Here is a 71700-nt window from a genome sequence, read left to right as displayed (position 1 = left end):
AAAGTTATTATTCGAATTTGGAATAGTCAACCCAACATATTTTGTACCCACATCCGAACCAAGCAATTGATCTCGTATCTTGCTGAAAAGTTATAGTATAATTTGAAGAAATTTGAATTGGGCGATAATTATCTAATGTTAGGGAAAAATTTGAAGGCACCACTATATTGAGTCAAGGCACTGCATAACCATCAAAATAATATATTATTCACTATAAAGTTTCATATTTGTTTTAATGATCGTTTAGAATTAAACTCATTTTATCACATTTTTTTTATAAATAAAACCCATAAATTATGGTGTGCACATCTTGTACATATGGTGTGCACATTTTGTTATTATAAAAAAAAAAAAAAAAATTTAATATAAAACATATTCAAACATAAAACTTTATAATGCTTTGCTTGACCCATTTGAAATCTACAATGTCAAAAATTATGTCTTTCATATTATTCCTCATATGTTTTTCCGTAGGTTATATAAATTTCAAAGAATAAAATCTAAACAAATCTTTGCTATACAAATCCGTCTCCTAGACTCACGCTAACCACCCTTATTTACGGGATGTTACATATTTCAAATGCCTAAAATTTCTCTTGATTGTTTACAATAACAGCTCACGCCAACACTCCCCCTCAAGTTGATGTATAAAAATTAAATTACACCACTAAATTATGCATACACATACCGTAAAGGCGATGCAAAGTTATTATTCGAATTTGGAACAGTCAACCCAACATATTTTGTACCCACATCTGAACCAAGCAATCGATCTCATATTTTGCTAAAAAGTTAGAGTATAATTTGAAGAAATTTGAATTGGGCGATATTTATCTAATGTTAGGAAAAAATTTGAAGGCACCACTGTATTGAGTTAAGGCACTGCATAACCATCAAAATAATATATTATTCACTTCAAAGTTTGTCATATTTGTTTTAAGGATTGTTTAGAATTCAACTCATTTTATCACATCTTTTTTATTAATAAAACCACTAAATTATGGTGTGCATATCTTGTGCATATGTTGTGCACTGATAAGAGTGTAATTGATATATTTTTATTCCTTCCATATTATGTTTTTTGTTATGTTTTATGCCTATTTGATTTTATTAGAGTTTATTTTGTTAGTTTGGCATATTTGGATAGACTTTAGGAATTAATTGATAAAAGATTAGGAAATTCCAGATTTTCCAGATTTTTCGTTATTCTGACCAGTGCTGTGTTTTTCAGGTTTTTCATGGAGCTAGATTCCTCAATTGCAAAAGTGGTCTTCAGAGAAATTAAAGTAGACAAATNGCTCAGACTACATATGAGTATTATACATGCAAACCAATTTGAGATACGAGCTAGCCGGAGGCAACAGTGGGGAATTTTCATAATAGGTGAAAGCCTGACGGAGCAATGCCATATGAAGGTAGAAGGTCCACGGGTCGTAAACTTCTTTTCCCAAAGAAGAAGTGTGGGGAATAAGCATCCGCTAACAACTCGGTCATACAGAAGATGCATTCGTTATCCACGATGATTGGGCGTAAGACGTTTGTATTTTATCCTTAGATGTGAATTACCTATCCCATACAAGTGAAAGGTTATTATAGTCTTTATCATGGTCAAACCCGGTCAGACATCCATTTTTATGAAGAAAACTAGCTGCAAAAGGATGTAAAGTGTAGTTTCTACTGATGTAAATGTTGAACGTACTTTATCAGTGAAATTCTTAATACTATAAAAGAACAAGTTATCTCATCTTCATTACATTATATCAGCCAACTGCCTGCTATTCTTTTTTTCTCAAAATTTTGGCTAGTGCAATATCAAGATTAAACATTACTATAAAAATCTCGATAAAGTGTTATTTGCAGAAAGAAGAAAACTGATCCTCCATCACCCACTGTGTCTAAAGCTGCTACGTCTTCAAATTCATCAAGGAGACTAGCAGCGACAATGAAATTGTAATCAAAATAAATTCTTATGACTAACCAGCACCTTTTATTCCAATTGTTTATGTGTCCGACTGTTGTTGTTTGTCTAGACTACTATAACCATTTTTCTTTTTTTGTAAAATGTGTAAATGTTGTTCTTTTACTCTTTTTTCTTTTTGTTTTTAAAAAACAAAAGAGAAACGTGTAAAGCTCTTCGTTCATATCAATCAACATGTATATAATCATAACATATAAATTCATATACATGTTTATATAAAGATCTAGCGAAAATAAATTTACACTAACCTCTTGCCATAGCAATTTTGTTGTGGATCACTTGTTAGTCTTCACGTTACTGTCTTCTTAAAGTCTACAGATTCTTCCAATTCAATAGCAATTTTTAGTACGATATTTTTTGGAATGTGAGATAATCAATTGCTTGAATGTGGGCTGTGACGCTCCCTTTTAAAATACAGTAGTCTTTCCATCAAAGACAACTACTAGAGATAACTGTTTAGTAACCGCTCAACAGTTTATAAAATCACGGTTTAATTAAAAATGCAAGACCAAATTAGTAAATTTAGTAAATGATGAATTTTAATTAAATTAAAATTTATACATTCTCTCATTTTGTCCAAACTTTTATTACACAATCCACAACATCGTTGTTTTATATCCTTTGTGCTTAATCATAAAAATAGAATTGAATTAATCATAGTGTTAAGTCCCTTTTAAATAAGTATTATCTTTCATGTATTACTATGCAATTTTTCTCTTTCTAAATAAACTCAAAAATGTGGAAAATTACTTTATGAACAAACCTCAAATGTCTATTCCAAGTCCTTCAAAATGTTTGTTATTCTCTAACCAAAATGTATACAACCTAAAAAGAGAAGACAAACTAAATTACAAAATTTCAAAGAATGAAAGTATTACCTCTCAAAGTGATAAATCGAGACATAGTCCCATTTGAACTACATGATCCTTGAACGTCTTTGGTGGCATGCCTTTTGCCAGAGGATCGATCTACAATCATCTACTTGGTATGTATGTGTTCCATAAGCACTTCATTGGCTTTACTGTGCTTTCTTATTGCTAAGTATTTAATGTTGATGTGTTTACTTTGACTTCCACTCTTATGATCTTAACACAGAACACAACAGCCGTATTGTCACAATATAACCTTATTGGCCTAAAGATAGACTCATAACTCCAAGCCCAGAAATGAAACTTCTCAACCAAATACCCTGTGTAGTAGCCTCAAAATAATAAACAAACTCAGCTTCCAAGGTAGAAGTGGCAATCAAGGATTTTTTGGCACTTCTCCAAGATATAGCACCTCCGGCAAGCATAAAAACATATCCGGATGTTGATTTATGAGAATCAACATAACTAGCAAAGTCCGAATCTAAATATCCAACGACCTCTAAAATTTCGGATCATCTATATGTAAGCATGAAATCTTTAGTCCCTTGAAGGTACCTCATGACCTTCTTTGCAGCTCACCAATGATCTAAGCCTAGATTGCTTTGATATCTTCCTAACATTCCAACTGCAAAAGCAATGTCAGGTCTAGTACAGACCTGAGCATACATAAGGCTTCTAATAGTTGAAGCAGGAATGTTTTTCATTTGTTCATTTTCAATCTCAAGCGTAGGAAATTGGTTTAGATTGAACCTGCCACCTTTAACAATGGGTGCAACACTAGGTGAACAATCTTTCATCCTAAATCTCTTAAGAATTTTATTAATATAGGCTTCCTAAGATAGTCCCAAAACATGTTGAGACTTATTCTTATGAATCTTAATGCAAATGACATAAGATGCCTCACCCATATCTTTCATACTAAAATGTTGACAGAAAAATTGTTTCACCTCATGCAGTAAACCCAAATCATTGGGTGCAAGCAGAATATCATCTAAATATAACACAAGAAAGATGATTTTTCTCCCATTGACCTTGTGATATATACATTGATCTATAACATTCTTTACAAACCAAATGAAGAAATAACAGTATGAAATCTTAAATACCACTATCGGGAGGCTTGTTTAAGTCCATAAATGAATTTCTGAAGCTTGCAAACCAAATGCTCAACACACTTGAAATGAACCTATCAGATTGTTTCATATAAGCCTCTTCCTCCAAATCTTCATTGAGGAAAGTTGTTTTCACATCCATTTGATTTACATCTAAATCAAAATGGGAACTAGTGTCATGATAATGCGGAAGGAATCCTTTTTAGAAAATGGAGAAATTGTCTCTTTGTAATCAATTCTTTCCCTTTGCGTAAACCATTTGGCAACAAGTCTAGCCTTGTATCTCCCAATGTTGCCTAATGAATCTCTCTTAGTTTTAAATACCCAATTACAACTAATAGGTTTCTTTCCAATAGGCAACTCAACAAGGTCCCAAACTCTATTAACTGACATAGAATTCATCTCATCAACCATAGCATTATACCACATCTTAGACTTACGACTTTCCATAGCTTGTGAAAACGTGTCTGGGTCATCTTTAACATTTATGTCGCAATTAGACTCTTATAGATACAATACATAATAAGTAGGAATTGTTGATTTCTTTATTCTAGTAGATCTCCTTAATATTATATCAACAGTCTCTTGTTGAGATAGTTGCACTAGTTTTTCCTCCTGTGATGAAGGTTGTTCAAAATGACTTTCTAAAACAGTTTCAACAGAATGTGGATGTTAAATGATTGATTCATCATCATTCATCATGCTTGGATGAACAACCAATATTTTACTTGATGTAGGACCATTATTTGTAACACCATTTTTCTCTCAGACTTATTTCTTAGAGATTAAGTCTTTGGGTTGATCACTCCCACTGACAACATCATTCTTAAGAAATTTGACATTTCTTGAATTAACAATTCTACTAGAATGGTTTAGACAATAAAACCTATATCCCTTAGATTTCTCAACATATCTAATAAAATATACACTAATAGTCTTGGGGTCTAACTTCCTTTCTTGAGGATTATAAACTCTAACTTCAGCTGGACAACCCCAAATACATAAATGACTTAAACTTGGTTTCCAACCTTTCCACAACTCGAAAGGCGTTTTGGGAATTGCCTTAGCTGGAATTCGATCTAAAATATACGATGTTGTTTTAAGAGTTTCAATCCACAAGGAATGAGGAAGTTTAAAGTTACTCAGTATACTTCTTACCATATCCATTAATATTCTATTTCCATGTTCTGCTACATCGTTCCGAGACGATGTGCCAGACAAAGCGTATTAAGCCACAATACCTTAAAGAAATTTAGCAAATAGACCAAGTGCTTATCTTATACCAGTGTATCTACCATAGTATTCACCACCTCTATCAAATCTCACAATTTTAATTTGTTTTCCACATTTTTCTCTACTCCTGCTTTAAATACTTTGAAAGCATCCAACCTTTCATCCTTATGATGAAGCAAGTAGAGATACATATCATGAGTGATTATCAATAAAAGTGATGAAATATTTCTTACCATTAGAGCTCATGTTAGGGCAACAAATGTCAATGATTATGATTTCTAAAAGTTCAGTACTCTTCCTAGCACCTTTCTTAGATTTGTTAGCCTATTTTCTTTTAATGCAGTCTATACAAGTACCAAAGCCAGTAAAGTCAAGAGTTTCAAGAACTCCAGCATTTACCAACATTTTTATCCTGTCAATGGAGATGTGTCATAATCTTCGATGCCACAAAAAGGAAGAGTTTTCACTCACAATTGTATGTTCAATACCAACGCTAGCATGTGAAGTCATCAAAGTATAAACATTATCACTTAAATGAATTTTAAACACACCATCTTTTCCAACAATAGATTTGTTCTTAAATAAATTAAAACTACCATAAAAGTTGAAAGAGTATCCATAAGGTACAAGTTTAGAGACATAAATTAAATTACTAGAGAAACTAGGAATATGAAAATTTCATTCCAAATCCAAAATAAAATTAGTACTTAAAATAAGTCTATATGTTCCTATAGCTTCCTCATGTGAAGGCGTCATGTTTCCCGAAGAAATGCTACATTCACTTCTCGTTGGTTTCTTTTGGTTTAGAAAACCCTGCATGGTATTAGAAACATGGATTGTAGTACCAAAATCAATCCACCAATCAATATCAGAAGCACAAATAATATTAAATTCATAACACACAAGAGATGTGAGATTGCCCTTCTTATCAAGTATGACCTTTCTCTTAGGACAATCCTTCTTCTTATGTCCCTTCTTTTTACAGAAAAAACACTTGGTGTTGTCCTTATTTCTTTTGCTCATAACCTCATGCAACTTGTCTTTTCCTTTCCACTTCTTATTCTTGCTTGAAGTGCACTTGACATTTCTTATCACCAAATGTGCAGTTTCATTAACTTCCTAAATCAATCTCTCCTCCTTTTTAACCCACATGGTCAAAAGTTCATTGATTAACCATTTAGCTTTTTGTGTGTCATAAGATATCTTGAAATGAGTATAATGAGATGAGGTAGAGTTCAGGATATAATACACCAGGAAATCATCATTATTCTCCATCTTAAGGGACCTTAATTAAGTAGCAATGTCCCTCATCGTCATAATGTGCTCATGGACTCCTTTAATACCAGTGAGCTTCAATGATGTCAGCCTACTCATAAAGGTGATGCCTAATGCCTTATCAAACGTTTCAAACTGAGCATGAATAGTATCTATCATATCCTTGACATTTTCATACTCCGGTATCGACTATAGGTGGAAAATATGGGCCGGGTTAGGCAGGTCAACCCTAACCCAACCCTCCTCAACCCGGGACCAACCTGACCCTCCTTAAGGGCGAGCCGGGTTCACCCCGGCCCAAGTATCCCCCGCGTGCGGGCTAGGCCTTCATAGGCCAACCCGACGACCCAACATGTCTTTTTTTTTTTTTTAAAAAAAACACGTCAACCCGCCAGGGTGGTAGCCCAACGGCTAACCCACTGGGTTGGCAACTGCCAACCCGATGAGTTGGACCAAAAAAAAATTCAATATTTTTTTTTTGCAAAAACCCATTTTACCTTTCAAATATAGTTGTTTTACTTTTTGGTCATTTTCTTTTTCTATAAATAGGGCCTAAACTTCTCATATTTCCTCACGTCCCAAATTCTCTCATTCTCTCATTTTCTCTATAAAAATCTCTCAATCTCTTTGTTGTCAATTTGCTCTCATATTAATTTTTATTAGTTTTTTGCAATTTTCATTTCCTATTTCCAAATTCCAATTATCCTTTAATTCTTTTATATCCATTTTTTTTTTTTAACTAGAATGGATAGATATTTCCATCGCACCATCAATTTTGATGATGAAGAAAATTATCCTAGTCCCCCAGAATTTACTAATGTAAATGCAGTAGATTCAAACAGTACTGCTTTCCCATTCTCAAAATCTGATATACCTCATAATATTCCCCCATTCCTCCTCATGTTGTTACAGCTCTTGGTGGTTCTAAAGGTTGTTCTCGTAATCGTTTTCCTTGTCCAACTCCAACTCAAGTAGAAGCGAGTTCATCAACTGCAGTCGAAATCGACGACAGGCACACATCAGACGTTTGGGTGCATTTCGAAAAGTTTTACAAGACAAAAAATGGAGTTCAAGTGAAGAAAGCAAGATGTAAGTATTGTGGAAATATTTATAAAGCTGATGTAGGTAATTGTATTAGTACTTTAAAAAGGCATGCTAGTAAACATATAAATCATAATGGAAATAGAGAAACCAATCAAACTCAAATAACTAGTATGGGTACTACTTGGCGTTATAATTTTGATGTATATAGGGAACAATTAGCTTTATTTATTGCTGCAACTGATCAACCTATTAATATGGCTGAAGATAAATATTTTGAAAGATTTATTAAAAATTCATTTTTTCTAGAATTTACAACTTATTCTAAAACTGCAACTAGAAATGATTTAATAAAATTGTTTGGGAAAATGAAATTAGAATTAAGAAATAAAATACATAATTGTCATGTTAATGTGGCTCTAACCGCCGATATTTGGAGTGGTAGAGCTAAACAAGATTATATTTGTGTGACTAGTCATTATTTTTATAACAATTGTTGAGTGAAGCTTAAACGGTATCGCATTGCGTCTGGCTGATACGCTGTCATTTTGGTGTTAGTTTAAGTGACAATCCTCAACCATTGAATCCATCCAGATCTGACGATTATAACCATCCCAGCAAGTCAAAGTATAAAAGTAGCAAATCTGGAAAATCAACACAGTAACTTCATCTTCTCTTCTCTCGCGTTTGCAACACATTTTAAGGTTCTTATTTTTACTCTTTATCGAATATTGTAATCTGGTCTTAGGTCCTTGAGAATCTTGTTAGCATAAGTTACAGGGTGATTTTCTGGTATAGGCTTTCATTTTACTGGTTAGCTTATTGTGATTATAGGGAGGTTCGAGTGGTTGTTGTAACAGTGTAAGAGTTGAGCATTTTGGGTTGTGATTTGAGTTGTATTTGTAATACTTTGATCCTTATAGTGCAGTAAGTCCCAATTTGCTTAGAGCTCAACGTGGATGTAGTTTATTCCATTGGAATAAGCGAACCACGGTAAAAATCTTATGTTCTTGATTGTGTTCTTGGTAGATTAAGTCTTGTGATTGTGATTGTGTTTGTGAGTGTTGATTGATAGGTTTGAATTCTGTTTTAAGTACAACAGTGGTATCAGAGCGAGATTAGGGTTTATTCGGTCTGATTTGAGTGATTATTGAAACCTAGGGTTTATACAAATTGGGGGTTTCAGTATAATCAGTCAAATTAGTGGCTTAGGGCTTAGAAAACCGTAGAATATCCGATTAATTTTATGAAATTAATTCGAATTCAACCTTAATCACGATTAGGGTTTCTGTGTCAATCCTAAATCTAAACAATAATCTGTCACTATGACTACTACAAGAGTTGAAATCACCCAATTCAATGGGAAAATTGATTTCAATAGTTGGAAAAAGAAAATGAAGGTGTTATTATCTCATAACAAAGTAGCCATCGCACTGGAAAAGGATGTAACCAAATGGTCAGAGGAGAAACTGAAAAAGAAGGCAGAACTGGAGGAGGAGGCATACAATCTGATCATCATGAACCTCTTAGACGCGGTCCTACGAAAGGTAGATGGTTTTGAAACTCCGACAGCAGTATGGGGTAAACTCGAATCTCTTTATGCATTACAGTCTGCTCCTAATCTAGCTTACTTAAAAGGTGTCTTATTTGCTTATGAAATGGATAGCTCTAGGACTATTGATGAAAATATTGATGAGTTCTTGAAACTGACCCAAGTGTTGAAGGGTACAGATCAAGAACTCGAAGACTCTAGTTTAGCTATGATTCTTTTGAATTCTTTAACTGAAGATTACCAAGTTGTAAAAAATGCCCTTCAATATACTGGTATTGTCCCAATCGTAGACTTAATAGTTTTAGGATTAAAAGCTAGGGAGTTAGAGATTAAAGTGCAGAGAAGAACTGGTAGTAACCTATTTGTTAAAGGAAAGGGTGATTTTAACCAGATAAGTAATTCTGTCCAGTCTGATAGTGGGCCTAAGAATAAGAAAAGGGAAAATGATGCGTGTTTACTACAACATGCAAAAATAGCAAGTATACTAGTCGCAAAAAGTAATAAAGTGATGAGTGAGTATCATTCCCGCGAGGATAGTGTTACTAATTACCGATTTTTCTAGTTTAAGTCCTAATTAAAGCAACAATAAATTGGATTGATGGAAGATTAACAAACTAAATACAAATGCAAAACCCAACAACTTAACTAATTAAACAATTCTAAAACAAATGCTAGGGTGTTGAATTCACCTAAATACGCTAACCCAAATCATAGAATCTATTACCCAAGTTCTAATTCCTTGATTGAAAATCGAATTCCCTAAGTTGTAAAACATACATTCTCATGCTACATTTCCCTACTTATCCCTATTAAGCTTCCGCACCCAACAAAATGAAGATTAATAGTTCAAAGGATTTTAAGCTTTGTGGAATTCTATCTAGATTTCATAGATCGCTAAACCTATCTCTAGCGTTTGCTAATCTATGGTATTTATCCCAAGAGGCACAATCACAAATCACTTCTCAGTCTCATTGTGAACAACACACATTTGAATGGTGATCAAGCATCCAAAAGACATTAAGCAAAGAGATAAACACTCAATCATGAAATTAAAACTCAAAGTAATTCAATCCATATAAATTTGAATCATTGTATCAAGATTACATCAAACCCTAGCTAAACAACTCAGTTCATACTCAAAAACGAAATAAAACAACAAAAACAAACTGAATCAAGATTCATCATTGAAAAGCAAGCAAAAGATGGAGAAATCTTCTCTAATTTGAAGCCCAAATCTTCNGACTATTGATGAGAATATTGATGAGTTCTTGAAACTGACCCAAGTGTTGAAGGGTACAGATCAAGAACTCGAAGACTCTAGTTTAGCTATGATTCTTTTGAATTCTTTAACTGAAGATTACCAGGTTGTAAAAAATGCCCTCCAATATACTTGTACTGTCCCAAGCTTAGATTTAATAGTTTTAGGATTAAAAGCTAGGGAATTAGAGATTAAAGTGCAGAGAAGAACTGGTAGTAATCTTTTTGTTAAAGGAAAGGGTGATTTTAATCAGATTAGTAATTCAGTCCAGTCTGATAGTGGGCCTAGGAATAAGAAAAAGGGAAAACAAAATCGTAAGGCCAAAGGAGAAACCAGGAAGTGTTTCTTTTGTAACAAGGCTGGCCATTTGAAAAAGAACTGTTATGCCTGGCTTAAGAAACAAAAACAAGGGAATACTGAAAGCAACCTAGCAACCTCTAAGTCCAGTTTAGAAGAATCTGAAGTGTTAACTGTTTCTAAAACAGAAAAGATAAATGATCGGGTAATGGACTCTGGGTGCTCTTTTCATATGAGTCCCAATAAAGATTGGTTTCAGGACCATGAGGAGAATAGGTTAGAAACTGTTTACATGGGGAATAATAATGCCTATAGAGTTGAAGGGATAGGCAGCATAACATTAAAACTAAACAATGGTAAAACTGCCAAGTTGATTAAAGTGAGGTACATTCCAGAAATAAAAAAAAAACCTAATTTCACTAGGTGTCTTAGATGAATCTGGTTGTAGTTATAAAGCTGAAAATGGTTGTCTTTATGTTTATAAAAATAAATGTGTTTTGCTTGAAGGGATAAAAAGAAATGGCTTGTATATTCTGTCTGGATCCTATTATGCTAATTGTTTAAATTCTGCTTTGGTTTCTACTAACTTGAATGTTACTGAAAAATGGCACTTAAGACTAGGCCATATGAGCTAAAAGGGCCTGGACATCCTCTATAAGCAGGGCCTGTTTGGTAAGGACCCTATTAAACCTCTTGAATTCTGTGAGACCTGCATTATGGGCAAGCAACACAGGTTGAGTTTCCAAAAGGGGACTCACTTGGCTACCAACTGCCTAGAATATTTGCATGCTGACTTGTGGGGACCTGAAAGGGTCAAATCACATGGGGGTAGTAGTTATTTTCTGTCCATAGTAGATTATTACAGTAGGAAGGTGTGGGTTTTCTTACTTAGGACTAAGGATGAAGCTTTGGGTAGGTTTAAGAGTTGGAAGGTACTTGTAGAAAACCAAACTGACAAGAGAGTTAAAACACTTAGAACAGACAATGGCTTAGAGTTCTGTAATCTGGAATTTGATTCTTATTGCACTGAACATGGCATCTTAAGACATAGAACTGTTAGGAGAACCCCTCAGCAGAATGGGGTTGTTGAAAGAATGAACAGGACCCTTTCAGAGAAGGTGAGATGCCTTCTCTTCACATCCAGCCTTCCTAAGTCATTCTGGGGAGAAGCCCTAAACATAGCTACCTATCTTGTTAACAGAAGTCCCTCAAGTGCCATCAGCTTTAAGTGCCCTGAGGAAAAATGGAGTAATAGGAAACCTAGTTTAGAACACTTGAGGACCTTTGGATGTGCTGCATACGTCCATAATACTGAAGGAAAATTAGATCCTAGGTCACTTAGGTGTGTCTTTCTAGGTTATCAAGAGGGACCCAAAGGGTATAGGCTTTGGGATAGAAGTACCCCAGGAGTCAGAATAATAATCAGTAGGGATGTAATTTTCAATGAAAATATATTTCCTTGCAAGGTTGCTAACCCTGATGCAGGATCAACAAGCAACAATCCTATGAACCAGGACCAACCTGAGAGAGTCCAAATTGAGGTGGAGCCTGCTGAAATTCAACCTAGATTGGAACATCAGGAAGCCGAAGTAAATGAACCAGATCTGGACCCTGACTTGGAAGAGGAAAATGCAACAGAACCTGCTGAACCCCATCCTGATCCTTTAGCCCAGTAGCAGCTAGCCAGGGATAGAAATAGGAGAGAAATCAGGCCACCATCAAGATACTCCTATGCAGATTTGATTTACACAGCCTTGGTGGCAAGGGCTCAAGTACAGAGGTCAGAACTAGACTGCTATGAAGAAGCAGTCAGATCCAAAGACAGAGCACAATGGCAAGCTGTAATGGAGGAAGAGATGATGTCCCTTAAGGTAAATGGAACCTGGTCTTTGGTTCCAAATCCCAAAGACCAGAAACTGGTTGAGTGCAGATGGCTATTCAAACTTAAGGAAGGTATAACCTCTTCTAACCCTCCTAGGTATAAGGTTAGGTTGGTAGCTAAAGGCTACACACAGCGGGAGGGAATAGACTTTAACGAGATATTCTCCCCCATTGTGAAATATAAAACCATTAGGATCATGTTAGCCATTGTTGCCCATAAGGACCTAGAATTAGAACAGTTGGATGTCAAGACTGCCTTTTTGCATGGGAATTTGGATGAAAAAAATTTACATGAGACAGCCCATAGGTTTTGCAGATAGAAACCTGCCCAACCAGGTATGCTTACTTCACAAATCCTTATATGGACTGAAACAGTCCCCTAGGCAGTGGTATAAACATTTTGATGCTTTTATTCTTAGCATTGGCTTCAATAGAAGCAAATGTGACAGTTGTTTCTATTATGCTTTATATGATGATATGCCTTTGTATTTGCTACTGTATGTTGATGACATGCTTTTAATTTGCAAGTCTAAATCTAGGATAGAAGAGTTAAAGAAAAAATTAAACTCTGAATTTGATATGAAAGATTTAGGACATATAAGAAGGATTTTAGGCATGATCATAGATAGAAACAAAAAGCATAATGAACTAAAGGTACATCAGACTTCATATTTACAAAAACTGGTGACTAAATTTGACATGACAGGTTCTAAAGTAGTAACAGTACCTTTGGTTGGACATTTTATGTTAAGTAAGAGTCAATGTCCCAAAACAGATGCAAATTTAATTAAAATGGAAAATGTTCCCTATGCAATGTAATTGGGTCTGTTATGTATGCCATGATCAGCACTAGACCACACCTCTCCTTTGTAATTTCACTTTTAAGCCGATTTATGTCAAATCTTGGTTTTGAACATTGGCTTACTCTCAAATGGCTGCTTAGGTATATTAACAGTAAATTGAATGTTGGCCTGGAATATGGAAAAAGATTTGACTCATTGATCTTGTAGGTTTTGTAGACTTTGATTTTGCAGGTGACAAGGATTAAAGAAAATCAACTACTGCATACTTGTTTAACTTGGGGGGAAATTGTGTGAGCTGGAAGTCCCAGCTTCAGCCAATCGTTGCACTGTCCACCACCAAGGTAGAATATGTGGCTATCACGGACGTATTCAAAGAAGCCCTTTGGCTCCAAGGATTGCTATCAGAGGTAGAGTTGGTGGATAGTACAGTTACTATCTATTCGGATAGCCAAAGTGCCATTCACTTGTGCAAAATCCGGTGTACCACGAACGGACCAAACATGTTGATGTTAAGTACCACTTTGTGAGGGAGCTAGTTGAGAAATGAGTGATCAGCCTGAAAAATGTACCAACTAAAGACAATCCTGCTGACATGGGAACAAAGGTGGTCACTCCGGTTAAGTTCAAGCACTGCTTGAACTTACTGCATGTCAAATGACCTGCAGCAATCGAGTTGTGATAAGCAATATGTGATGAAACTGCACTAATAAGGTTATTTGGTTATTTTGATTTGATGGTGTGTTAAAGCTTCAAGGTGGAGATTGTTGAGTGAAGCTTAAACGGTGTCGCATTGCGCCTGGCTGATACGCTGTCGTTTTGGTGTTAGTTTAAGTGACAATCCTCAGCCATTGAATCCATCCAGATCTGACAACTATAACCATCCCAGCAAGTCAAAGTATAAAAGCAGCAAATCTGGAAAATCAACACAGTAACTTCATCTTCTCTTCTCTCACGTTTGCAACACATTTTCGGGTTCTTATTTTTACTCTTTGTCGAATATTGTAATCTGGTCTTAGGTTCTTGAGAATCTTGTTAGCATAAGTTACAGGGTGATTTTCTGGTATAGGCTTTCATTTTTCTGGTTAGCTTATTGTGATTACAGGGAGGTTCGAGTGGTTGTTGTAACAGTGTAAGAGTTGAGCGTTTTGGGTTGTGATTTGAGTTGTATTTGTAATACTTTGATCCTTATAGTGCAGTGAGTCCCAATTTGCTTGGAGCTCAACGTGGATGTAGTTTATTCTATTGGAATAAGCGAACCGGTTCGGTAAAAATCTTGTGTTCTTGATTGTGTTCTTGGTAGATTAAGTCTTGTGATTGTGATTGTGTTTGTGAGTGTTGATTAATAGGTTTGAATTTTGTTTTAAGTACAACAGAATGTAAATTAAATAAATCTTTATTGGGATTTAGATTAATGGATGTGGATCATAGTGGTCAACAAATTTATAATAAAATTGTTGAAGTTTTAAAAGATTATGATATTGTTCACAAAGTGATAAGTTTAACTTCAGATAATGCAAGTGTTAACAATAAAGCTATAGACTTTTTCAAAACAAATTTTCCTTTTTATGACAATTTGAAGTTTTTTCACCAACATTGTGCATGTCACATAATTAATTTAATTATGAAAAGTTGTATGAAAAAATTAGAAATAATATTGATAGAATTAGAGATTCTTTAGCTTGGATTACTAGTAGTAATAAAAAAAAAAATGTTGAATTTCAAGATGCTTGTATAAAATCAAATTTGTCTCTTAGAACTTTTGTATTAGACATGCCTATTAGGTGGAATAGTACTTATTTAATGCTTGATTCATGTTTACCTTATGTAAATTTAATTAGTTATTTTATAGCAAATCATAGAGGTCCTCATTATTTGGTAGACAGTGATTGACATATAGCTCAAAAATTTCATTATTTTCTTAAAATCTTTTATCTTTCTACTTTAAAACTTTTTTGTGTGTATTATCCTACTAGTCCATTAATAATACATACAATTATAAAAATTTCAGATTTATTTAAAAAAAAATAGAAACAATGAAATTATAGTGGGACCAATAAAGGCAATGGAATTAAAATTTAAAAAATATTGGAAATTCATTCCTTTTCTTTTTTGTTTAGCTGTCATATTTCATCCTAGGATTAAATTAATGGGTTTAGAAAATGGTTTAGATACGTTAAGTGAAAATTTACGAGACGAATTGTATGCCAATCAACTAGGAGAGATAAGACAGTGTCTTAAAGAGGTATATTTGCAATGTGAAAGCAGGTATGGGAACCAGCAAAGAGGCAAAATACCCGAGAAAGTAGCATCGGAAGACACAAATGAAGACTTTCTAGAGTGCACTTAATAGGCCGAAGAAGACCCAAACCTGAAGCACAACCTCCTCTTCAAAAGCATCAACAACAAATACAATGTACTCCATGCAGTTGTAAAGTAATGAGCTTCACCAATATTTGGGAATCCCTGACTTGCTACTAGTAAATCCACAATAAAGAGCCAACTTTGATGTCTTAGAATATTGGAAAATCAGAAAATATATTTTTCCATCCAGTATTATCAAGACTTGCTCTGGATGTTTTCTCTGTTCCTGTCTCAACCGTCTCATCCGAACAAACATTTAGTGCAAGTGGAAGAATTTTAAATGAAATGAGGATTAAACTTTCATCAACATTGATTGAAGTCCTCACATGTATTCGAGATTGAGAATGGTCGTGCCATTAGGATCAATACGAAGGAGTTGGTTTTTAAGGGGGCAGCCCTTGTATGTTTCTTTGGCATATAAATATAACTTTTAGGCTACTAGGGTACGGAGATTTGGAGATAGAACGTAATTTTATTTTCTTTTTCTTCGTGCTCTTCATCCCATCATGCCTAGCAAAATTCTTTAGTTCGATTCAAGGAAACTCTAATCTGGTTAGCATAATTGTGAGACTTTGTTCTTAATCTTAGTTATTCTTCTATTCGTATATATGTGTTTCTTTGTTTTATTTGTTAACGGTTGCATTATTTAATTAATTAAAGAGGCCCGTTAATTGATTGATTGTGTGATTGATTGCTAAACTGAATTTGTAATTCATAATTGTTATAATATTCAGTTAAAGTAGTAATTAAGCAAAACGATTGTGATTCAAGCTTTTGTTGATAATTACTTAAAAGAAACATGGAATGAATTAAATAATTTGACTCTTGTTCGATTGTTATTCATCTTTAACTCCTTCCTAATTTGTCATTCTATCAGTAAATTCATAAGGATTGCTTAATACCAATTGGTTTATTGATAAGAATTAATTTGTGTGCCGGGCTTAGATTAGGGGAGGTAAAGGTTGTTTGGTTTCTTGATAATCTTAAGTTAAGTATTCAATTAAAGAATAATATGTCAATAGAAGGCCATAAATTATGCCATAAATTCTGCATTGTTAATAGCTATTAATCTAGGCTGTATATACTCTCATTAATAGGAGAGGAGATTTAGCTTACCATGTTTAGCTTCCTAAAATCACTCTATGTAATTAGCATGTACAGATTTAAGTTTCCTTGTATAACTGGCAGTCTTGCCTATATAATGAAAGATCTTCTGAAAAGAAAGATAATTCAAACCATTTTGTTATGGTATCAGAGCCATTCTCTAAGAAATCTCAGTCCTAGTTTTCTCAGCCATAGCCTTAGTATTTATGGAGAAGTCAGATAATGTTTGTGTCAGATTCACTGGCAAAAATTATGCTGCTTGGGAGTTTCAATTGGAGACCTTTCTCAAGGGTAAAACGCTGTGGGGACATATAGATGGCAGCAGCAACGGGGGATCTACTGCAGAAATGTCTATCGCTGACAAGGCAGCTTGGGATGCCAAAGATAATCAAATCATGTCCTGGATTCTTGGGTCTATGGAGCCACATCTGATTCTTTCTTTGCGTCCTCATAGGTCTGCAAATGCTATGTGGAATTATCTCAAGCAAGTCTATAAACAAGACAACAATGCTAGGCGCTTCCAGCTTGAGTTGGCCATTGCTAACTATACTCAAGGGGATCTATCAGTTCAAGACTACTACTCTGGTTTTCTGACTTTGTGGAATGATTATTCCGACCTTGTTACAGCCAAGGTCTCTGCAGAAGGATTGGAGGCAGTACAACTTGTACACAAAACCAGCCAAATAGACCAATTTCTAATGAAATTAAGGCCTGATTTTGAATCTATTCGTGCCTCTCTAGTTAATAGAGATCATGTTCCAACTTTGGAGGCCTGTTTTGGAGAACTCTTGCGTGAGGAACAACGCCTCAATACTCAGAATATTATGGAGCAGTCTCGTGTTGCTTCTAATACTGTCTCTGTTGCCTATGCTGCTCATGGCAAGGGGAAGGGTCGTGACATGAGCACCACACAGTGCTATAGTTGCAAGTAATATGGCCATATTGCTCCTAACTGTCCTCAGAAATTTTGTAATTACTGCAAGCAGCCAGGGCACATTATTAAGGACTGTACTATTCGTCCTTCACGCTCCAACAAGGTCTATCATGCTGTTGTTACTGGTGACTTACAGCCAGCTCTGCCTACTGCTACTGCTGCCACGTCTGCTGTTGCTTTACAGCCTCCAGCACCTTTTCTAACTAGAGAAACAGTGCAAGAAATGATTGTGAGTGCATTTTCAGCATTGGGTCTTCAAGGTACTGGTTCTTCTTCTCCCTCTTGGATCTTAGACTCAGGTGCTTCTAATCATATGACTAATTCTCTTCATGGTTTAAGTAATTTCAGAGAATATTGTGGCTCTTCACATATTCAAACAGCCAATGGTACTGCTCTACCCATTGTGGCAGTTGGTGATGTATCTTCTTCCTTTAAGGATGTTCTTGTATCACCTAATCTCTCTGTGAATTTAGTTTCTGTTGGCCAGCTTGTGGACCAAAATTATGATGTACATTTTACTCATGGTGGTTGTGTTGTGCANGTACCTTCAGCCATTGTTACTCATATGTGCAAAAGGAGGACAACATGAAGAAACAGAAAAGCACTAAAACAATAGCAGTAGAAGATTAAATTACCTTCTAGGGCATCTGCATTTCTCGATTGACAAACTGCAAGTACTAAAGCCTGTTTCAATAACATAAAACTCAGAGCTTCAATACTCACACATAATCAGAAACCAAAGACCAAAAGATGTACATGATAATTCTGGGTAAACTTAAGAACTGAAGGTCAACTAATATTAAATTGATACATCGATGTTATATATACATAGAAACATATATAAATGAATAGCTACTGAGTCGGAATTTCAACAAAATAAAATTCTCCAACAGTGAACAAAAAAAACCACCCTTAGATACATACATAATATTTAGCTCAAATTGAGGGGGAAAAAATGACACTCTGACGAGTATGGTCAGTCTGGGTTAAGTTAAAAAAGAGCTACACCGAACAAAGTTGAACCTCTGATGAATTTAATCATCATAAAAGTTATTCTTGGAAACAGAATTTTAACTTCTGAGGGAGATATAAAAACAAAAATGAGTCTCAATACACTTAACTCTAAATTCACACTGGTCATTGTATATTCGCTATGTATGTATATATTGACATTATTAATTAGTCTGAGCAGCAGAGTGAAAGCATAATCCAATAAAGCTCAGTTTATAAACATGTAGCATAGTCTATATTACAAAGTTGAGAAATGAAAAGCCTAACCACTGTCATGCTCTATAGTAAGTGTAAAGAAACAAGATAAGCCCAAAAACTGAAAAATAAAAAAGAAATATGCCTTTCAAGAAGTTTAAAAGGGAAAATAACAATGAATAGTATCAGAACCCACCCTTACAGAGTTGAATTGGTCCACTATTGCCTGAGAACGAGCAGCTACATCTTAAGTAAATTCCTAACTCAGATATATAAGGATGTATTAGAAAGTGGGAAAATTTCTTTTAAACAAAAAATGATCCACAAAGAGAGAAAGAGGAAAACTTTTAAAACCTTAACTGTGTGGTGCTATAGGAAGCTTACCTGGAACCCATATATGCAGCCTCTTTCCACCTCTATGGTAAGGGATAATAACTGGCCGTACGGTGAGGAACTCTTTACAGACAAGTGGTTCTACTCTGTGTAAGAAATCACAACACAACATCCATAATACTTTCAGATTTATAAAATATTAAAGACAAAAATAGAAAGGAAAAAACATATAAAAACATACATGTCATTCACAAGAAAATAAAGCATTCAAAATAATCATAGTCACATTGGTATTGTTCTGAGTCAAGAAATGTGCAAACGCATGTGTAACATGAGTTACTAGATTCTTTTCACCTTGTGCAAGACTTTGTGGCATTTAATAAAATACTCGAGTGTGCAAACTTTGAACCAAACAAATATTTTTTAATTTGATTTAACAAGAGGATGTCAGCAGAGGTGGGACAATAGGAAGACAAAACCATAAACTTGTAAGAGAGCAAAGAGAGAGAGAGAAAAGAAACAGGGAGAAATAGCAAAAGACTAAATTCTTTTTTCCAATATTCTTGATTTTTGTTTATTCTACCTTAACTATTACCGTATAGACATTTAAAATGTTCACATAAAGTTTCTCATTAAACTTTGTTCACATATACAAAAAAAGTTTGAATAAAAAGATGGTGATTTTTCTTATAAGATACTGATAATATGTATTGGAACAACATGAGTTACAACGGTGGACAAGCTGCCAACAAAAGAACAAAAAAATCAGGGTTGGGGTAACAAATCTATACAAGATGTATAAACAAAAAAGAACAATCTTATTCCCAAAGAAAAGTTAAATAGTCAAAATCTATCACATAATTCCCATTGTTACTTCTCTTTGCTTAGCAAAAACCAATGGTGATTTCGAAACGTTAAATAAAATGGCTCCTCATTGCATTCACAGGCTTTCACAGTGGCACTGAGGTGTTTCAAATAATAATGACATGCCATTATTGCAGCATTTTATGGCGAAATACAGTCCACCACTTAAAAGGTCAGAAAAAAATAAATAGAGCATACTTTAGCATTGATATGGATGTGCAAAGACAAACCTATATGCTACAGGATCATCTGGGTGAAAAATGTTGAACATTTGACGACNATGCTTTTCATCCATGCAGGCTGCTCTAAGTGAGTAATAAACTTTTCCTTGTGGCGAAGTGTAACGTATGACAAACTCCATCTCATAGCCAAGTGATAGTTCTTGGCTTCATCACTACTCTTGTTGGTCTTGTTTTTCCTCCCGCCAAGGAGATACAACTCGACAACCGCTTTTGCCCTTGAAGAAGAAACATGGAATCCTTGATTACCAATTAATTCTCTAGAAAATTAGACACGTAACGCCATGAAAACAGAAAGCAGAAGAAAGTATAGGGCCTAAAAATGATTGTTGCGGGTTTGAATTTATATAAACCCTAACCTGTTATAATTTAGTGGTGCTATTTAGTAATAATTCAAGAAAGATAAAGTGAAGAAAGTAAAATAAAAGGGATGAAAGTGAGAGAATTGAGAGATGTGAGTGTTGATCTTAAATATTTTGAAGTAAAGGCGAATGGATGTCCACCATTATTTTTATAACACTCTCCCTTGGACATCCACTGCTCACAAATAAGTGTAAAGAAATATAACTGTAACATGAAGTTGGATGTGCTTTATACTGCCTCATTAAAAACCTTGTCAGGAAAACCTAGTGGGACAAAACCTGATCAAAGAAAAAAGAGTACAATGCACATATGTCTAATACAACAAACAATACAATAAACTTTTCTTAGAAACTCCCCCTAATCGATGCTCCTCTTGATCAATTCTCCCCCTCATAATGGTAGAATTAATTTAGTACCTTATTGAGCCGCCGCATACCAATGTTACACACTAACTTTTCAAGTGTTGATGTCGGTAAGGCCTTAGTGAACAAATCTGGTAGATTATCACTAGAGCGTATTTGTTTTACATCAATCTCTCGATTTTGTTGGAGTTCATGAGTGTAAAAGAACTTTGGTAAAATATGTTTGGTTCTATCTCCTTTAATGTATCCTTCCCTGACTTGGGCAATATATGTCGCATTGCCTTCATTTATAATTGCGGGAGCATCTGGGGTATGTGACAATTTGCATGTACTTTCAATATGATGGATGACAGATCTTAACCATACGCATTCTCGGTTGGCTTCATGAAGTGCAAGAATCTTAGAGTGGTTGGAGGAAGTAGCAACCAATGTTTGTTTTGTAGAGCGCTTTGTGAGGATCAGAAAGGTACCCAGCATCTGTATAGCCAACTTATTTAAGATCATTAATAGATTTCCACTAAGGTAACGAAAGACATGTTTGATCCCATTCCAATGTCGGCAAGTTGGTGCAGAGCTAAATCTTGCCAATAGATTCACTGCAAATGCTATGTCTGGTATTGTACATTGTGCCAAATATAATAATACATCTATTTCGTTTAGATACGGTACTCAATATCAAGTATCTTTTCGTCATCTTCTTTAGGACAAAATGGATCCTTTTAGGATCAAGAGACCGAACAACCATTGGGGTACTCATGTCAATAGAAGGCCATAAATTATGCCTTGTTAATAGCTATTAATCTAGGCTATATATACTCTCATTAATAGGAGAGGAGATTTAGCTCACCATGTATAGCTTCCTAAAATCACTCTGTGTAATTAGCATGTAAAGATTTAAGTTTCCTTGTATAACTGGCAGTATTGCCTATATAATGAAAGACCTTCTCAAAAGAGAGGAAAATTTGAACCATTCTATTATGGTATCAGAGCCATTCTCTAAGAAATCTCAGTCCTAGTTTTCCCAATCATAGCCTCAGTACTTATGGAGAAGTCAAATAATGTTTATGTCAGATTCACTGGCAAAAATTATGTTGCTTGGGAGTTTTAATTGGAGACCTTTCTCAAGGGTAAAACATTGTGGGGACATATAGATGGAAGCAACAACGGGGATCTACTACAGAAAGGTTTGTGGTTGACAAGGCAGCTTGGGATGCCAAAGATAATCAAATCATGTCCTGGATTTTTGGTTCTATGGAGCCACATCTAATTCATTCTCTGCGTCCTCATAGGTCTGTAAAGGCTATGTGGAATTATCTCAAGCAAGTCTATAACCAAGACAACAATGATAAGCGCTTCCAACTTGAGTTGGCCATTGCTAACTATACTCAAGGGGATCTATCAGTTCAAGACTACTACTCTAGTTTTCTGACTTTGTGGAATGATTATTCCGACCTTGTTACAGGTAAGGTCTCTGCAAACGGATTGTAGGCAGTACAACATGTACACAAAACCAGCCAAAAAGACCATTTCTAATGAAATTGAGGCTTGATTTTGAATATATTTGTGCCTCTCTAGTAAATAGAGATCATGTTCCAACTTTGGAGGCTTGTTTTGGAGAACTCTTGCGTGAGGAACAACGCCTCAATACTCAGAATATTATGGAGCAGTCTTGTGTTGCTTCTAATACTATCTTTGTTGCCTATGCTACTCATGGCAAGTGGAAGGGTTGTGACATGAGCACCACACAGTGCTATAGTTGCAAGAAATATGGCCATATTGCCCTTAACTGTCCTCAGAAATTTTGTAATTACTGCAAGCAGCCATGGCACATTATTAAGGATTGTACTATTCATCCTTCACGCTCCAACAAGGTCTATCATGTTGTTGTTACCGGTGACTTATAGCCAGCTAGAGAAACGGTGCAAGAAATGATTGTGAGTGCATTTTTAGCATTGGGTCTTCAAGGTACTAGTTCTTCAACTCCCTCTTAGATCTTAGACTCGGGTGCTTCTAATCATATGACTAATTCTCTTCATGGTTTAAGTAATGTCAGAATGTATCTTCTTCCTTTAAGGATGTTCTTGTATCACCTAATCTCTCTGTGAATTTAGTTTTTGTGGCCAGCTTATGGACCAAAATTATAATGTACATTTTACTCATGGTGGTTTTGTTGTGCAGGATCAGATGTCAGGGCAGTTGATAGCGAAGGGGCCTAAGCATAGATGTCTCTTTTCTCTACAACTACCTGTTCCACGAAGCTTACCTTCTTTCTCTATACTATCTTTACTTTGTAATAAGTCTAGAGTCTCAAATGAAGTCTGGCATAAGCGTCTTGTCATCCTAATTCTAGGATTCTATCTTATTTGTTGAAATTTGGTTTATTGAATAATAAAGAGCATTCATCTTCCATTGTGTTTCTTGATTGTGCAACTTGTAAACTTGGCAAAAGTAAGACTTTACCCTTTCCTTCTGAAGGAAGTAGAGCCACCCACAATTTTGAGATCATTCATAGTGATGTCTGGGGTATTAGACCTATTATTTGTCATGCCCAACACAAATATTTTGTGACATTTATCGATGACTACATCAGATATACATGGGTGTATTTCTTGCAGCACAAATCAGAAGTTTTTCATATGTTCAAATTGTTCTTAGCTCTTGTTGACACTCATTTTTCAGCTGCTATTAAAATTCTTCAGTCCGACTTAGGTGGGTAATATATGTCACATGAGTTCCAATCTTTCTTGCAATCTAAAGGTATTATCTCTCAACGTTCTTGTCCATATACTCCACAACAAAATGGAGTAGCTGAACGAAAGAATTGTCATCTTTTAGATCTTGTCCGAACCATGCTCATTGAGTTTTTGATTCCTCCTACCTTTTAGGTAGAAACACTTACCACAACAAAATTTCTTATAAATAGAATTCCTTCCCAAGTTTTGGATTTCGAGCCTCCATATTTTAGGCTTTATCATCACAATCCTACCTATACAAATCTTCACATTTTTGGGTGTGTATGCTTTATGCATCTTCCCTTATCGGACAGAAACAAGCTTTTTGCCCAATCCATCTGTTGTGCCTTCTTGGGATATAGTGTCACACAAAAGAGTTATTTATGCTATGATCCAAACTCTAATCAGGTTCGTGTTTCAAGGAATGTGCTCTTCTTTGAAAATCAATGTTTTTTTCCTGTGTCTTCCTCACTAGAGTCTTCCATTTCTTTCTTGCCTTCTTTTGATGACACTTTTAGTGCTCCTAGTACTCAAATTGAAAGGTTCAAGCCAGGCATGGTATACCAGCGGAGACCTCCAGTGCTGCCCCCTTCTGTTCCTGTCTTGCCATCTGCTCCTTTGCGTTGCTCCTCTAGAGTATCTGGTCCTCTTGACTATTATGGATTCCCGTCACTTATGGCAAGTACTACTACTTCTGCACTGTCTGCCACTCTATCTTCTGTTGCTATTCCTACTAGTTACTCATAAGCAGTTAAAGAGAAATGCTGGCAGCAGGCCATGCAGGAGGAACTATGTGCTCTTGAGGCTAATAAGACTTGGGAAGTGGTGGATTGTCCTGCAGGTGTGACTCCACTTAGATGTAAGTGGGTCTATTCTATTAAGGTTAAGACTAATGGTAGTTTGGACAGGTATAAAGCCCGCTTAGTAGCTCTTGGAAATAATCAAGAGTACTGAGTAAATTATGAGAAAACTTTTGCTTCGGTGGCCAAAATGACCACCATCCGCACAATTTTGGCTATTGCTGCTTCTCAAAATTTGGGTTTGCACCAAATGGATGTGAAGAACGCCTTTCTTCATAGGGATCTGAAGAAGATGTTTATATGCGTCCTCTTACAGGTTTACTTTCCACCCCTACTTCAGCAGTGTGCAAGTTGTGTCACTCCTTGTATGGTCTCAAATAGGCCCCTCATGCATGGTATGAGAAATTTACTTCTACCCTACTCAAGTTTGCTTTTCTCAAAAGCAAGTATGATGCATCTTTGTTTCTTCGCAAAACTGAGATTGGTGTTGTCATTCTCTTGGTGTATGTTGACGACATAATCATCACGGGTACTTATTTGATTTTGATATCCCAATTAAATTAGTATTTACGGGACTGTTTCCACATGAGGGATCTGGGATCTCTTACGTTTTTTCTTGGTCTAGAAATTACTGTTGGTTCACATGGTATTTTTCTGTCACAGCATAAGGATGCCCAGGATTTGGTGGCTGTTACTGGTCTCCAAGACTCTACCCCTCTTGATACTCCCATGGAACTTAATCTCAAGTTGCACAAGGAAGAGGGTAACTTGTTGTCAGACCTTGTAGCCTATCGTACGCTGGTTGGCAGCTTGGTCTATCTTTGAATTACTAGACCTGATATTTCCTATGCAGTCCAACAAGTTAGTCAGTTCATGGCTTCTCCTCGGCACCTTCATATGGCTGTAGTTCGACAAATCATTGCTATGTCCATGGCACAGCTTTGTGGGGACTTTCCTATCTTGATAGTACTTCACTTGATCTTGTAACATATAGTGATGCTGATTATGCTAGGTGCAGTGACACTCGACATTCTACTACGAGTTGGTGTATATTTCTTAGTCTGGCTCTTATTTCTTGGAAAAGCAAGAAACAAGACCGTGTTTCTAAGTCCTCTACTGAGTCCGAATATAGGGCCATGTCCCAAGCTTGGGCTAAGATACTTTGGCTCCAAGGGCTATTGGCTGAACTTGGCTTCTCTCCAGGTGGTCCTACTTCTCTTCATGTAGATAATACTAGTGCCATTCACATTTAAGCCAATCCCATCTTCCATGAATGCACTAAACTTATCGAGGTCAATTGCCACTTCATCCAAGAGGCGTTTGAAGCTTAGACAATCTCTTTTCCTCGTGTCTAGCAATCTTCAAGTGGCAAATATTTTCACCAAGGCTCTCACACGGCAACAACATAATTTTCTTAACAAACAAATTCATGCTTATGGATATAATGCCCACATGGAGGTACGTAATTTAATTTATGCTCTTATACCTTTAGTTGATTTTTTTTTTTTTTTTTTTTGCTAAAGTTATTTTGAGAAAATTAATAATCCGAGGATTATGCTATTTGATTTAAGCTTTTAGGCCGGATTTTAGATACTTCTTAGTCTATTTTTGCCTGAATTGATACTTAATTCCTTATATTTCGTGTTTCAGGTTAAAATGAAAATTTTGAGCGAATAAAGGTAAATTTGGAGTTTTGTAACACCTACTGAAAACTAGTACAATGCATGCAATTAACAATGAAAAATTGGGCCCAAAATGTTTCTTTTCATTACAATTCACATGTCTTTTATACACANATATTATTTAAACATGATATTGCACTCACAAATTTGAGTTATAAATTTTTTTTTAATTGTTTTGCTCTTTTTAATCTTCATGAGTTGTGAAAGAATTTCATATAAATATTATTAAATACATACTTTTAAGTATAAATTTATTTTGAATTTTAAATTGGAATGAAATCCGGTATATTTAAAGATTTCAAGCTTTTTATGGGATTTATTTATAAGTGGGGTTTAAAAAAAACGTGAAGGTTAAATAGCATTAATTTCATAAGAAATATATGTATTTTTATAAAAAGGGAGATGAAATGAAATTTACTTGTCAGAATGTTTATTATAGGCAAAATTAGAATCAGGACAACAAAAAAAATTAAATAAAACTAATATAAATATGAAAAACAAGAAGCCAGACAATTTCAAAATTTTAATTCATTGTGTGATTTGTTTTCTTCTTTTTAAAAGTAATTATATTATCGTATTCTTCAAAAGCATAGTTGAGGGATATTCTCATTGCCGTTAAATGTAAATGGCAATTCATCATTAAATGTCCTTAAAATTGAATAATTTGAAATATTTTACCTTAATTAATAAATTCCAAAAATAATATTGAAATTGTACCATCTAATAAGCAAGTTTTTCTTATGTATTATTCTTAAATTACACTATTCAATAAATCATAAATTTATTCTTCGAAGTACGTCAAGCTTAATTTTAATGGTTGATTTTTTGGTTTAGAGTTTTGACAACAACTATTGACCATTGACCCATGAAATCCGACAAACTAAATCATAGGGGTGTAAGTGCTACTTTTAAAACTAAATGGGATAATTAAAACTTAAGAACCTCAGGAGGGGTAAAAGATTTTCTATGTTAAAAGAATAAAAGGGGACAATTTTCTTGGCTTTTACAGGATGAAGATGTAATGTAATAGTTTTGAAAAAGACTTTTATCAGCTTTTTAATTAATTAATTAATTATTTAGCATCATCCAATACTTCAAGTTATGTATTTTTATAATGAAATTTCATTTTCTAATTATTACTTTTAAGATATGGTTTCCTCTTTATAAAGTAAAGAATAAAACTGACTAAAAACAAGACCAAAAAAAGAAACAAAATTCTAAAATTTTAAAAGTAAATACTATTTATTTATTTATTTTATTATTATTTTTTGGAATCTATTTTCATGAAGAGCTGCTGGAAAGTGGTTTTGCCGAAAGGGCTAGTAGTGATTATATGCCCAACTTAGATATTTTATTTGTTATCATACAAATAGAGAAAAAATTATTTATTAATATAAAAAAATAAGTTAAATTATTAAAATAAGACTTCTGATGTCAAAATAGGATCAAATACGAGGACAAACGTACTTCATAAAATATTGATAAAACTATTAAACTATTGAATAATTTAATAATAATAATAATAATAAAATTTATATATTTATAAAATGGGTATGGACATATTACAATACAAGAAATTTTGAAGATGAAGATGCTACAACATTAGATTCTATCAAACTTGACTACTAAAATTATTGTTAATTATAATTTTTTCTAATTTTATATTACAACTTCACTATCATTGTTGATGGGAAGATATAAATAATTAAATATCAAACATTAATTGATTGGGCCAAAAAGCCCAATGGATTGGGGCAGGGTTAAAAAAATAAAACCCATTATCAGTGATGGATTTAGAATTATCAAGTCATTTGATGTTTTAACCCTATCATATTCCTTATATCTTGGATTTAAAAAAGACTTATTTGTCTTAAAAGATTTTGTGAAATAAAGGCTTTCCCAATCACTTGAAATTAGGAGTGGAAAAAAAAAACCAAAAATCGGACCGAACCGAAAAACCAGACCGAAAATTCGGTTTTTTTCCGGTTTCGATTTGCCATATTTTGTAAACCGAATATTCAGTTTGGTTTCGGTTTTTTGAAATAACAAAAATGGTTAACCGAATCGGATTTTTAAACCGGTTTAATGAATAAAAAAATAATTTTACATTTTTCAATTTTTAAAAAATTTATCCCTAGGTCTTCACTAATGCGCATTTTCCAAAATTCAATTTAAAAAAAAAATAATTTTATATTTTGGGCATTTTTAAAAAATTTATCCCTAGGTCTTCACTAATGTAATTTTAAATTATTAATACTTTATATACATTAAAATTATATGAATTCAAATTATTCAATTACAATAAATACAACTTTAATTCAAGTTAAAAGAAAACCTAGAAAAAAAAAAAAGGGCAAAAATGGAGGGTTTGACCGAATTGAGCCGAACAAATGCAGCTCATCATAATTAACCGGTTAACCGAACTCCATACACCATCTCCTTGAAAGAATCGATAGCTTCCCTAACAGGGGGTTAATTGGGTTTTTAAAAACTAATTCCAAATTTTACATAAGATTAATTAATTTTTGAGGAGAACGACAATTTCTCATCGGTCAAGTTTCAAAACAAAACGACACTTTCCCATCTACTGTCATATTCCGTTAGGAAAATCCGTTACTATTTAATTATAAAGACGAAAATACTCTTTATTATTTGACTATTGAGATACCAGGTGGGATTTTCCAAAAATGATGCAAAAATCATTAGGCAACCACATGACGATGCAACAGTGGTTATTTTATTGGTGGGAAATAGTAATGTGGTTAGAATTTTGGTTGATACATAGAGTTTTGTGGATGCTTTGTATAAAAAGGAGTTTGATAAAATAGGCTTGGAAGTCTCCCAATTGGAGGGTTCCACAATTCACTCGAAGGATTTTCACGATACATCCATGCGATCGATCAAGTTACCAATAACAATCCCAAGGGATTGGTTTAACGGTCAAGAAAGTTTGTTCCCTTTATTGACTTTTTAGATTTAATGTCACTTATCATATTTATAACTTACCTTAGAACATTAAGCTTGTAGGATGTTCAATAGACTATAGAGATAGACACACCAAGTCCATTTACAAACAACACAAAAAAAAAGTTCCGACATATGGGATGGAATCAGATAAAATCGTTTTAAAGCACTTGGTCAAATTGTGGTAAATTGGCCATGAATGAAACATGTCATTTTGTCAACCAATAAGAATTTTCTAAGATTAACCATAATATAAGACACCAAAAGCTATTTTTAAAAAACCAAGGGGAAATCACAAATTATAACAAAAACGAGGAATAAAAATATAAAAAATCACTTAACGACATGTCGTTTGGCTTATCTCAAAACGTTGAGCATCGACTAAAAAAAAAAAAAACCCCCTTTTATCAGCTTCTGAAACTGTTTCACTGCACTCTCAAAGAAGACTTCATCAAATTAATGCACGCAACTCTGAAGCTCCCCACAATCTCTCGCGTGCAACACTTCAAGCTTGTTGGTTCTTCTCCAACTCAACTCCATTCTCATACTCTTCTGGTACCCGCCTCTCTCTTCTTCTCTTTTTTTTATACATATATAAAAGTATTCGTTATCTAAAAGCTGTTCTTCTTGTTGATGCTTTTATCATTCAGGGAGATGGCTGAAAGGCCAAAGACAAAAACCATCAGAAGGTTTGCTGTTGCTTAGTCACAAAGATTCAAATACCGCCAAAAGTATGCTTTGTTACCTAAATTGTGATTTCACATACGGGGTGCAATTTTTTTTTTTTTTTAAATTTACTTACACTTTTCATTGATATTTTTAGGAAAAGGCGGCTTGATGAGGTTTTCGTGAAAGGTTTCAGCAATATAGTCGAACTTAACATTTTTTTTAACAGTCTTGGATTTACAGTAAAGCATTCTGAATTGCATCCAATGTATTTTAATTTTACTTAGCTTTAAATTGATGTCAGCTATGGAGACAGAAGAGTGTACGAAGAATGTTAAAACTTGATTTGTTCTTAAGTATTTTTTCTTGGATAGATTTGGGCATGCTTTAAATCTAATGCAAGTATAATGATGGAGAATTGCTATGGTACGGCCACTGGTAACGTTAAAAGCTCTGTTTTTCAATGGTTACGGCAAAAATTTTTTCAGTCATCAGGATATTTCTTGCTTACTGAGGTTCCTAAAGCATTGTTACTTGGAATCAAAACATTGTATTTGTAACACAAATAGCCCAGTACACTAATGGCCTACAGTAATATGACCATTATTGACTCTTGTCGATACTGAGGTGTTTAGTTACACTATTTTAAACCGCTCAGGTATGAAAAAGGACTTGTTTGCAAACTCTTTTCATTTCCTTTGTTGTGAAAGGAAGTTAAGAATTACGGTTTGACTTTTGTGTTTGATTACTTGATTAAGCAATTGTCTGTTCCTTACATGTTGCTGGTGTAGGTAAAGTTTTTGTAGATGGAAAATGGTGAACAAAGCTGGAACACCACTCTCGATAAGGCAATTGTAAAATAAAGCTGAAGTGCCAAATACGTATGTAGGTGATTATTCCCGAGGCAACCTTTCTTTTGATTTTATAGATTAAAATTTATTCTTGAGTGCAAGGGTTTGTCATGTAACGTTGATTTTATCTTTTGTTCTTGGTCCAGAGCAGGACATAAGTGGAAGCTGCCATTGAGCAGCTATGTTGATGTCAATGGAAAAGTAGACTTGATTCAGGGACTGTCCCTAGGAGGATTCACGACTGTCTACTTCAGGATGGTGCATCATTGTTTATGGAGTTGATGTAGGTTATGGACAGGTTAAATGACTTTATTGTTACATTACTTTGCTGTATTTTTGTAACATCAAGGCTCCCAATGACCTGATATTAAGTTAAGGGAAGCTCATGGAAAAGTTTTGGCATGTCTATTGTTGACCTATAGGTTTGCTATGACTCAATTCTAATTTCGGGGGATGAGAAAAAGAAAGAAATACCAAAGTTTATGGTTAGGATAGTAAAAAAATCCTTTTGTTTTTAAACAATTTACTAAGATTTGATCTGGGAGGGTGGAATGGATGAAAGAGTATTCCTAACTGTAAACTAGTTGTGCTTGCTTTGTTGAGTTCTTTTTATTTTTGAATTGTTGCTTGGATATGTTGGTTAAGGATTTTTGGCCCCCTTTATTTATTTTATTTATTTTTTAATATAATGTAAACAAAGACAGGGAAAACAAAAATTGTATGTAAAAAGATAGTTCTAATTCAAAATGTAAGCGGTTTCGCCGTAGCACATCTGGTCATCCTGACACCCCTTAAACATTCTGAACCAGAACTATGGTAGATATTAAATAAGTTACATATGTGCAAAACGAGGTTGTAGGCAGAATATCTTCTGGTTAAAAAGTTAACTTCTGTTTAGAGTAAAAAGAAACATGATACATGGAATTTGAAGTTATTCTTCCAAGTCTCATACATGAATATGAAGTTTATTACTTTTCAAGTTGAGAACTGTGAACCTCGGTTCCCCAACTGAGTCATTTGCTTATAACATCTTCTTAGTCATTAAAGATTAAAAGAAAGCACACCCTAAAAAATTTTTGTGTAATTTGAAAAGACTTGCTTCCAGAAAAAGATCTTTTTTCTTGGCTTAATCAGATTTTTTTTCTGCCTATGTTTCTTGCCATCTACTTCTGTGCACTTGTATATCACTTATAGTCTTGACTGATTATGGTTGTTGATTTTTAATAGGTAGCTGACAAAATTCGCCGAGATGAACGTGTTTGTGTAATAGAACGAACAAACTTAAGATACCTCTCTACACTCCCACAAAGAGTTAATTTGGTGACTTTGGACCTTTCATTCATTTCTATTCTCACGGTAAGCTTTCAGTGCTGGAAAACCACTGTATTGCTAAGTTTATCAACGCTGTTATTGGTTTTTGCATTTTCCAACTATTTTTGGATTTTCCTTATTCATATTACCCATTGCTTACTTGGGATGCACACTTCCTGATAATCATCAGCCACTGATAGAAGGGTAGAGAACTGATTGAGATAATGTTGTGTTTATAATTCATTGTGAAGAAATTGTTATAAATCTAATGCTTAATGACCAGTATACCTATAGATGGAATGATCTTTATTGTTTAAGCAGGTCATGCCAGCGGTGGTAAATTTGATGACAGAAGAGGCAACTTTGGTTACCTTGGTCAAACCTCAATTTGAAGCTCGCAGATCACAAGTAATAGCCCTCATTCCTTGTCTTTTCATTTTTTTTCACAATATCTTAATATGTTTTAGCTCTTGCTTTGGTTGGATTCGTAATCACTGCTTTGTAAAGGTGACCGTGACTGTGTCTGTACCAATATTTCCAGAACTTTTTCCGTAATACTCCTGAAACTTTATTTTTTAAAGGGTGATCAAGTAAAAATGTTCCTTCCTCACTTCTCAGAATTCCTAGAGCATTGGAATTCCCTGCAGTAGGGCACCATTAGTCTACTGAAAACTATATGAGGTCTGAAAGAGCATGCTTTCTCCTTACACCAGACCCCCTTGAAAATGTAAAGTATTATGGGGCTTTGAGTAAAGATTTATTTATTCTCAACATGCTTAATCAAACTAACTTTATGTAGGCCTGTAGATTGTCCATTTTACACCTTTTTTTTTTTCTTCTTATTTGTTTGTGGTTAAGCAATTTTAATTGTCATTTTTGTGATTGAGTTCAACATTTGTTTTGAGTTTGCAGGTAGGAGGTGGTGGGATTGTGAGAGATCCTTTAGTCCATCAGGAGGTATGGAATTTTCTGTATTATTGCTGACTGATTTTCTGTATTATTGCTGACTGATTTTATGTCTATTTTAGTCACATGTTTAAGGGACCTCTCTGTTTAACTTCTCTTTCCCTAGTTTCTTCAATTTCATTTTCCAGTCTTTGTGAACCAGAGCTTGGTCGCAAAATGACCTAAAATCATGAAATGGTGATTCATTTATTTGGTTCATCTGTAGGTTCTTGAAAAGATCATAAAGGGGGTAGAGAATTTTGGATTTCTAAGTAAAGGGTGGATTGAGTCTCCTCTAAAAGGTGCAGAGGGTAATACAGAATTTCTAGTTTGCTTTAGACGGATCACTAAGAAACAGGCAGAGGAATAAACCATTTAAGAAATGAGCTTGGGTGCCGGGCTATGAACCCCTTGATTAGGGATATATCAAAATTCAAGATTCTATATGCAGTGCAATTGCATTCAATCAGGAGAAAGTTTTTGTTGCATATGAATATGATTTGTATATTGCTCCTATGTATAAGTGAGCCATTGTGATTTTTTTCTCCCAAAGTTCAGAAGAAAACAAATAGTTAATACCACAGAATTACTTGGGAGAAGTAGCCGCTAATATTCTGTTTGTTTCATTTGTCTCCATGTTTTTGACATTTCCAGCATACTTAATCTGAATTATTCTCTTGAGCATTTTCACTGTAAAGCCTTCAGTTTTATTAGATTTCCATTTTCCAGATGAAAAACAACACAGAGATATATTTTCTTCAACTTTCTCTACTGAAGACTGATTTCATTAACAAGAGTTAAACTCTGTCTGTACAACACGCATCTCAATGCTACGGCTGATTACTATCGTTCAACATTTCAAATGGGATCCTAAGACCAACTACCTGCCCAACAACTGAGAACCAAGAGACCAGATATTTATCAACCGCTACTCCCTGTTTATCTGGAGCAGCATTGCCGAGGAAAAGCAACAGCATCCATTCGCTAGTTCCACATGGATGCAATTTGTACCATGGCCTGTTCAAGTATGGATGCTCCTACAATCAACAGAATATTTACATTAATATTCCCCGGAGCTAAACATCATATTCAACATTTCATGAAATCTTTACAAGTAATAAACAGAACTCCATCCAAATCTACCATATGCTTGTAAAAGATGAACAAAGAAGAGAACGAACATGCAAAGTTCAACATGGAACAAAAATGGGGTAATAAGAAATGTGGAAGATGGGACCAACAATCAGTTTTGAGAAAAAAAATGAAAATGCAACATAAATTTGGAGAGGAAAAAGGTGATAACATAATTTTAGGTCTCACTTCTGACTTTTAAAAAGAAAAGGCAGCATTACCTGCACCAAATAAGCTTTCATGATGCATGTAATAACAACAGTAAATGTATGAAGTTTCTGCAAACCAGAAATCTGATCTCAAAAGTGATAGGTTCTACTTGGAAAAAAAAATCTATCAACCAAATATAGTCATGGACAGAAACAGTGAAATCCCGCCAATATAAGATATCTTGATAGGCTGAGCGGCTGATGCTCAACAATAATTCGATTGTGCTGCTTCATTAACTTGACATGCAGTTAACACAACAAGGGCATTCCTCTTTTATCTGTTCTTGTGATCCCCGAAATGCAAAATACCAACCAATTTTTATTTTGGTATTTGGATACAGGCACATCCATACTTTGGTGACCAATATCATAATCTTTTTCAATTATTCCCTCAGAGTTGGTGCCAGACGTATAGTCATGGTTAAACATTAGCATGCAAACAACTCATGCTACTAGTCAACATGTTTATAGCATATTTCTTGTGATGGAACCAAAAATCATTGAACTAAACAGAAATTTTCGCTTCAATTATAACCAAAAACAGAATCACAATTATTTTATGGAATTAAAATTTAAAAAGTTAGAAAGTTAAGCTAAGATGGTTTAATGTGTTCTATTGTTTAGCACAAGGAGGACCCAACCTGTCAATGTGGTTATGCATGCCAAGATATAAATGGAAAAAGAATATATATCATTTTTATATGCATAGTAAACAAGCATATCCATTCCAGTCACTTATGCATAGATAAGAGAGAATAACCTCCTGAGTTATGAACGTCCATTTTGATTCCAACAAAACCTTTGCTGAACAGGCAGGAAGATCTTTTTCAATTTCATCCAAAACCAAAGGCTGTCCATCTGCATGAAGCAAAAGCCACCACATTAGTAGTCTCCAAACAATTTTTGGTGTATGCATAGAAAAGGCAAAATTTTCCAATTCCTAGAATTGTTGAACATTGAGCCATTCATGTGAAGGATTCTAAGAAGGCAAGAAATCAAAAATCACAATTTCTCCAAGCACCCTGATTCTAGAGATTATCAGAGTTCCACAACTCAAGGAAATGACAAAATTCAAGTAAAGGATTAAGTGCTAGAACAATCTCAGGGTCCCTATTCACTTCAGTGAATATAAGACCAATATTAACCTATACACCAATATAATCCCGGCCTAATGCACGAGGCCAGTATAGGTAACCTAAACACCAATAACGCTTGAAAATCATTTAGGCAAATAACTGATAAAATTTGGCAATAAGAAAAATGAATTCTACTCCCATGTGTGAAGGTGAGGACTGCCCTATCCAGAAATACATTCATTTCCAGAAACTCCAAAATTGACTTATACTTTCATAGTAGAGTTCTACAGTATATCATCAATGCTCCATCATTGAAGCACATTGCAACTCATCAATATCACCATCTTTTAGGGATCCACAGTAAGTGTTCAGTAATTCACAGAAAACATTAACATTTAATCTAACACATCATGAGAAACAACCAAAAATATTCCCCACCCTCACCTCTAACTCATCCCTTCCAAATAAAAAAATTCATTGTATACATATTTGTTTGTTTGTAGAATGACTAAGCAGAACAGTTGTCACTAAAGTAATATTAGACATGGATATACATAAGGCATTACCAAAACTTCACGTTTCATCATATTAATATTATAAATACATTCACAATTATTTTGGTTGAAATATATATATAAGTTTACCATAATGCAAAATTACCACATTCTACTCTGTTAATAATTGATCACATAGAGAATAGCATACCACTAAAAAATGCACGGAAATAGAGCACTGGAACCCTATATGAAGCACTGTACACTATATGAAAGTCGTAGTAATGTACTTCACGATCAAAACTCTCAACCTTCAAATTAGAACAAGATGATGATCAACAAAACAAAAAGAAACAAGAACCAAAAGTACTAAATCAGAAAGAGTCCTACCCAAGCAATTAAATTAGTTCATATATACATACTAAAGTAGCAGAATCAATGGGCTCCTCTTCCTTAGAACAGCTAATTTCTTCTTCCCCTATTTGACTTTCATCACCATGATCTTCCTATTAAAACAATAACAGTCTTTGTAACATCAATTCTGCCATTAAAGAACTAATTTCAATATAGCATCAAGAACTAACAAAAAGGCCAAACCTCACGTAAACTGAGAAGGGAAATGTTCTCCAGTGACAAATATTTCTCAACCTATAAAAGAGTAAAAATTATGTAAAAGATTTAGACCCAGAAATAAACACAGCAAAAGGTGACAGAATAGTTAATTAAAATGAACCTCATGAGAAGCAACGCAAGATTTTTTTTTGCAAGTAACCCATGACCATGGAGGATAAGTGGGGTTGAATTTTTTCCATTTCTCAATGAAATCGTGAGCAGCAATAGAAAATTCACTTGACGAAAGGGCTCCATCCCAAGACAATATATCCATGAGTTTCAACTTCGACTACAATAACCCAGTTATTTAAAATGGTGAAAACAGTTAGAAATTCGTGAAGGACGCAATAGTTATTCAAAAACAACTAAACCCAGGACAAGAAATTCGCATCTAAAAACTGAAAATTTTAATGATCTTGAGACGAAAGATTATTATAATAGAACTATCTCACCTCGTTTAATGTCTTGGGTCGTTGATCTCGCTCCTTGAAGCAATTGGCTTTCCCTCGCCAAAAGCTTGGTTTTATAAATTTTGGAGACGTAGTTTGATTACATTAGGGTGGGTATGGTTTAAGGAATTTTGTATCAATTGGAATGTAACGGGGAGATAAATTGCCTTAACAAATTTATGATATATTAAATGTATTTGATTGGATTGAAATAAATTAGTGAGTATATTTTATTTATATATTTAGTTGGAATAAATAAATTAGTGATATGTTATATAAATTATTGAATTATTCTTTTATTTTAATATTATTATTTAGATTATTTTTGAACTCTTTATATTTGAGAGTTTAGCTAAAACACTCTTGTAATAAAAGTTTAACAATTAACAAAAAGACTTCAATCACCCAAGCCACTATCGACAGTCAACCACCATTATTGATGGCTCACGACCGTGGTTGGAACGGCATATGACTAGTCGGATCTAGTCGACTACACATCGACCTGGCCGTTAACGATTTGATTAACGAATTTGACTGGAAACGACCAAAATAGATCTGGTCATTTTCAGCCAAATTGGTGCACAGTCGATTAGATCCGATGGGTCGTGAGCTATTTTGGTGCTAATGGTCAGTGACCAGCGGTGGTGGCTAGATTTAACCACCCGTCTTGGGTAATTGTTTTTAAGTTCAAGAGTATTTATATCCTAAAAAATTTGTATATAAGAATAAAATAGTACATGAATATTTTTGTTAATTGTTTTCAAAACAAGGACATCATTGTCCAAAAAATTTAATATTTAGAGGTAAAATTGTAACCAAATTAAGATTATCAAGTAATTTTAAAAATTAAAATACTTAGGAAAATAGTAGGATTCAAATTATCACCTATATAACCAACAATAATTACTATTAGTTTTGAAAGATTACAAGAATATTATATTACTTGACAACCAAACATGGTAAGAGCATCTCCAATAATGCTCTTTATTTTGAAGAGCATCTTTCATATAAATAAAGAGTATCTTCATTAATTTTTAAATATAAAGAAAACAATTTTTATTTAAATCCAATAGACTCTTTAAATTTAATGAAGATGCTCTTTATTTTTAAGAAAGAGACTTAATGGGAAAAAGAATTAATAAATAAAATGCATAAGAACTTATAGTTTATTAATTAAAATTAGGATTGAGAGTCAAATTTGACTCTCTAAATGTAGAGTCAAACTCACTCTGTAATTTATATTTTAAAGATAAAGAACATTTAGACTCTTGTTTTTATAGATAAACTCTTCATAACAAAGAGTTTTGGGTCATATAAATAGTCATTTGGAGATGCTCTAATGTAAGTAATAAAATATGACATTACCCAATAACCTAATATTAACTCCAATCAAATGGGCCCCATATAGATGACATTTCTTTTATATATTTAAATAACAATAACACTATACTTATAAATAAATTTTGTATGGAGATCTTTGTAAGTGTAACATTACTCTTTAAATAATAATTTATAAAATTTTTTAAAATATGGCAGGAGGATTTTTGGGATAGCTTTGAACACCTTATAAGCCTAATGGGCCAGTTTTTTTTTTTTAATAATTGGGTGTGTTGGTCAGTTTGCATGCATCTCAACTAATCTTCAAGGCCTATTAAATACTTTGTAACCTACCCAGATGACTTAAGTCTTGCCGTCTGGTAAATTAAGTTATTTTTATAAAATATATCAAATTGAATGACTAAATTACCCTTGAATGTTAACTTAAATTAGTAAATTTATATAAATGTCAAATTTTAATTTAACAAAATTAAATAACGTTGAGGTTTAAGGGTACTTTTTTTTTTTATGATTTCTTGTAAAAATACCATAAATTTGAGTATTAACTAAACCTTAGGGATAGTTTTATGAAAATCTGTAAATATTTATTATTATTATTATTATTATATGCATATGATTATGAGTTTATAAATTGAGATTTCTTTCGGCCGAAAATATGAATCGAGATATTATGCCAATCCAAAAGAAAATAATGAAATTCAGTCTTATATATTATTATTATTATTTTTCTTTATAACTTTAGTTTTATAACAATTACAAGATTTTTTTTATTCATGTTAGTCAATTTCACTGTTAATTGTTTCTAATAAATTCATAGGTGATACTTTATAGAGTTAACGTCTTTTTTCCACCTAACTAATGACTTAATAACACTTTCTCATCTGCAACCTTTTAAAATATTATTTTATAATCCAAATTTATATTTCAACGGACAGAGAGCAAATTCGGTCCAAACTATTGAAGTTTTTTAAGAGGAGAGGTCGATGAGTCTTTTAATGTTAGAAAGTTGGATTTTAGTAGTTGAGATTGATAGAAATTTGACTTGAGAGGAGCGATTATACAAACCCTAATTACTCGATCGATGGGGTCGACAAGAGTAAAGTTTGAGAGATTTTGGTGATGGTTGAGGAAGAGAATGATAGTTGTGTAGGGTCGTAACGATACTAGAATAAAAAACGGAATAAAATTTGAATATAATTCAATCTAAGTTGATTATATTAAATTTAGGTGAAAAAGTACCATTAAGCTATTATTTGAGTGGAATTAAAAAAGTCGCTTACTCATACTTTATAATATGATCAAATATGCATGTACCCCATGTAATATTAAGTACACAAATTTACATGAAATTTAATTTAAATTAATTAATAAATTTGCTATAACTAGTTATCAAACTCGATAATATATATATATATTGTCAATGGGTGCATAAATCCTTCATAAAAATTAACTAAACAAGGAATCAATATCATAAAACTGGTTGACAGAATTTGCAAATGAATCAAATTCCAAAAGCAGGGATGCACCTTCACATTTTATACAAAGTTGAGAATAATTACTATCAATATTCTCAGTATAGCACAAGTGCACAACACTTATACACCACAAGTACTTGGAAGTGCACAACACTTATACACCACGAGTACTTGGACAAAATTGGAAACCAGCTCGTATAATTAACTGAAGATGCATCTCAAAGATGATTGAGTTTCGGCAAGATCCTTGAAGCATCAGTTTCATCGCTTTGATCCTTGAGTTTCATGGCTTACCAGAAGATGAATCTCAAAGATGATTGAGTTTGAGCAAGATCCTTGTAGCATTGGTTTCATGGCTTTGATGGCGTCGGCGAGGATGGTGGTTTCAGATCTGGGTACTTTACAAATGCACAGAAATAAAGTTAGTACTAAGCTTATTTGTTGGTACAGTTTTTGTGCTTTGATTGTAGCACTATGCATGTTTTATAAGGGTAATTCCTGTGGTTCCATATCGACTCCATGATGCTTATAATGCAATTCATATTCATTGACCAATTTGATTTAATTTCCAAATGCACATATCACTACAGATATGTCATATGCACAACCAATCTAACAGGACTATAGGCCATACATAAAATCCACATGCCTCACTGAACATGAAATTTAGAATATTATAATATCTCACATTTGCTGATGCAAAAGAGAGACAACGAGAAAGAATGATCATACATTTGGTAGAAAGAGGATGATCTTGAGCCAATTTTTATGTTTGTAGAGTTGTTTAAATGCACATTGTTCTCCATTTGGCTTTGTACAATAGCGACACTTACAGATGAGGAGTCCTCCTTTTTATCTCCAGATTGTTGGTTAACTCCATTTATCCCAAGCTTTTGCGAAACTTTAACCTTCTTTTTCTTCCTTGGTATGATGTGTACAGAAGGTGGCAATAAGGTATCCTGTATTTCCTGCAAGAAAACAAACGTAAAACATAATAAGTCGAGGGCCAACTACTAGAATGAGATCCACGGGAGAGACCAAATGAAATCAAATCGAAGATATGAGTCTTGGTGCTAAAATCATATTTCTTTTGCTAGAATAAAAATGGAATCCTAACACGGCTGTAAGATGTCCCACTCAGATTTCATCATCTAATAGATAAAACTTCGACATCTACTTATTAACAAATACAGACTGTAGTTGAACATATACATTGGCCTTAATAATGAATAAAAGTTTATGCACATATAAAAGCAGAAGATAGAGAAATTGGGAAGTGGGCAAGAAGGGTTGACTCGTTTACCTCCATCAACAAAGTAAAGCCTATTTTATATGGTATCTAATCAGCTGAAGATAAAATTCTCAGTTGGCCATAAAATAATAGTATTAATCTGTCAATCTAAACTACATACTTTGGATCTAGTATATAGTAATTATTTCTGAGAATCTGAGCCAACAGAGTTCGAATATAAGGCTTTCTTCAGTCGAACTGATGTCCAACACCATGCTTAGTTTATTTATTTTACCAATGTCTTCCATGGTTTAAATTGTGTTTCTCAACTCTAAGGCGAAAGATTGTCTAAGGTTTCTTGTGAATTATAGAGAACAAAAAAAATGAACAAATCACAAATGTACACCAAATGCAAAAGTTGATTACCGCCAAGCAACCACTAAATGCTAACGAATTAAACAACCATCTGGCCGAAGTGACATCTTTCAGGAGGCTTAAAAATAATGGATCAAGAACATCAACAAAATAGTATCAAATGCATATCACAACGCATCTCAGTGCGCATAATGGAAGGCCGAAGCATTTAACAGGAAAGTGATGGAAGATTAGAAAGTAGTAACATACCAACCACCCTTGTTTGCCTCTAACCCCACCCTTGATTGCATAAGCCTCTTTGAACCCATTCTTGAACAACAACTCCGCCGCAGTCAAGGAATTACCTTCAAAACTACCTTACACACAAAAACATTATTACTAATGAAACAAAATTCCAATCATCAACCATTAATTCAATCTCCAATTTGCATATTTCTCTTTATAGTAAGACCAAAAACTTAAGTTTCTGCTATTAAAAAAAATAAATAAATAAATAAACTTACTTGTCCATAATACAGAGAACAGTATTTGCAGGGTCAGCAAAATTATCCAACACATTCTTAACAAACCCATCTTCATCTCCTTCAGTAAATTGAACCTGAACCACACTCTTGCTTAAAGATTTCAAATTGGGAGACCCCAGAGACACCAAAGTCTTGGTGTTCCTGATATCGAGAAGCTGAGCATTAGGGTCATCACGGAGTTTCCTAAAAGCATCAATGGCAGAGACCAACTTATATTTGCTTAAGTACTGTTGGGTTAAGGGTATAACAAAAAGCCAAATGAATGTACAGGTAGCAACAAAGAAAGGGTATCTGTTGAAGAAGTCATCAATGGAGATTAAGATTGACTCCAAGTTTATTTTGTCTGAAGCCGGTTCGGTTGAAGAGACAACAGTTTCAGCTGCAAGGCAAGGGAGAGAAGTAAAGAGGTCAACTATGGTGAAAGAGAGATGGGTTTTGGTTAAAGTTTTGAGAAGAGAAAGATCGTTTATTTGGGTGGTGGAAGAATGGGTTGAAGAAGAAGAAAGAGAGAGAGAGTTGGGGAGAATAGAAGTGGATTTGGAGGAGGTAGATTTAAGGGTTCTAGGGTGGTTTTGAAGAGGTGGAGAGGATGAGAGGAGCAAAGAAAGAGACTCCATAATTAGCATGGAGGAGTGAGAGGAAGAGGAAGAGGGAGACGATAAGAGTAGAAATGGTTGGGCTAATAATGAGGGATAAGGCCTTTGAGGTCCGCCCGGACAAGCCCGAGAATCAGAGAAATTACTACTTGTAGGGGCCCAAAAAAAAAACCACATATTGTACAGAACGATTTTTTGTTCTTGGTTTATTTGAACCAAACCATATGGTATCCGACCATTAATTTTTTAATTTTTCTAAATTACCTGAAATGACCAAAAAAACCCCTAAAATCTATAAAATGCCCTTGAAAATAATTAAAAAAAAAAAAACCCCTCAACTAAAATCGATAAAATAAAACCACAACTAACCAAGTTTTACAGTTCAATTTTTAAATTTACATGGCATAGTAAGATATTGTTTTTTTTAGAAAGTTTTCTTATACTGAATAATTCAACCAAATAACCGATCCATGCTACATTTGTCCACCTCTAACTAGTGTTTTAAAACCCTGTCCAACTCGGTCGGTTTAACTAGGACCCGAGGCATTCACCAGGCCGGGTTACCAATTTTACTGTTCATGGCAAACCCTAGAAATTAGGACAACGATCGGCGAACAATTGGTGGCTTGGATGTTGGGGGGTTTGAAGAGGAAGGGTGGCGATGAAGGTGATTTTCTAGTGAGTCAAACGACCAAAAATTGCAAAAATAAATTGACAACAACAAGCTACTACCAACGATTGGTGAGGCGAATGAGGTGGGTTGAGATAGGTTTTGGTCAAGAGTTTGAGAGGAGAGTTTTCGTGATGATAGGGTATGTTGTCAACACTGGAAACAATCCCTATTTAGCTGAGTTGTTGAAGCCGGCGATATAATTTAGGGTGTTTCTGTAAGATTTCAAACCTATAAAGACTTATGTAATTTTTAAGGGTGTTTTTGTTAGATTTTAAACTTTTTTACATGTTGACATCACCTGTTTGACCCGTCAATCAAACTGATTCAACCAATCAATCCGAAATCCGGCCGCTTTGTTAGGTTTCACCCTAGACTGGGTTTTAAAACCTTGCCTTTAACTAATTACTGGAAGCCAAAATTTGACCTAAATTTTATAAATAATAGGAAAAAAACACAAAATTAACCCAAAAATATGCAACGTCTAACACTTGAGCTTTTCATGGATATATAATTCTTAACCTTACAGTCTCTTTTGAGTATGTATTTAATAGTGCATATAAGTTTCTTTACAATTTACAAAATAGATGTACCACTGGTGATTTCTGTAAGACGTACACATAATGGATCATAACACCATCAGAGGCCTGCTTTCACTAGTATGGTTTTTGTGCTCATGACATTTATTTTCGAAACTAGAAATGAAATCCTCCATGCATGCCCTGTAAGTCTCCATTCCAACAACTTTCCCAGCAATTTCCACTCCAGCATTCATCCACTTTCTTGCAAGCTCAATCTGCCCCAGCCTCACCGGCACTGCTGCGCGGTTCCATGCAGTCATTGCAAGCCATTTTCCTTCTTCTGAGGGATACTCACCTTCCTTAAGCCCCACCATTATTCGATACGCTTGTTTGTACATACTGTGCACTGCATCATCATCTGTTTCGCCTCTGTGAATGCTGGCTACTGCGATTAGCTTGCGGACGGTTAGGGCCACGTTTTGGTAGTCAGGTGAGGGGCAAGAAAGCAGAGCTGAGAGGCTCTCATTAAGAGCGAAGGTGGCTACTTGAGGATTGGACCTTGGACCCTGTGAGGCAGCGAGGCCAATCTGGAGGAGGTTTTTGGGAGTGCAAGCCTTTGAGCTGGCAAATTTCTTTACAAGGAGTTGTTGAGATTCTGGATTGTTGAGCCTCCCTTGTATATCATAGGCGGTGAATGTATACATGAAGTAGAGTTCGGACTCCATAGACCCCGGTGACAATGAAGTCAGTATCTGCAACGAAAAACCAAAAGCATATATGGGAGTGAAGAGAGTTTCAACAGAAGAAATTGTAAAGCATGAGGCATAGGCTTCCACAATTTCGAACAGAAGTAGCAAGGCTTGGTTTATTTACAACCATACAGTACCTTCTCCGATCTTTCTAGCAGTTCAACAGCTTGTTTCACTTCAGTGTCCTCCAATGCAGTCTGCTTTTGATTCTCTAAGGCTATCATGGCAGATACAGTAAGAATTAATGATTTGCAAACCATGACACTATTTTCTTCCACTTTCCCATCAACCAAACCACCAAAAAATTCTGAAGCGAATCTCAAAAAGTCAACACACAATTCATAATTCTTCTCCTTCCCACATTTTGTCCCAAAATTCCAAGACATCACTGCAAACCAATTCTGTTCTCGTCTTCCAGCCTCCTCTTTGCCAAAAAAATAGTCAGGCCCAAGTTCAGATGCCCGCGTATGAGCTCGTTTCACGTATTTGAGGATTTCTGACTCATTGCCTGGTTCTTGAGTCAGGATTGTAACTAAGGTACGTAAAACTACAACTTCTGTTGTTGGCATGGATGGCATGGATGGTCCTGACGTGTAGAAGTTTAGGAGATTGGATAGAGCGGCAACAGCAACTGGAAGAGCACAGCAAGCAACAGCTTCATGGGCTGAAAGGGAAAGGAAGTCTGGAGTGAAGTCGAGGCAGATTGTCATTGCCAGGATTTGATTAATAGCATTCTTATGGTCCTTTTTTTGCAGAAGGACTTTGAACTGCTCAAAACAGAAGAAACATCGTGTTGGTATTTAACCATTAGAAAATGAACTCACAGAGACTTTGATATTGTGTTTATGTAATCTGAGTTTAGCACCAAATTATCAGTGAAATTGTTTCAGATTGCAATTTGCAAAGTGTGCGTGCAAGTGTTTTTGATAGAGAGAAAGCACCTTAAGGAAAGCAGAGCCTATGTTGGGTTCAAGCTGCACAAGGAAAAAGAGTAAACACAGTTGAATATGACTTGGTTCATAGGTAATTAAAGATATAGATTATCTTATAGACCAACAAACTCTAGTCTCTAGATAACAATTAAACAAAATACCTTTTCTGCCTCAATGATGTATTCTTGAGCTCGATCAAGCTGAGAAAGTCCAAGGTAACAGAGACACAAAACTCTGAAGCTCTTGGCTCGGAGGTTTCTATTTTCTAAGTCAAATGGAAGATATAGCATCGATTTCTCAAACATCTCTGCACTCATCTCATAGTCTTTCACTCGAAAATGATTCGAAGCACTACAAAAGACAAATAAAGAAAAATGAATAACACCGCAGACTCGAGGACAACGATAGGTTTACTGCACATTAAGATTAAAGTACAAAAACGCGTAGAAAACCCATACAAAAAAATTGTAATATTTTCGAGTCAGTTCTAACCCATACAAATAAACGCATAGACCATTTTCCTGACTTAATATTAAATGTAGTTAAACATACGAAGTTACAGAGTTGAGATTTATATCCCAGATTATCTAATGGTTGATTTTGAAGGGTTAGATAACTTTTCTTGTTATCCTATAATTAAAATAAGATTATCAAATAAAGCAGAACTAGAATTATTAAGAATTAATATCGTTAGCGGCAATTTCATCCATTGTGTGTAATCCCTTACAAAAAAACATTAAATTACCAATTCCACAAAACGGCATGCATGGTGGTTCTATCCTTGGCCGCGGCATCACCGGCAAAAAGCGCCAGTACTCTCTCATCAGATACCAACTCTGCCACCACCTTGGCCCTCACTTTGGCTGCCCCTGCACTAACGCCATCCCCATCATCTCCAACAACCCTGTGGGCCACTCTGACCGCAGATTTGGCACTGACGTGGCACCGTCCCAACAGTCCCAGAAACACACCTTTTGCAGTCTCAGCACCCGCCGTTCCCGCCGCCTGAAAGTAAGCCTCCACCGCCGACACCCAAATAGTCTCCGGAACCCCCTTAATTACCACCATGTCCCTCAGCTCCTTCTCCGCTTCACTGTATCTCCCCAAACCCAGCCACGCCTTCATTGCCAAAACCGGCAAACTCGCGTGGTGGTCCCCAACCTCACCACCGTTTCCGAAACTACCCTCTCTTAAAACCCTCACGCACTTGATCACGCTCTCGTATTCTCCCTTTTGCAAATGAACCGCCGATATGAAACGCAGCGTTTTGAATTTTAAATCCTTGAGCTCCGACATCTCTTCACGCGTTCTCACTTCATCCAATCCCTTCTCGCAGAGATCCAACGCTTCGTTCATCAGCTTCAGCGCATCGTTTAATGAAGCGGTGTCGTGTTTTGATAAAATGCTCTTGCCAAACATCAAGAACTGATTCGCAAGCGCTTTGTAATGGTCAAACGAGCCGAAGAGAAGACATTTGGCTCGGTTGAGTAAATTTATCGCGATTTTTCGGTCAAGAACTTCCCAGGCAGTCCGAGATCTCGCGATATTTATATCTAATATCATTTTCTTCTCTCCCCAGTCGGAAATCTTCTTAATATCGAGCTTGGATACAATCTCCGTGGCTTTTTCAAAACAAATCGAAGCGAGATCGAACTTTCTGAGATTGTGCCAGATGAGACCGGTTTTGTAGTAGAAGGAGGCGGACTTGATGGCGGGAGAAGGAACGCCGGAGACGTCAGCAGCGAGGGAGAGGAGATCGGCGGCAACGTGGCGAAGAATGGCGATGTGTTCGTCGGCGGAGGAAGAGCGGGAAATGGAGGCGGCATTTGAGAGATCGACGCAAGAGTTCCAGAGCCGGTAGGCGAGTTTCCAGAGTTGAAGCTTGAGTGAGTTGTTGGGAAAGGGAGCAAGTTGAGTAAGTTGAGTTAGGGTTTGTTTGAGATCGGAGGAGAGAGTGGAAAGGTTGTTAGGAGAGTGGTGATTTTCGGTTTGTTTAATTAAAGAGTCGAGTTGAGAGATGAGGCAGTGGTGGAGGTTGTGGCTGGATTGTTGCCGGATCTCCGGTGACGAAATCTCGGCGATTCTCATTTTCAAATGTGGGTAAAATTTGAATGCGAGTGTTTTGGAGGGAATGACTATTTATTTGAGAGTAGAGTTTGGACTTTGGAGGGAAGTCTGTTTTTATTTATTTATTTAATATGATTTAATTTGTTTCCTTTTGTATTTGATTTTCAACCTAATATTAACTTTTTTTTTTCTAAAAAATTGAGTACGGAATTTTTTTTTTTTTACTTAATGAAAAAAAATTCAGATATTTTATTTGCAAAAATAAATAATTTATCACTTATTATTACACTATAAAACCCAACGGAGTTTATTACCCAAAAAATTCCTATATTATCGAACTGATAATTTTTTGAGATTTTTCAAGATTAGGGATATGGATTAGGAACAAATGATGTCCCCAATATCGGGTACAAGGAGAAATAAAGTAAATGCATAGATTAAAAAGAAAAAAAACCGTACTCAAAAAAATTATAAGTATATTTAATTGAAAAATATAATTAATTAATAATTATAGTAATTTTCTTATTTAAGATATATATATATATATAAAATAAACTTTTATTATTAAAATATAAATGTTAACTTATCTCTTGAAAACCTAAAGAATTATGCATTGTCAGTCAATTCACGGCCCTCACCAGTGAATCACCTTTCCTTGGCGCTTGCCGTCACCACCGGCACTCTCCTTGTCACTTGTCAGAAACCGGTGAATCACCTCTACCACACTAACTGTGAATGTGATGGAGGAGAGAAAGAATGGAGAGATAGATTAGCAAAGATGGGGAAGAAGTAGATAGAACTTAAGACATTATTTCAATTTGAGGAGTGTAAGAGCGCGGTTGCAAATTGAAGTTTTGATGTTGGAGACAAATAGAGTCATGGCAAATGTCGTAAAGGGGTGTTTGGTTCAGCGAATATTGGGTTATTAGGAAGATAGATTACTTTGAAGATTATTGAGAATCTTTAGAAGAATGTTCGGTTAATTGATGGGTATGTTATATTAATATGTTTGGTTGGGAGAAATAAATTGATGGATATGTTATTTAAATTACTGAATTGTCCACTAATTAAATATTATTATATTATTTTTTAATATTAATTATTGTAACACCCCTACATTTAAAAACTTAGCAAAAACAACATCATAATAAAAGTTTGAAAAATCAACAAAGCACCCCCACCAACCCAGTCACTGCTGACTGCCGAAAACCACCACAGGCCGTCGGCCTAACGACGCATAGAAGGCAAGAAATGGCCAGACGTGATAGATATGGTCGTCGACGGCCAGATCTAATCTGGCTATCAATGACCATCGATCTGACCGTTGACGGCTAGATCAACTGATCTAGCCGTTGACGGCCATATCGGCACACGACGGTCATTTTCGGCCTTCCATGCGCCGTTCTAGTGTCGACGATGACAGGCCGCAACGGTGGTTGCCGGCGACAAGCGAAGACATGTGGGTGGGGGTGGTGGCCTAAGTGGACTGTAATTTGTTTTGAATTTAAGAGTAATTTTGTCCAAAATGTTAATTAATTGGGGTGAGATAGTAAAAGCCATTTTCATGTAAATAAATTCAAAAATAAGGGTATTATTGTCATTTTATTAATAAGGGATATAGTTGTAATAAAAAAAGATAACCTTGGTAATCTTAGAATACCTAAGAAAATGGAGATAATCAGATTACCTCCAATATTACCAATAGTAACCACTATTGGTATTTGAAGATTACCAGTATCTTATATTACTTGACAACCAAACATAGTAATCAAATAATATAAGATGACATAACTCTAGTAATCTTAGATAACCCTCAACCAAACGCCCCCTGAAGATTATTGGAAATCTTTAAGAAAATGTGTTTGATTAATTGGTAAGTATGTTATATTAATATATTTGGTTGGGAGAAATAAATTGGTGGGTATATTATATAAATTACTGAATTATCCTCTAATTAAATATTATTATTATATTATTTTGTAATATTGAGGGGGCGTGTGGTTCAGGAATGTTAGATTACTAGGAATGTTAGATTACTGGGATGATAGATTACCTTAGAAGATTACTGGGAATCTTTAAAAAAATGTGTTTGGTTAGTTGATGGGTATGTTATATGAATATGTTTGGTTATGGGGAATAAATTGGTGGGTATGGCTCCGTTTGGTTCAAAATTTGGGGGTTTTGGGAAAAGTTTTTTGAAAAAAGTTGAATTGGGCGGGTATTACGATGTAGAATTTATAAATCAATAAAATACCCTTTATGTTTGTTTTTTTACAAAATACCCCCTATAATAAAACATTAAAAGTTAACAAAAAATACCCCCCCCGTAAAACCCACCCTCAAACACCCCAAGCGCGCGACCACCACCGGAGGTGGCCGGAGTCGCCGTATGGGCGCAGACCGGTGGATCTTGCCGGTCATGCGTCGCTATGGCCTTTTCCGGCCAGATCCACGGTGGATCTGGCCGGAAAAGGCCAGATCTACAGTCAGATCTGGCGTAAACGACGAAGTTTGTTGGCCGTCGTGACCGAGTGTTACGGCCAAAGATCTGGCCTTTTCCGGCCAGATCCAGGTGGATTGGCCGGAAAAGGCTAGATCGGCGCACTACGGCCAGATTCAGCCGGTAGTGCGCCATCCTACCAGATTCCAGCAATTTTCCGGTGGTGGTGGCCGGAATTGGCAAATGTGGATTATTGGGGTGTTTTTGTAATTTTAAAAAAATATTTAGGGGTATTTAATTAAATTATCAAATTTAAGGGGTTTTAAAAAATTTGAATAATATTGTGAGTAGTATTCCAAAAAATCTGAGTTTTTGGGTATTTTACTGTTAACTTTTTTGGGAACACTAAAAGTAGTATTCCCAAAACTGAAACAAACGCAGCCTATATTATTTAAATTACTAAATTGTCCCCCTTTTAAATATTAATATAAGTATTTTTATTTAATTTTGAATAATTTATTTAACCTCCAATATTTCAGTTTAGCTAAAACCCCCCGTTATATAAAACTTTAATTTATGACGAAATCACCCCACCTCCTGCCGCCACCGCAAACCACCACCGGAAATCTCCGAAAGCACCCGTGAGTACCTCACCATGACGAAGAGGCTCGATATGGCCGTTTCGGCCATTTCGATGGCCGAAAACGGCCATATCAGGCCAGATCGATGGATCTGGCCATTAACGGCCAGGTCGGGCTAGATCTGGCCGTTAACAGCCACGGACATGGTCGTTAACGGCCAGATCTGCCCAGACCTGGCCGTAATGGCCAAGGATCTGGCGTTAACGGCCAGTTCCATCGATCTGACTGGAAATGGCCGAATAGATCTGGCCATTTGGCCATATCGAAGCCTCCGGAACCTCCCACGGAATTTCGTTCCTTTTCAAGGACTCTGACGATTTTCCGACGGTGGTCCGTGGTGGTTGGCTGTGCCGTGGTGGTGCTGGGTGGCAGTGGCGGTGGTGGCTGGGTGAGTAGTGGTCTGTAAATTATTTTAAATATAGGGTATATTGTCAAAATTTTAATTACAAGGGCAAATTGAAATAAAATATGTATGTAAATTTGTTTTAAAGTAGGGGTATTATTGTCTAAAATTTTTATTAATAAGGGATAAAATTGTAACAAAAAAAGATAATCCTGGTAATCTCAGAATACCTAAGAAAATGGAGGTAATCAGATTACCTCTTATATTACCAATAGTAACCACTATTGGTATTTAAAGATTACCGGTATCTTATATTACTTGACATCCAAACATGGTAATCAAGTAATATAAGATGACATAACCCCAGTAATCCCACTTAACCCCCAACCAAACGCTCCCTGATTATTATTTGGATTATATAACCACACAACCCCCTCCCCCCCCCCTCCCCCCGCATTTAAAAACGTAGCAAAAACAACCCCATAATAAAAGTTTGAAAAATCAACAAAGCACCCCCACAACCCAACCACTGTCAACAACCATCAAGGCCGCCGACAACCTAACGACGCACGGAAGGCAGGAAATAGCCTCCGTGCACTGTATGGCCATTTCCGGCCAGAGATTTGGCCTTTGATAGCCAGATCGATGACAGATTTAGCCTTTGAGCCTTTAACGGCCAGATCGATGACGAACCTAGCCTTTGACGACCAGATCGATGACGGACCTGACCTTTGACAACCAGAATGATGATGGATCTGGTCATCAACGGTCAGATCCGTCGATCTGGCAGTCAGCGACCAGATATCTAACCGGAAATGACCATATCGACACATGGCGACAATTTTCAGGCTTCCGTGCACCATTCCAATTGCAACGACAGTTGCCGACGACATGTGGGTAGGGGTTGTGACTTGGGTGGGCTACAATTTGTTTTGAATTCAAAGACAATTTTATCCAAAAAATTAATTAATTGGGGTGAAATAATAAAAGCAACATTAATGTAAATATATTTAAAAATAAAAACATTATTGTTCTAAAATTTTATTAATAAGGAATGTAATTGTAACAAGATTACCTTGATAATCTTACAATACCTAAGAAAATAAAAATAATCAGAATACCTCTAATATTACCAACAGTAACTACTATTGGTATTTGAAGATTACTGAAATTTTATATTACTTGACAACCAAACGTGATACTTAAATAACATAAGATGACATAACTCTAATAATCTCATATTACCCCTAACCCAACGCCCCTTATGGATTTGGTGCAAATTCTATAAGTTTTTTTTCTAGGATTTATTGGTGCATTCCTTCTGCACATGTNGGTGGTGGCCTAGGTGGGCTGTAATTTGTTTTGAATTTAAGAGTAATTTTGTCCAAAATGTTAATTAATTGGGGTGAGATAGTAAAAGCCATTTTCATGTAAATAAATTCAAAAATAAGGGCATTATTGTCCTAAAATTTTATTAATAAGGAATAGAATTGTAACAAAAAAAGATAACCCTGGTAATCTTAGAATACCTGAGAAAATTGAGATAATCAGATTACCTCCAATATTACCAATAGTAACCACTACAGGTATTTGAAGATTACTAATATCTTATATTACTTGACAACCAAACATGGTAATCAAGTAATATAAAATGACTTAACCCTAGTAATCCCAGATAACCCCCAACCAAATGACCCCTGAAGATTATTGGAAATCTTTAGGAAAATGTGTTTGATTAATTGGTAGGTATGTTATATTAATATGTTTGGTTAAGAGAAATAAATTATTGGGTATGTTATATAAATGACTGAATTATCCTCTAATTAAATATTATTATTATATTATTTTTTAATATTGATAACCAACACCCCCCCCCCCGGGGGGCGCATTTAAAAACCTAGCAAAAACAATCCCATAATAAAAGTTTGGAAAATCAATAAAGCACCCCCACAACTCAGCCACTGTCGACCGTTGACAACCATCGAGGCCGCCGACAACCTAACGACGCACGAAAGACAGGAAATAGCCTCCGTGCACTGTATGGCCATTTTCGGCCAGAGATTTGGCCTTTGATGGCCAGATTGATGACGGATCTAGCCTTTGAGCCTTTGACGGCCAGATCGATGACGAACCTGGCCTTTGACAGCCAGATCGATGACGGACCTGGCCTTTGACGGCCAGAACGATGATAGATCTGGTCGTCAACGGCCAGATCCGTCGATCTGACAGTCAACGACCAGATCGATGGCCGTTAACGACTAGATCTGGCACAATCTGACTAGATATCTAACCGAAAATGACCATATCGACGCATGACGACCATTTTCAGCCTTCCGTGCACCGTTCCAATTGCAACGACAGTTGCCGACGACAGCTGGGTGGGGGTGGTGACTTGGATAGGCTGCAATTTATTTTGAATTCAAGGGTAATTTTATCCAAAAAATTAATTAATTGGGGTGAAATAATAAAAGCAACATTCATGTGAATAAATTTAAAAATAAGAGCATTATTGTTATAAAATTTTATTAATAAGGGATATAATTGTAACAAAAACAAGATTACCCTGATAATCTTACCGTACCTAAGAAAATAAAAGTAATCAGATTACCTCCAATATTATCAACAGTAACTACTATTGGTATTTGAAGATTACCGAAATTTTATATTATTTGACAACCAAACGTGATAATTAAATAACATAAGATGACATAACCCTAATAATCTCACATTACCCCTAACCCAGCGCCCCTTATAGATTTGGTGCAAATTCTATAAGTTCTTTTTCTAGGATTTATTGGTGCATTCCTTCTGCACATGTCCCAACCCCGCTGTCACTAAGAGTAAAAAATGATCTTAACAATCAGCCCATTTACAAGCTGCTTAAACAAAGACTAATCCCTGAATCTTGATCTCCAGTCCTCAAGATAAGAGGCGACTGCACGCTCCTTGATTTCTCATAATTTGCTTGTTTCATGTTCTTTCCATATCAAATCAAAATATGAAACACAGGACAAATATATATACATACAGAAACAAAGTGCATATATTAGAGGATCAAAATATCTTCTTGTACAACAGTACACTAAATTAACATGGTGTCTTTTTTTTTTTTTTTTTTTGTTTTTTTTTTTTTTTTTTTTTTATCAAATACTAAATTCATTCATACACTGCAAGGTTTCAGGGAACTCAGTGGTTAAAGGCTAACAGTTAAATGAGGATCATAGTCACCTTTGCTTTCTGCCATCTTTACCGAATTAGTGAAGATAAGGGGTCTGGTACTGGTAGCCATTTCCAAAGTAGTTGCCATGACTGGGAGAGAAGCTGTAAGTAGCAGAACCCAGGAGAGACGGACCATGGTTGTCAGCAGGTCCGGTGTAAACGTATGGTCTGTCATACAAGTACTGTGGATACCTATCTGTGACTCTAGTGGGATAGAATGTCTTGTCAGCAGCAACGTTAGTGACTCGAGGCCCATATCCTGCACCATTAGCACGGGGTCTCTTTGGTTGAGGCTTTGCAGCTTCAGTTGCTCTTTTCTTATCTGCCTTTGCCTTCTCTAGCTGGACAACACGTTTCTGGAGTGGGTCCACAGGATACTGCTCCTCAAGGTTATGCTCTTCAATGCACTTGATTACAGCTTTAAGAGCAGTTAGCTCTCGTTCACTCACCTCAGTCTGAAGCACAAGAAAGAATGTCAAATGTATACAAGTGCATCTACAAATGTAAACCTATCGTTATATTAGTAATAGCATCTGCCAGTATTCTAAAGTGATAAATCCAGATGATTGTAGTATGCCGGTCTGATTACTGGTATACCTCAAATCAAAGTATCACCTTGAACATGCATGAGTATTTGTTAGCATTGATGTGCTGCCTCATATTAGATCGATGTTAATAATTTGATATATATCCATATTTTCTCAAATTACATTCCATACTTGCATATATTTGGTGTGTGAGTGGACCAAACTGTACTTGAATTATAAAAGCAGGAATGCAGAAATATCATTTATTATATACACATTATTTGGGAAGAAACACACCTCTGCAGTGGGAGAGACATTTCCAACCTTGCCTGGGGAAGAAGCCTTTCTAGCCTCCTTCAAGTAGAATTTTAGTAAAGGCACAGGTGAGAACTGCTCAGTAAGCTCAAATGCAAAAGCCAGGTTAACTGCATCAATTTGCCTTCCACTATTAACCAGAACTTCAATAACACCTGTATAAGTGATCAAACCCACAAAGCAAAACAATGAAGAGCAGTGAAGATAACATGAAATGATAGAAGTGAACATAAATACTCAATTTTATCAACCAACAAGTACCATATGTTGAATTAATCAATCAGGGTTAAATAGTATATACTTCAACAAAGAATATTTCATTAACTTACTCCACAAGAGGCATAAGCAAAATTCAAGGAAATACAAAATGTTCAATTGATCTTCAATTCTTACCCATATAAAGTTTTTCAACACATGACAAATGACGATCATGGTTGATGATGTTAATCAAAACAAAAGGACCACTTGCAGCAGTTATCTTAAGAGGAAAATTATAAAAATAAAATATTATTTCAGCAAAGATGGAATATTAAATCTAGTGTTTAAAATTATTTGGGGATTTTACAAAGATGACAGTGAGCATAGCATGTATAACCTTCTTGCTGTCAAAAGGCCCAAATTCAAACTCACCTTCATGGTAACTAACTGAACCAAATACCATCCATTCAAAATCTAGGACAAATGCCATAGTATTTTGGTTTACTCAGAATATTATGAATCACACAATATTTTGGTAAAAATATATATTATGTTTGAATGTTGGTAAGTTATCGACCAAAATGGCATGCATTAACATTTCATCCACATTTTCCAACCTTTTATTCAGATGAAAGAACAAACCTGGCATCTTTTCTGATAACTGAAGGGACCGACATAAATCAGCTGTCTGGCGTCGACGAGAGACCATTGGTATGAGCCTTGATAATTCTTCCTCATTAAAATCAGAAGCAATACCAAAAGTGGCCAGAAGTTGCAGGAATGCATGAGCCTCCAAGGAATTTCCATTCCTATCCTCAACATCAAGAGCATCCAACTTAGGTTTCCACTCTTCAGCAATTGCCTTTGCCTGCTCCTTCACATTTTCTGAGATTACAGCTGAAAGAGAAACCATATCCAGATTTGCTAGCAAAACGCTAAGGCATTCCATCAACATAATGCAGGTTCTGCGGAGACCCAATAAGCTTGAATCTTTCTTTCCATCCACATTTGGCACCTCCACATGATAGAAACCCTCCAAAGAGTCCAACACCAAGCGGGCTGGATCTGCTGCAGCCTTTAATGCAAGTGGGATCTCTTCCTTCAGGGCAGCAAGGTTCTTACGATTGTCTGATACAAATTTGTGCAAGCCTTCTGAGTCCATCTCTTCACACAGTTTAAATAACTGTGGATAAGCCTTCAGCTCCACGTTTTCACTCTCAGAAGAGGTTTTGATACTTTCCAAGTTACTTTCAACAGACATAGAATCCATCAGTTTGTCTTCCACAGTTACTGCCCTGATTTCACAATCATTGCTAACAATAGGCTCTGCAGATGACACTTTCCTCTGCTTCTCTAGAGCAGTAGTAATGGCAAAGACGGCAGCATCTCTCTTCTTTTGGAGCTTCTCCAAAGAGGCATGTTCTTTGGCCACAACAACAGCTTCCCGCTTCAGCAACATTTCTCGAGCTTTCCTTGTTTTGGTTTCAAACTCCTTTTCTTGGTCTTCCAGCTCATGAAAGCGTCTCTTTAAGGACTTCTCAAGGCCATGGAAATGTTCTTCAAGTTCCTTCCATTTCAAATTAAGGGTTATGGCTCGGTGACTTTCCAGTTCAGCAAACGCTTTCTGAAGTTGTTGTATCTTAGAGGTTGTAGAGTCCATGAGCATAGCAACTGATTGGCTGTCTTCCATTGCAGAAATCTAGAAAGAAAATGGGGATAATATATAAATACACAGTGACCATCATATAAATACACAAAAGTTAAAATAAATTATTACCAAAAGATTAAAATGATAAAAGCGCCCAATAAAACCTTTAACATTAGCATTGAAATCAAATACATAATGGCCAAAGCAAGATAAATAAAACATTGACAGCAATGACAATCAAAGTAATGACCAAATGAGAAAAATTTATTTCCTAAAGCTTCAATGTGCCACAACAACAAATACCTAAAAATAAAACATTACAAATTTGATGGCTTCAGATCATAATTAATACATCAGATCCCCAATTTGATCATTTAAATTCAAGAAAGAATACCATTTACAACTGCGCAATCATTATAAACTTTATAAAAACAAAACAAGTGTCCTCCAGGCCACAATCTATGTCAAAGTGATGTACCTAAGAACTTGCAAAGGTTCCTATTTAAAATAATAAGATGAAACATCGGAGGACTATATTATAACACAATTACATTTTCAACGACTTATGAACAGCCCCTCAGATTGTATCAGATGAAACCATCTGAAAATGTTTATGCAGGAACAACAGGAAGACACAAAGGAATTAAGTTCAACACCCTCAAGAAACTTCAATCCCTTTCCAACGAGTTCAAATCACAACATAACAAGATCATTCGATGTAAGATAACCTTTTGTCAGCACATTTCAAAGACCTAACATCAAGACAGACATATAGATGAGCATTCTCTAAGGCATCTCAGCCTTCTAAAATATCTAGACCCATTAGCCGCTCGCTAGAAACCAAAAAAAAAAAAAAAAATCTCAGTCTAAAATAAAACAGAAACAAAAATATAATATCCAGGGAGAGCTTTAGAAATGTCCCACCCCTAGAAATCAACCAGTTCACTTTCAAAGTTTTGAAGTATATCAGCAAATTTACAGCTATCATAACATCCTACAACTCTAAGACAGATACTAGAAACCAACACATTTCTGAAAAAATGGAAGAGACGGATCAGCCTACAAGGCCTCCTGAATTGCATACCCAGCGCTTCTTTTTTACTTATAGAAAACAGTGCACATTTTTACACCTTAGTGAACAAGCTGACTGTACCAAAAAATATAAGTAGAGCCATGGAGCACACATATCTAGAATTTGCACAAGTCATCCAAAAAAAGAGGCACAATGACACCACAAAACTAGGACAATTTTTCTCCAGCTAATCCACTTCTCAACCTCGCAATTATTACAGAAAAGAGTAGAGCAAACAAATCTCTATCCAAATGTCATTTTCTTCTTCACTATCCATAGCATTACAGCACACATTTGGAAAAGATACTCTATCTGAAACATAACCACTAAAAAATAACAAAAATATCACTACAACCATCATCCAAAGTAATTCCAATACACAGTGAAAATTTTGTAAAAACACCAGTAAAACTCTTCTAAGTGCCACCAATAAGAGCCAACCAACAGATGAGACACTGTCCTGAATATAATACGAACAATTTCCAAACTTTTCAACATCTTTCAGCAAAAACTCCACAGAATTTCATCCTCCTAAATGCACGTAAACACCTCTCAATATGCTCCAACTACAATTACGACAAAACACCACCCACTCTGAAAAGACACCACAAGTCAAGTCCTACAACTCCAGAGTAATTTAATGCACTTCTATCCAAATATAATGTCTTATCATTTATCAATCTAGCCTCATGGGGTTTAATATGGAAAATCTGCAATCAAGACTAAAAATAGAAAATTCTAAAAACCCCCCAAAACATAATCAAACCCCATAAACACCCAATTGTTCACAAACTAAATATAGTAACCATAACCATATCACAACAGCACAATATTTAGCAAAAAATCAGCTCATAAAAATCACCCACCAAAATAAAACTAAAGTACAAAAAAGCGTTCACCTTACCAGCCACTTAACCAGCTCTGACCAAGAGATCGCCAAATTCGAGCAACAAAACACAAAAACCCTAACCAAACACAGCCACAAAACCACAAAAGATCATCATAAATGCAAAATTGAAACAAAACCCACAAAAATACACTAAAAGAAAACCTAATCAACACATTTCTCACAATAACTACCAAAAAAGTACACGTCAGCACAAAGAGCAAGAAGCAACAAATTTCTGGGAAAACGAAAATGTTGTTTCCAAGGAAACAAACACACCCGATCTGAAGAAAACAAGCATTTAAAAAAAAAAAAACGAAATAAAGAAATCTTCAAACAGGCAGTAACTTAAAATCAGAGAGATGAAATTTACCGATGGGAAAGGGGTGGAGACAGTAAAAATTTGGATGGAAATAGAAACTATCAATCCATTTTGGTTTTGTGTGGCTGCTACGACTCTGCCTGCAATCTCAATCCCTAAGAGAGAGGAAAGTTTTGTGAAGAGCGACAAGGAGTTTTTATACTGTCACTGGCCAGTCACGCGACTCACAGTCACAGTCACAGTCACAGCAGCCACCTCCCCACTCTCTTTCTTCTGCTTTTTTAGAGTTAATAACATTTTCATCCCTAATATTTAAAGAAATATTATTAGTCCAATTAAAACCGAAAAGGTCATTTTAGCCCCTGTCATGCTTCTGCAGTTTGGGATAGACAAATGTTTCGGTTTTATTGATCTTTAGGCTAGACCTGACAAAACGGGTGGGTGGGCCGGGTACGAACCGGGTAAAATGGGTACGGGTAAAACGGGTACGGGCCTTAAACGGGTCGATATATACGGGTCCAATATTTTGGACCCGTGCCCTACCCTATACGGGTACGGGTGGACCCGCGGGTGGACCCGTTTTTTCTCTCTCCAGATTTCAGTTTTAACTTTCACCCCTAATAGTTTTCAATTATGACAATTACACCCCCAAAATTCCTGCAGTTTTAATTTTTTACATTTACACCCCCTAAATCAACTACTCTAAATTCAATTCAATTAAGAATATAAACAAATATGAACCAAAATAAACAAATAACACATAACACATAAACAAACAATAACATATAATACACAACTACAAACACCAACCAAAACAAACAAATACAAAATCACTAATATACAATTACACATAAACAAAACAAATAAGTCAATAAACTATAAATACCAATTAAAATAAACAAATACATAATCCAATATTCAACAAAAAACATTCTTAGGACAGCAAATGTTCATTCCACAGTGGGCGTGATAGAGTCTCTTGATTCCACGGTCTCGAGATCAGTCAATGGCACATCAAGATCATCATCCGAATCATCTTTCACCTCATCATCTACAAAACAATGATCAACTACAAATATTAATAAATGTAAATAATAAAATATACGAAATATTATGTTAACATGTTACAATTGGTCTATTTCATAATAGATTCTATGTAGCAATTATGCATAAGCGAGTTATTTATAGATTGATTAATGTTAAATTATAAATAATCCACCTATTTACTGATAACATGAACTTGAAATCCCAGATTTTTCACCATTATGAAACTAAAGATAACTAAAACCAGCACTAACTAAACTAAGGCTAACACAACCCTTCTGCTGAAATGAGTTTGCAATTCTATTCAAAATATCAGCAGAACACATTGGTATCTACAACTTCATTGTGTTTCACGTTCCACATTTTCCAAGCAACCAAACAAAGTCTGCGCTCCAAGGATGTATAAATGATCATCTTAATCACAAAACTACAATTAAAGTTCATCTGCTCAAGAATTTCGCTCACTTTCGATTAGTGTCATTTTTTCTTTTTTTTTTTTTCTGTTCATTTCAATCATCACAAACCCATAAAGAGAACACATAAACAAGATCCATTGCTATTCTACTCTTTCCAATTCATTTTCATAACTTTCCTCCACTTTCTAAGTAACCAAACAACAAAATTTAAAACCAAGCACAAAATGAAACATAAAACTATACCAACCACAAAAAAGAAAACCAAGCAAAATTCATTCCAAAAAAAGATTCATTATCACTAAAGTACGAATTTAAAAAAGATCCCATTGATTTCCAAAACCATCAAAAACTTCTCTTAAACTATGATAATCATCATAAATTCCCCTAAGATCACCCCAAACCTCTGTAAATCTCATCAAATTAACCATAAACCTCTCTCACAAAGGGACCTATTTGTCAATTTTCCAAACCATAAGGGTCCATCAAACTGTACCAAACCAAACATAAGCAGCTATGAAAGAAACTCAAACAATTCTTCCTAAAAACTCTTCATTCGAGTAAAAATTCATTCGCTTCCCAAAAAAATAAAAAAATAAAAAAATAAAAAATAAAAAATAATCAAAAAGGATTTGTTTTTGAAGAAACCTGTTTTTGCCGAACTTCGCTTCTGATCTCTCTCTGAGCCTCTATTTCGTTACCGAAGTGACGAATATTAATCGAAGAAGACTGATGAGGCAATGACTGATGAGAGACTGATGACGAAGTGACGATGCGGCCGCGATCTGAGACTGAGAGATCTGAGATGAGATGTTCAGATGAGAGTGAGACTGTGAGAGGGAGGCGTGACCGTGATCGTGATGAGTCTGATGACGATGAGATGCGTGAGAGGGAGACGTGGAGGGAGGCGTGACGCGTGAGTGTGAACTGTGACTCGTGAGAGGGATTCGTGATGACTGTGACTCTGTGAGAGGGAGGCGTCAGGCGTGAGAGGGAGGCGTGAAGTCTGTGATAAAATTAAAAACTTTTAGGGATTCATTCAGTTCAAAACAGAACAGAAGCCTTGGCTTATAGGGTGCCCGCGGGTGCCCACGGGTCACCCGTATGACCCGTAATTTATTGGACCGGGTACGGGTACGGGTCACAAAAAATTGGTTTAATTATTGAACCCATACCCTATATTTTTACCGGGTACGGACCGACCCGGGGTCCATACCCGTTTTGCCAGGTCTACTTTAGGCTTTGTATCTGGGGTTTTTTTGATATTTTCTAAAGGTTTTATGATATTTTCAGGAATTTCTTTGTAATTCAGGGTATTAAAAAAATATGGTTCAGTACGGTTCGACAAATAACCAAGACCTGAAAACCAATTTCCATATCATATGGTTCTTAAAAAATAAATCTATTGGTTTATTTTATTTTATTTTTTACTAAAAATACAAACCGAACCGTTCAGTTTCACAAAATTTTTTTCTACTCCTAATTGTAGTTAGAGAAAATTAAAAAATATAAAAGTACGAGGATATGGTTATCATTTTACATTTATTAAGAATAATAAATGAAATCAGAAAAATGAAACAGTTTAGTTTATAAAATAAAATTTAATTAAAAAAAAAAAACAATAAGCTAGTCCTTTGGGTTAAGGAGATATACCCTTTTCCTTGGTTTATGGATTCAAACCTTAAGCCCACAATAATATTATAAATAAAATTTTATTTATCATGAGATTAATTGACTGACATATAAACTTGTTCGGACATCTTAGTTATCAAAATAAAAATATATAAATAAAATTTCATATGAGATTTTTTTTGATTTTGTTTTTTAAGGTAGGAATTTTTATTTTTATTGTTTATTTTTAGTTGTGAATATTTTTATAAGTTTTTACAAATTCTAATTCATTTTATTTTCATTTTTTATTTCATTATAGTTTTGTTATTATAATCTCTAATGTTTTTTATTCTATATTTGAGAAATGGGGGTATAATAGACATTTCAGTTTCACAATTCATAATTTCTTACCTATACTACTCTGACAGGGATTATAATGATCAGATTTTACAAGACCAAAGTAATACTTCCTCGATGAAAATGTCATTAACTTGCTTTTTTATCGAGCACTCTTGTTTTTGCTCTGAGCTGAGCTGGCATTTCTCACTCTAACTTCTGGCGTTAGACAAGAGTAAACGATTTTTTCCACCCAAGGTTTGTTTTAATATCCGTCCCACCCAAAAATTTCAAAATACTACTTTCCTACCCAAAGTTTATATTTCATTAATATCTAAAATACATTTCATTTCCTTAGTCGGCGTTCAGCAAGTTACCAAGAGTCAGGGTAAGAAGGGTTTTGTAGAGTGGAGGTTGGTGGATCGAATGATCGTGACTGATTAAATATTTGTTGTTAGAGTCAACCGGAAATCAACTAAAAACAAGAAACTCTAGATTTGTGGTGACTGGTAATCAGAGAGAAATTAGGTGTTAGAGTGAGAGTAATTTTATAGAGAGAATACCAGATGTTCAAATGATAGTGAATAAGAGAATTTTTGCCATCAGAATCGGCTTTGGGTAATAATGAAATATTAATTTTGTGTGGCAAGATGATATTTTAAAACTTTTTGGGTGGGAATGTATTAAGGAAAACCTTGGGTGGGACAAAGTGTTTACTCATTAGACAATTATGGAGTGCTCTAATGAATGCGACGTTGCCTTGGTTTGGACAAAAAGTCACAATGCAAAACTAAATAGGCATATGATAATTTATGAAATCGTTTTTAGGAAATTATTTTAAAATTAGACATTTCATTTAAAAATAGTTTTTTTTAAATAAGAGATATTATTAAAAAAAAAAAAACCTAAGAATTAAATGTGATTGTTGTGGATGACAAATAAATAAGTAGAAATTGAAAATAGTATTAATTGAACCACTTAAAAAGGTAATGGAAAAGTAACAAAGAACAATAATATGAAATATAAATAGTAAATAAAAGGATGTAGAACTCCTCAAACATAATGTACATTGATTTGGTATTTAAAAGATTTTAGTATAAAAAGGGTTTATGACAATGTCACACATGAGGTTATTTCCTTTTAAATAAGAACATGTTTGTGTCTTTGCCAAGAGTGGCACCAGCTGTCTTGCTTTAAATGCTTTTAAATTAAACCATTTTTTGCACAAGGAATGTAGGCCAAAATTTTAAAGAAGAAAAGTATTTTAAATACTATTTTGCGGTTTAAGGAAAATATTCTTCTTTTTTCTTTTAAACCAACGAATATAAATTTGGCAATACTCTTAATGAAATATAAAATTTAATCTAGAACAATTATAAATATATTACTTAATTACTAAGCATTATATTATTGAAAATTACTTGCTGTCAACTACTATTTTTCTTAATTCACCATGGCATACTCCCTTTCGGTATGAGCCCATTTTATTTGACCCAATTCACTTATCCCTATTGGTATAATTATAAAGGTGGAACAAATGGGTTGGGTTAGCAGGTCAACCCTAACCCAACCCGCATTAAAGAGAGTTCAATCTGGACTGCCTAAAAGGTGGGTTGAGTTGAACCCGACCCGTATATACCCCATCGGGCGAGCCAGGTTTCATTATGTCAACCCAGTGACCCGACGGGTTACATTTTTTACTTTAAAAAAAAAAAACCCTCCAACCCGCCGGGTTGGACGAAAAAAATTAAAAAAATAATAATAATTTTTTTTTTTTTGCAAATACTCCTTTTATCCTTAAAATATAGTCGTTTTATAGTAATTAGAATGGTCTTTTTTGTCATTTTCTTTTCCCCTTTTTTTCTATAAATTGGGCCTAAACTCTCATATTTTCTCACATCCCAAATTCTCTCATCCTCTCATTTTCTCTAATCTCTATTGAAATCTCTCAATTATTCTCTTTGTTATCAATTTGCTCTCATTTTAATTTTTAATAGTTTTTGGAATTTTCAATTCATATTTCCAAATTCCGATTCTCTTTCTTTAATTTTTTATTTCTTCTATATCAATTTTTTTTTTTAACTACAATGGATAGATATTTCCATCCCATTGATTTCGATGATGAAGGAAACTACTATCCTAGTCCCCCTGAATTTACTAATATAAATGCAGCAGATTCAAATAGTTCCGCTTTCCCAGTCTCAGAATCCGATACACCTCATAATATTCCTCCGATTCCTCCCCATGCTGCTATAGCTCCCGGTGGTTCTAGAAGTTATCCTCGTAATCGTTGTCCTCGTCCAACTTCATCTCAAGTAGAAGCAGGTTTATCAACTGATGTCGAAATCGACGACTAGCACACATAAGATGTTTGGGTGCATTTCGATAAGTTTTACGAGATAGAAAATGAAGTTCAAGTGAAGAAAGCAAGATGCAAGTATTATGAAAATATTTATAAAGCTGATTCAGATAATGATACTAGTACTTTAAAAATGCATGCTAATAAATATATTACTTAACATGGAAAGAAATAAAGAAATCAAACTCAAATAACTAATATGGGTACTACTTGGCATTATAATTCTGATGTATATAGGAAACAATTAGCTTTATATATTGCTGCAACTGATCAACCTATTAATATGGCTGAAGATAAATATTTTGAAAGATTTATTAAAAATTCATTTTTTTTTCAGGATTTAAAAGTTATTCTAAAACTGCAACTAGAAATGATTTAATAAAATTGTTTGAGAAAATGAAATTAGAATTAAAAAATAAAATACATACTTGTCATGTTAGTGTGACTCTAACCGCCGATATGTGGAGTGATAGAGCTAAACAATATTATATTTGTGTGACTAGTCATTATTTTGATAATGAATGTAAATTAAATAAATCTTTATTGGGATTTAGATTAATGGATATGGATCATAGTAGTCAACAAATTTATAATAAAATTGTTGAAGTTTTAGAAGATTATAATGTTATTAATAAAGTGATAAGTTTAACTTTTATACAGCTATAGATTTTTTTTTTAAATTAATTATCTTTTTTATGATAATTTGAAGTTTTTTCACAAACACTGTGCATGTCACATTATTAATTTAATTGTGAAAAGTGGTATGAAAACAATTAGAGATAATATTGATAGAATTAGGGATTCTATAGCTTGGATTACTAGTAGTAATAAAAGAAATGCTGAATTTCAAGGTGTTTGTATAAAATTAAATATGTCTCCTACAACTTTTGCATTAGATATGCCTGTTAGATGGAATAGTACTTATTTAATGCTTGATTCATGTTTACCTTATGTAAATTTAACTAGTTATTTTGTAACAAATAATAGAGGTCCTCATTATTTGGTAGAAAATGATTGGCATATAGCTAAAAAATTTTATTTTTTTCTTAAAATTTTTTACCAATCCACTTTACAACTTTCTGGTATATATTATCCTACTTGTCCATTGGTAATACATATAATTATAAAAATTTCAGATTTATTTAGAAAAAACAGAAACAATGAAATTTTAGCGGAACCAATAAAGGCAACGAAATTTTTTTTTTTTTAAAATATTGGAAACTCATTCTTTTTCTCTATTGTTTATGTGCTATATTTGATCCTAGAATTAAAGTAGCAGGTTTAGAAAATGGTTTAGACACATTAACTGAAAATTTACAAAACGAAGCATATGCCAATTAACTAGGAGAAAGTGTCTTGCAGATGTATATTTGTAATATGAAAATAGGTATGAGAATCAGCAAAGAGGCGAAATACTCGGGGAAGTTGCATCAGAAGAAACAAATGAAGACTTAGACTCCTAGAGTGCACTTAAGAGGCTGAAGAGGACCCGAACCCGAAGCACAGCCTCCTCTTCAGAAGCATCAACAACAAATGTACTGTCCTCCATACAGTTACAGAGTAATGAGCTTCACCAATATTTGGAAACCCCCGAAGTGTTACTAGCAGATCCACAACAAAGAGCCAACTTTGATGTCTTAGAATATTGGAAAACCAGAAAACGTATTTTTTCAATATTATCAAGACTTGCCTTGGATATTTTCGCTGTTCCTGTCTCAACTGTCTCATCCAAACAAACATTTAGTGCAAGTGAAAGAATTTTAAATGAAATGAGGACTAAACTTTCACAAAAAAATGATTGAAGTCCTCACATGTTTTTGAGATTGGGAACAGTCGTGCCATCAGGATCAATACGAGGTTGTCGACGATACTTTAATATAATCATTTCAATTTTGTAATATAGATTATACGGACGAGGGAGGTCCTAGTTAACCCCCAAATTAGTTGTTTTGCAAATTATAACTTGTAAATTAATTGTCAATTATTGCATTCTTTTTTCCTTACCAAGTTTTTGTCCTATTCGGTTTTTTTTGGTAAGGTTTTTAACGAGACAATAATTGTTGTAATTTCTTATTTTATTTTTTGATAAATGACTAATTTTTCTTATATTACAATTTTATCGTATTAAAATTGAATTAATATTTGAAATGTTAACAAAAAAAAAAAATTTAATTTAATCGAATAATTGCTAAAAACAATTACACAAAAGAAAAAATTAAAAAACAAAAAAAAATTGTGGGCTAACCCGGCCCGCATCATAACCCGCCGGGTTAGGGTTGGCTGGCCGGGCCAGCCTTTATGGCCAAAAGGTGGGCCTAACCCGACTCGCCCTTGTTGGCGGGCCAGGTTAGGCCCGGCCCGCCAATCCCTTGTCACAGGTCGGGCCGGGCCGGGTGAGTTATTTTTCCACCTTTAGGTATAAAGTCCTTGAAAAAGTCCATCAGTAGGTAAAGCATAATTTCTTCAATTTTGTTTTAGAGTGAGGAAATTAAATGTATATATCATTGTCATCAAATTTCAAAAGTCAAGTGAAATGTGAATGAATTATAATGGCCATTCATTTAAGTCCCCACATATCTTATAAAATTCAACAATATCTACAATACTATACCTAATATATCTAGATAGTTGAAATATATTGTTGCCAATTACCTTGTCAAGTAAAGCTTTTTCCCCTTCAAACAAACGAAAAGGGAGGCAAATAGAATATTATTTTGGTGTTTAAAAGCTTGAAAAACTTAGCATACGAGGCTTTGAATGTGAAGAGGCATATATGAAAGAACGGATCGTTGTGTAATATATATCTGCACTGCTGCACATATAGGACAACATTTTTCAATATAATTGGTTGATGAATTCTGTGAGAAAGAAATTATTTAATTAAATTCATACAGTACAAACGAAAAAAAAAAAAAACTATTTAATTAAATCCATAGTGAACCCTGAATTATATTTCCTCTCAAAGTTCTATCTCCAGATAAAAATTAGAAGAAAAAATCATTTTCTAAAATTTAATATGCAAAATTCACTAATAATATTAAACATATAACATGTAAGTTTAATATATACTATTTACACATAAATGTTAAATAAATAAGAATGAATGAGTAATACCACATAAATTTATGCAAATTTTAATTTTACATAAAGCTTATATATATATATATTTATTTATTTTTTTTTTCCAAGCTAAATTGGCATTATCATCGCCTAAGTAAGATTTGAAAAATGAATAAGCCTTTGACAAACTGGGTCAAACAAGGTAAACTTAAAAATAAATGAGGTTGGTCAAGTCGAACCTAACAACAAATTCGTTAGCAAAAGGGAAAACGACATGTTATCACCCAAGGTTTGATGAAATGACACTTGTTCATCTGTCAAGTTTCAAAATGACATAGTATTACTCATCATTTTTTAGGTGAGACTAATTACTTTTTCTCTTTTGACTTTTTAGCTAATTCAAAATTTATAAAATCAAAATTTTAAGGGTATTTTCGTCTTTTTAATAAAATATTAACAGAAAATATAACCTAATGGAAAGTGAGAAAGTGCCATTTCATCAGGGTCGCTCTCCCATAGCATAAAAGAGAGGCACGATAGTCGTGATTGCTGATGTGAAGAGGATGATCAATTAAAAGGGACAACAACACATAAAACACGTTCCAAGATTAGTGTATATAAGTACTATAAACCTTTTTGGAATATTTCATCCATAAAAAATCCATGGAACTATATAAGAAAGAATATCAATTTATAATTTACTTCAATTTCATTCATTTGATAGAATTTTCTCTTCATTCTATAATTCTTTCTCAATTTTCTTTCATTTTCTCGTAATCTAAATCATCATAATCTGCTAATTTTAACTTTTGAAAATAGATTTACATTTAAAATAATTATGGAAAACTTTTTCTAAAGAAAATATAATAATATGTAAAATAAAATATTAGAATAAATCATTAAAAGAAGGGTTAATAATATAACTCCTTTTAGGCATAATTAAGCAAAAAGCATCCTCCTATAATTATGGAAATAACAAAAATTACTTTATTGTTAATTTTTCGGTATTAAAATGGTAAAAAGATAATTTATCAATTTGGTAAATATATATTAACATATTATGTTACAAATTTGAATGATACATAAATGACTAATTAATTATTAGAAAATTTTCGTTAATTTTGAAATCAGGAAAAAAATTTAATTAAAGCTTAGGAACAAGAGCAAGTCAAGCGAGGACCAAGTCTAGGCACTATTGCAGTCTCAGTCGTCGGAGACCAAGTCTATACTGGAAAATAATTTAACCCGGTAGCCCATTCTACACTTAATTAACCCCCCTTTTCTTCCTTTTAACTTCTCTTCTTAACTTGTTTTTCTTTAAAAGTTGGCTTTTAATTCTTAAAATTATGTTATGCGTTATGCTCTTGATGATGGGGGTGGTGATTCTTCATTTTCACCCGGCAAGATCGATGCTTGCTCGTTGTTTTTAATACCCTTTGTGCGTTCTTTGATGTTGTTCAGCTCGGCTTCTTGGAACTTCAGGTACACCTTTCAAATTTTAAGTTGATCAAGTCAACTGGGTTTCAAATTTTACTTCTTTATGTTAAATTGCCAAATTTGATATTAGGAATTTTGTTTCAGGGTTTGATGCTGTAAGGACTTTGCTTTTGTGAGTTTAGTAAGTGACAATAATTAGCAGTTGTAGTTTGTAGACATGGAGTCAAAAAAGTTCTCTCTTTCTCTATGGATATTACTTGGCTGTAGTTTGAGCTATGCTACCCTGCAAGATATTGCTTGCTTGAAAAGTATAAAAGCTTCACTTGAGGACCCTTATAATTACTTGAATGCTTCTTGGAATTTTGACAATGATACTGAAGGATACATCTGTAAGTTTGCTGGGGTTGAGTGTTGGCACCCCGATGAGAATAAGGTTTTGAATCTCCGCCTTTCCGATATGGGACTCAAGGGCGAGTTTCCTCGTGGCATTAAAAATTGCACGAGTCTGACTGGGTTAGATCTTTCAAGCAACAATCTTTCTGGAAGTCTTCCACAAGATATTTCTGATTTAGTTGTGTATTTGACAGCTCTTGATCTCTCATCAAATAACTTCTCAGGGAGTATTCCGATAGATCTTGCTAATTGTACCTATCTGAACACTCTGAAACTTGATCACAACCAACTCACGGGTCAGATTCCGGTGGAACTAGAGCAACTTCGTCGGCTGAAAGCGTTTAGTGTATCTAATAATCAACTGTCTGGGCCGATTCCACACTTTGATAGTTATTCTCCTAAGGCCGAAGATTTTTCAAACAATCCAGGACTGTGTGGGGAACCGTTGAAGTCTTGCTAAGATTATATTATCAATGGTTTTATGTGAAGCAAACACCCAGTTATGGGTAGTAGTTACAATCTATTGTATACTTATGAAACACTTATTTACTTGGCTTTAATTCCAGTTTATATACCTTTGTTCTTACTTTTGTTGAATGTGTAGAACTTGTTTATTATTAATAAATGTGAAAATGTAAGTCAAGACTCAAGATTTTTAAATTGATCTTTTCGAGTTTCAAGTAACGAAATCTAGTGTTTGGATTGAGAGAAAATAAGGGAAAGTGATTGAGAAAAAATATTCTATAAAAGAAGAAAAAAGGGTCTGTGTGGTACCACAAATTGGTGAAATTTGGTGTTGCACTTGAGAGAAAATAACTAGAGTTGTAACATCAAATGCAAACGTTAAAAGTGGCCAAATAATGTGACAAGATTTTATTTTTGAAAATTTTCATTTCCAATTGCCAGTGAACAAACATTAAACATATCTAAGAAACTAAACTGATTAACAGAAAAAATAAAAATTTATTTTACACTAAAAGACTCCAAATATATTAACAAAACATGTAAAGATGCTACACAAACAGGCATAAATTTATTTGTCCATATATTAAACAATCTTTTCCCATAAAAAAAAAAATATATATTAAAGAATCTTTTAGTGAAAAAAATAGAGTATACGCGCGGTCTGAAAACAACACCGGAAATGGTAGGCAAAGAGTAGCGGCACGGCGGCGGGCGAAGTAAACAAAGTGAGTGGCGGTGGCACCTTTTGTTTTCCTCGGTGGAATTGCGCTTGCCAACAAGCTGACCTAGCTCAAATAAGTATGCGCTCAAGTGAAAAAAGATAAATAAACTTAGGTATTATTTACAATTAGGTTATATACATTTTCCACTCACAAAGATTAGACTGCTAAAAAAATAAAGATAGATTGGAAAATATTTTTCACAACTTTCTCCTATAAACACTGATATAACATTTCGTAATTGGTTAGATCGCATTTGGATAGACGAAACCTATTACGAGTTAACTAATTACAAGTTGATATTTCGCTTTTGTGAGAAATTGTTAATGAGGATGATTTGTAAGTATAATATTAATAAAGAAATAAATAGAAAAAAGAGATTAATTTGTAGTAGGTGTGATGTTATCCTGTTGGGCTTTAACTCATTTTATTCAAATCAATTTCAATTTCCATGAGAACTAAGAATTTTTTTTTTTTTTTCATTGTAGAAAATTAAACAATACTTTAACTCTTAATTAACTTGCAAGGCTAAATAATATTAAATTTAATCTCTTAAAGCAAACCCTAAGCAAGAACGTTCGGTTCCATATTCCATCCCTTTAGAAGAATTTTAATGCTGATAATATTAGTTTCCAAACAAAACATTTCAAACTTCGGTGTAAGAAAAAAAAAAATAAAGGTTTAGGGAATTGAGAAAAAAGGGTATAACAGTTTTTTAATATGGGGTACATATTAAATAAATACATGGTTTTCGTGGTAATTACTAGTTAAAAAAAAAATGTTATAT

The 71700-nt window shown here is 34.6% G+C and overlaps 6 protein-coding genes across 9 annotated transcripts in view; 1 reads left to right on the top strand and 5 right to left on the bottom strand.

The window, feature by feature from the left end:
- Positions 1–18329: 18329 nt before the first annotated feature.
- Positions 18330–20462, bottom strand: LOC116117143 (phospholipase SGR2-like). Its single transcript, XM_031403161.1, has 4 exons — positions 20332–20462; positions 19289–19383; positions 19101–19163; positions 18330–18382 (listed from the first exon to the last, which is right to left on the bottom strand). The coding sequence occupies exons 1-4, from the start codon at positions 20460–20462 to the stop codon at positions 18330–18332; spliced, it is 342 nt and encodes a 113-aa protein (XP_031259021.1).
- A 13304-nt stretch (positions 20463–33766) lies between these two features.
- Positions 33767–36812, bottom strand: LOC116117130 (ubiquitin-like-conjugating enzyme ATG10). Its single transcript, XM_031403148.1, has 6 exons — positions 36660–36812; positions 36524–36574; positions 36349–36432; positions 36138–36237; positions 35117–35214; positions 33767–34053 (listed from the first exon to the last, which is right to left on the bottom strand). Exons 1-6 carry the CDS (start codon positions 36810–36812, stop codon positions 33847–33849), a joined length of 693 nt encoding a protein of 230 aa, XP_031259008.1. The 3' UTR covers positions 33767–33846.
- Positions 36813–40017: 3205 nt separating this feature from the next.
- Positions 40018–42613, bottom strand: LOC116117165 (rhodanese-like domain-containing protein 4A, chloroplastic). Of its 2 annotated transcripts, none has more exons than XM_031403192.1 (4): positions 41910–42613; positions 41656–41758; positions 40533–40768; positions 40018–40198 (listed from the first exon to the last, which is right to left on the bottom strand). In XM_031403192.1, exons 1-4 carry the CDS (start codon positions 42554–42556, stop codon positions 40186–40188), a joined length of 999 nt encoding a protein of 332 aa, XP_031259052.1. In that variant the 5' UTR covers positions 42557–42613; the 3' UTR covers positions 40018–40185. The 2 variants fall into 2 exon arrangements, with proteins under 2 accessions (XP_031259052.1, XP_031259053.1); XM_031403193.1 differs by having other exon boundaries at positions 40634–40768; positions 41910–42608.
- Positions 42614–43695: 1082 nt separating this feature from the next.
- On the bottom strand, positions 43696–47486 carry LOC116117169 (TPR repeat-containing protein ZIP4-like). The gene is made up of 5 exons (XM_031403201.1): positions 46144–47486; positions 45560–45749; positions 45408–45440; positions 44604–45233; positions 43696–44469 (listed from the first exon to the last, which is right to left on the bottom strand). Exons 1-5 carry the CDS (start codon positions 47484–47486, stop codon positions 43825–43827), a joined length of 2841 nt encoding a protein of 946 aa, XP_031259061.1. The 3' UTR covers positions 43696–43824.
- Positions 47487–53910: 6424 nt separating this feature from the next.
- LOC116117147 (FRIGIDA-like protein 3) lies at positions 53911–59278 on the bottom strand. 3 transcript variants are annotated; one of them, XM_031403165.1, is made up of 5 exons: positions 59128–59254; positions 58768–58833; positions 55791–56847; positions 54933–55105; positions 53911–54563 (listed from the first exon to the last, which is right to left on the bottom strand). In XM_031403165.1, exons 3-5 carry the CDS (start codon positions 56836–56838, stop codon positions 54144–54146), a joined length of 1641 nt encoding a protein of 546 aa, XP_031259025.1. In that variant the 5' UTR covers positions 56839–56847; positions 58768–58833; positions 59128–59254; the 3' UTR covers positions 53911–54143. The 3 variants fall into 3 exon arrangements, with proteins under 3 accessions (XP_031259025.1, XP_031259026.1, XP_031259027.1); XM_031403166.1 differs by having other exon boundaries at positions 58773–58833; XM_031403167.1 differs by lacking the exon at positions 58768–58833 and having other exon boundaries at positions 59128–59278.
- Positions 59279–69268: 9990 nt separating this feature from the next.
- LOC116117142 (probably inactive leucine-rich repeat receptor-like protein kinase At5g48380) overlaps positions 69269–71700 on the top strand; it is a 9052-nt gene continuing 6620 nt past the window's right edge. The window contains 2 exon segments of the mRNA XM_031403159.1: positions 69269–69381; positions 69481–70205. Coding sequence (XP_031259019.1) covers positions 69554–70205 — 652 coding nt within the window. The 5' untranslated portion in view covers positions 69269–69381; positions 69481–69553.

This window comes from Pistacia vera, unplaced genomic scaffold (genome assembly GCF_008641045.1).
Source record: "Pistacia vera cultivar Batoury unplaced genomic scaffold, PisVer_v2 Contig80, whole genome shotgun sequence".
Lineage (NCBI taxonomy): Eukaryota > Viridiplantae > Streptophyta > Magnoliopsida > Sapindales > Anacardiaceae > Pistacia > Pistacia vera.
This window is presented reverse-complemented; position numbering and strand designations above follow the sequence as displayed.

What these genes read in the sequence shown, in the direction of transcription:
- LOC116117130 (XM_031403148.1), bottom strand. Translation starts at nt 36,812, where the DNA reads ATGGATATATTGTCTTGGGATGGAGCCCTTTCGTCAAGTGAATTTTCT. An exon ending in CTTGCGTTGCTTCTCATGAG is followed by an intron (nt 36,575 to 36,659) that starts GTTCATTTTAAT and finishes ACTCTTTTATAG; the next exon opens with GTTGAGAAATATTTGTCACT. An exon ending in CCATTGATTCTGCTACTTTA is followed by an intron (nt 36,238 to 36,348) that starts GTATGTATATAT and finishes TCTAATTTGAAG; the next exon opens with GTTGAGAGTTTTGATCGTGA.
- LOC116117165 (XM_031403192.1), bottom strand. Translation starts at nt 42,556, where the DNA reads ATGCTAATTATGGAGTCTCTTTCTTTGCTCCTCTCATCCTCTCCACCT. An exon ending in GTTCTCTGTATTATGGACAA is followed by an intron (nt 41,759 to 41,909) that starts GTAAGTTTATTT and finishes TGTGTAAGGTAG; the next exon opens with TTTTGAAGGTAATTCCTTGA. An exon ending in GAGGCAAACAAGGGTGGTTG is followed by an intron (nt 40,769 to 41,655) that starts GTATGTTACTAC and finishes GTTTTCTTGCAG; the next exon opens with GAAATACAGGATACCTTATT.
- LOC116117169 (XM_031403201.1), bottom strand. Translation starts at nt 47,486, where the DNA reads ATGAGAATCGCCGAGATTTCGTCACCGGAGATCCGGCAACAATCCAGC. An exon ending in ACATCATTGAGGCAGAAAAG is followed by an intron (nt 45,441 to 45,559) that starts GTATTTTGTTTA and finishes TTCCTTGTGCAG; the next exon opens with CTTGAACCCAACATAGGCTC. An exon ending in TAGGCTCTGCTTTCCTTAAG is followed by an intron (nt 45,234 to 45,407) that starts GTGCTTTCTCTC and finishes TGTTTTGAGCAG; the next exon opens with TTCAAAGTCCTTCTGCAAAA.
- LOC116117147 (XM_031403167.1), bottom strand. Translation starts at nt 56,838, where the DNA reads ATGGAAGACAGCCAATCAGTTGCTATGCTCATGGACTCTACAACCTCT. An exon ending in GTTATCAGAAAAGATGCCAG is followed by an intron (nt 55,106 to 55,790) that starts GTTTGTTCTTTC and finishes TCACTTATACAG; the next exon opens with GTGTTATTGAAGTTCTGGTT. An exon ending in ATGTCTCTCCCACTGCAGAG is followed by an intron (nt 54,564 to 54,932) that starts GTGTGTTTCTTC and finishes CTTGTGCTTCAG; the next exon opens with ACTGAGGTGAGTGAACGAGA.